A 72089-nucleotide genomic window follows, 5' to 3' on the forward strand; every position below is an offset into this window, starting at 1 on the left:
TGGATATGCTACCTATTCCTATTTTATGAGCAAGTAACAATTAAGATGTTTTCGAATGTTAACGCTGGGTAACGTCGTTAAAACAATATGTTAATGTAAACATGCTGGAATAACAATGTCGAAAAGTAAACAATGACTGGCCAAACGCGATTGGTATTAAAAATAACCATACCTTAAGCTGCTACTTCAGTTACCCCTCACTGCGGTAGGCAAAGAGTTTAAAGCTTTACTTAGCTGTATATAGTAGAATAGAATATCTCATAGTTACATATTAATGTTAACATAGTCGATATTAACGTATTACCTATTTACGGAATGACTATCAATTATGCGTTCATGGGACTTACATTAGGTGCAACTATACCTTTAAACAGACTCGTTGGTCTAGTGGTTAGCATGTACAACTACAGATCACGAGGTCCTGGGTTCGAATCCCGGGTTGGGTCAAATTATGTAAGCTATTCTGTATTTTCTATTAAAGAATTCTCGATACCGGCTCATAGTTGGGAAGTTCGCGGTGTTAACCCCCGTGCCTCGGACAGCACGTAAAGCCGTCGGTCCCGGCTATTATCACTTAATTGTGTTCTAGTAGTCGTTAAAGCCCACCAACCCGCATTGGAGCAGCGTGGTGGGTCTATGCTCTAAAACCGCCTCTCCTTTGAGAGACGAGGCCTATGGGACTTTAATAGGCTGCGGTGGTGATACCCCTAATCAGGTATGCAGATGATATAAAATGAAGAAAATCTCCAGTACAAATTATAAAACACTTAAGGATAGTATTTGGAAGAGTTGTAAAAAACCTGCCTTCTATGCACGCCACTGCCGAAACCTTACCTGATCTTACTTAAATTACTAGTCCACCACACTGGCCCAGTGCGGATTGGTGGACTTAATACACCTTTGAAAACAAAATGTAAATGTTATTTACACGAAAACAAATAATATTTTTACAAAGAAATAAAGACATAACTAAAACTTAATACTAAAAGGTAAACATAAAAACTCACGTCGTGAAATATTAGAATGGATTACCCAGACTAAGCGCCCACACACGGTGGTACGTGCTCAAACAAAAAAACGTAACACAAAAAGGGAATGAAAACAATTTTGCTGCACTAGGAAAACGTCACGTAAAACGCCCCGTTTTGATTATACGGAAAAGAATCCAGAAACAGTTTTCTCATTACCGTGGTATTTTCAACTTGAAAGCGGTTGCGATTCAAACAAAAAATAAATGCGTCGCGTTTATCAATGTACAAAACACGTAGGTATTATACTATACTACAGTACCTACTACTATTGCATTAGCTCTAAGAACTATAGAAAGCGGTGATAGCCGAGTGGTTAGAACTTCGGCTTAACTTTCGGGGGACTATGTTCAAGCCTCGGCACGCACCTCTAACTTTTCTAAGTTATTTGCGTTTTGAATCCCTCTCATAGTGTGAAAAGACCTGTGCCCGGTACAACGGGTTTTAAGATAAATAATAAATAAATAAATAAATATACTATGACAATACACACATCGTCATCTAGCCCCAAAGTAAGCGTAGCTTGTGTTATGGGTACTAAGACGACTGATGAATATTTTTATGAATAATATACATAAATACTTAGAATATACATATAAACACCCAGACACTGAAAAATATTCACGCTCATCACACAAACATTTTCCAGTTGTGGGAATCGAACCCACGGCCTTGGACTCAGAAAGCAGGGTCGCTGCAAACTGCGCCAATCGGCCGTCAAAAGAAATGAAAGATGATAATGCTGATGATAGGATTTTTGCACATAATTGTATCATCATATCAAACCAGTACTGAGAAGGGGTTAAGGCCGTAGTCCACCACGCTCGCGCAGTGCGGTTCGGTGGACTTCTTCTTAGTCGTGCACTCTCTGCAGAGTGGTCGTGGCTGCTGAGATGAATTTCATGGGGCTAGGCATAATTGCATTGCACGGCTTCCCGCGCGAGTCTTCCCCACTTTTGGCGGTTGTTAGCGTGTCGAAAACATTCTACCACAGGTTTGTTGGACTCCACATACCTTTGATAACATTATGAAGAACTCTCAGGCATGCACGATGTTTCCTTCACTGTCGAAGCAAGTGATATTTTTAATTACTGAAAACGCACATAACTTAGAAAAATAGGCGGTAAATAATGGGATTCGAACTCGGCTCCCTAGTTAGACAATTGTAAAACAAGTTATAAAACGTAGGTAATGATAAATGCAAATAAATTTTAACTCAGTTATCGCGGTTTATTACTCAGCACAGAGCTTTTTGTGAAGGAGCTCGTATGCTTCCAGTATTACCGCTATGCTTATCGGTGCCGCTCAGCGGCATTGCGGTGTTCCGGTCTAAAGGGCGTGGCTGACGGTGTAATTACAAACACTTGAGGCTTTACACCTACGCCTCAGTTTTTAAGGACGTATTGAAAAAGTAAGACGTGCTTTTTGAATACCCTATGTGTTGCTATATGTATAGGCTAAGGTTTTCCACTAAGCAACGCTTCAGTTGCTTTGTCTGTCAAATAATTATATAAAAAACTGTATTTCGATTGATTGATGATGATTCAGCGAATCGACCCGTGGAATCAAACACCCTAGGGAACTTAGGACTTAATGATCAGCAGTACAACATGCTGACCACAACGATGCAGTTCCTTGGGCAGTCGTATACCAGCGTCCGTACAGAATCAAACTCAAAGCGATAAAATAGCTTCAATCAATTAGACAAAAACGAAACGACAGAAGTCTTTAGTGCTTTTGGCTCACAATATTTGTATCAAGTGCTGCCATCTCTGGATGATTCACAATACACACCGTGTCGTTCAAAGTGGAAAGTATAGATGTAGAGCTTTTCAGTTTATTAAGTCCCTCTTAATTATTTATCCTACTAATATTAAAAATATGAAAGAGCGGATGCTTGTTACTCTATCACGCAAAAACGGCTGCACGGATTTTAATGAAATTGGCACACATGTAGCCTTTGTCATGGAAAAGAACATTAGCTACCTTTTATCCCGATTCCTTAAGAAGATCCTGAGAGAAAATTAAAAAATTGTTTACGATCTAAGCCGCGGGCAGACTGCTTTGAAATGTGGTATGCATGTCACCTACGTTATCGAAAAGGACATGAACTTTCTATACCGATCTCTCAAATAGTTCCCGTGGTAGGATTAAAAATTGTTAACGAGCGAAGCTTCAGACCCAATACTGAAGTCCACGCAGACGAAGTCGCGGGTAGAAGCTAATAATGAATAATTCTGTTGAGCGGTTGTGATGTATATAGTATACAGGTATTTAATAAAAAAAAGGATATTCTTATAAGTATGGCCTTTGTAAAAGGTTTAAGGATTCTAAATTAAATACCTCTGCACCCCTGGAGGATATTGTTTTGAAAAAAGTCATCTACTCTGATAAGCCAACAAGACGACTGCTCATTTTTATTATGTCCATTCCCCGAGGGTTAGAGCTTCTTTGGGCGTTTGGTCTAAGTGAAGAAAATATGCCAGCAAAAAAAAAAAAACACGTTTCTTCGAATTCTGAAATGTTATTCATGCTATATTATTGATTAGTGGGTAAGTTGCTAGATTTTAGATAGCTGTTGTTTAGAAAACGCGACTTCTTTGTTTAGATGAGGGCAGTGGCGTGCATAGAGGGTATGCACAGGGTATGCAGACGATATAAAATGAAGAAAATCATCAGTAAGAGTTAAACGAGAAGAATACAAAAAATACACATTAATAACGATACTTATTCAAATTACCTCACTTAAAGACTGATAGTAGACTTAAAGACGACACTTAAATATGGGAAGGGATTGACTTTTACGGATGTCAGCAGGCAAATGATTCCAAAGCACAATAAAAGTGGAAGGGTTACCGAAGAACTTGGTTTTGCAAAATAGGAGTACCAGACGATTATCGTGTCGAGATCGGAGGTCAGTATGACTTAGATTTAATTTACACAACCATTGTGTAAATTATAATTCGCTTCGCTCATTGGAAGTCCGCTATCTTTTATTTCTTGGACCATGAATAAACGGAGGCATGACGATGCAGCCGCTTCCACAGCCTTAATCTTCGTATGATGCGGCCAGATAACGTTTGTGTGACGACCAGTTTATGGAACGACTAAACACAAAACATATGTTTTGATCTTTATAAATGCGTGTTTTTAGGATATTAGAGCGTCGGTTAAAACAACCTTTTTAGTGGTAATAAAGTTTTTTTAATTGATCAACGGGTCACTAACAGGACTAAAAACCAAGATAGGTTTTATTCCTGTATCTTCTCTAAATAAACATCATGTCATTATTAACGTCTCTGTGGTCCAGATACACTTCTCATGGGACGGGGAAGAAGACAACTTGGCTACTCGATTTTTTTTTGGTGGGGTGGATACATAACTTCAGTTTGAGTAAAATATCAAAGTCAAAGTCAAAGTCAAAAATATCTTTATTCAAGTAGGCCCACAGGTGGCACTTTTGATGCGTACATAAGAATTACACGGTAGTGAGATGATGGCGATAACCACATTCGTAAACTTAAAACTAAAGCTACGAGGGTTCCAAACGCGTCCTGGTCTAAGAAGAAGCCCACAACAAACTTAGCCGGGTGTTTTTTTTTTTTTTTTTGTTATCGCCATCTCACAATGTCATTTTAAATTATTAGAAGATCGATCGATTATCGATTATATCCTTTGGCCTTTCACTCCTATTATTAATTAAATAACTACCATAACTATTTTTTTTTATGATTATACACGAGCACTTGACTGCAATCACACCTGTTGGTAAGCGATGATGCAGCCTAAGGTAAAGCGCGCCTAGAAGATGCCTATTCACTCTTGAGTTGAAGATACTCATATAAAAATATAAAAGCCTAGTAGGTAGCAATACCATTATATAGGAAATGTTAATTCATTATCGTGTCTGAACTCGTAATGATATTCCATGCAGGATTAATACAAATGGAGGGCATAAATAACACATCAAAGACACCGCACTGGGGATATAATATACGAGGTTTTTGTATGATTAAATGCACAGTTACCATCCGTTTTTACAAACTACTTACATATAATGTATACATTTTCGCAATTCATGCCATATGCGTTTTTATAAAAAAAAGTAATGTAATTTTTTTTATTCTCAATCATTATATATGCCTGTTAAAAACTAAAACTGCTTGAAAAATCTCAAATCTCAAAATCTCATACTCATTATTAACACCAAAGTGTTTTTTGTTTACTTTATTTCTACATTCGGCTCCACCACTGCATCAGTCTTGATGAAATTTGACATAAAACTTATAGCTTGCATGCAGTATAAGGACTTTTGATCCCGGAAGACACCCGGGAACCGCTCTAATGTAATTTACATATGTGGCAAAGACCAGTACAGTGACAAGTGTCAACGAATTAGACAATGAAGAAATAGTATACAATTCGAACGCACGCGAAATTCGATCTTTGTATAATCATCTAGCAATATACTTATGTTGAGATAATAATCGTCGTTCAATTAAATATCCAACAATAGTTAAACAAGAAATAGTACAATAACTACGAAAAATGACATTTGCCCGTGTTCACTTAACGTAGGAAATACCTCAATCGGATGCCTAATGATTTAATGTCATGGTGTTTTGTTTAAATGATTTCTATTTGAGTATTTTAAATTTTAATGTTACATTTTACCTGTGCATTTTACCTGGAAACGGAAGCATTCCTCGCTCAATATTTGAAGCGTTTCAATGACAAGTTAAAATTCATCAGATAAGGAACCCACCCTATAACGGCTACTGAATAATGGAATGATGACCCATTTAATAGCAAATTAGGCCTCTGTATTAATGCAGTCAATATAACGTAATGTTGACGTCACATTACAGAAAGGCGCGGCGTCTTTGGCCCTTTAAAAAAAACTTTGAGAGTGTTTTTATAAGAGTGTGATTAAAAAAAAATATCGAATTCTTTTGATGCTTTTGGAGAGCATTATTCATTGTTGATGAGTGATAAAATCTTCGATTTAACTTATATAAAAATTATGCTTGCCGGCCTCGTTTTTGTATTAGTCAGCATGTGTTAGGATCACGGGGTTCAGGGTCCCAGATCCCAGAATCGAACCAAATTTCGTTCTAAACGCGACGTTTAGTCAATTTTTTTTGTAACTACAAGTTACTACAATTTGACTTAGTGGTAAGTGACGATTCAGTCTAAGATGTTAGATAGATAGATAGAAAGTCTTGATTGCATATACAGAAAAAAAAACAAATTGAACAAAACAAAAGGTAAATAAATATATATGCGCAAAGGCGGCCTTATCACTTGAAGCGATCTCCTCCAGATAACCATTGGTTGAAGCATGTTTAGTACGGAAAACGGGGCGGTGAGCAAACGGGGGGTAAGGCAGTTATGTTAAACCGCTACCCCTTGTCAGTTTATATGCGATATCGTACCGGAACGCTAACTCGCATGGTGGAATATATATGTCGGTAGAGTGGCAAACCGCGGTCGAACCCTCCAAGCCGAAGAAAATTGAGAAATTTTAATTTTCCAAATTTGCCCTGCCGGCGATCGAATTCTAACCTATTCATAGTAATATGTCTACTAAAACACCTTTGAAATTACAAAATAATATGAAATCGAAAAATATGTTCAGAATTTATTCGAAAAAAGTAAAGTCGTTTGCATATTCTCACGCGTCGCTTATCAGTCTGGTCGTATTAAAAAAGGGAATTAAAGTTCACACTGCACACAACCTTCTGGGAAGGGAGCTAGTAGGTCTAAAAGGCCTTATCTCAAAAGGTTATCTTGACATATTATTACTGTTAAAAGTTTTCTCAAATGAATTTAAATCGTGTCAGATTTCGTTTTAAAAAAAAAGAATCGCATTTTACACATCGCCTACGTGATATGAATGATGATTGTTTTCTATTATTTTTTCTTATAGCTATCAAATGTAAAATTAGTGCCTAGAATATTAAAATTTCGTAACAAAAACAAACTATAATAATTTGAGTAAGGAAGTATTTGATCATCAAAGTTACTTGCATTACTAGTGAAATAATCTTTATAACCATCTTTATATCACACGGGCTACCTTCCGTAATGACAGGAGTTTAGGCAATCCACGCTAGCCAAGTGCGGATTGGTGGAATTCACACGCCTTTGAAACATTCCGGAGAACTCATAGACATGCAGGTTTCTCACGGGTTATATAAATAAGAAGTATTCTAAATTCTGTATTCTGATGGTTTATACATACTAGCTGAGACATACCCTTCGCTCTTGACAGTGAAGACTTACCTAAATAATACGAAATTCGTTGACCCTAAACTTAAAAATGAACGAGCTGATACGCACTGATTTTACTTAGTTATATAATATGTCTGCTTGCTCCAAAGATTGGTACAGATTTATTAATAAATTCGCAAATTGCAAGTTTCTTAGAACCACACCTTAATTATAATGCATAGTTATGATGCTTGATATAATAACGGTAAATATGGCCGAAACTCTTACAGAAATAGACACAGAAGAATTCCAAATAAGATATAATCAGATTTTAAATAACACAAAATTTTCGAAACAAAAGTAATGAAATGTATAAATCCATATCTCTCATTGCCCTCAGTAAAGAATTCGGAAGGATAGCTGTGCATTTTTAATTATTTTACGTACCATATAATAATTCATGAACACAAACCAAACACAAAAACAGTACAGTCAGATAAATGGTTTCTGTTAACGATATCCAGCTCTGATCAAATGGTATCGATATCATAAAATTCGCAACCGAAAATCGTTTTCGCTGACAGCGTATTAATTTAATGTTATCGCCTCGCCCTCGCCCCCTGCCGGGGAACGCGAGAACAAACAAACTTATATTGCAATAAACTACAATTTTAAACAATAAATTTGAATGTTAACGACTCGCCGACTTTTGATTATGAAGTTATGTTTTTCGCATATGATTAACACCAACACAAATGTTCACACTGTCGTAAAAAATCAAATAAGAATCAAAATATTAAAAAATCAATTCTTATTTTATTATTAACCACTTTAGCCAATGATTAAGATGTACTGAAACTAGAAATGTCGTTGGTTCAAATCCTACTTGTTACAATTCCAAATCGTAGCGTAAACTCTACGTTTAAAACAATAATAGGCAATATGATAATTTTATATATTTGGCAGAGGTATAAAAAGTTTTTTTATCTTCTTGCTTAGCATGTTTATTGAAGAACGAGCGGTATTTTATGCTACCTGTAGCCAGTCCAGAGTTATTTACCAGTTACCTCTGCCATTGGCACATGTGTCGTTAATCTAAGTACGCGACTATTTTTTGATGTATAAAAATTTAATTTAACTTGCAATAAGGTTATTGTGAGAATGCACTTTTCTGTTTTATTTCAAAACATAAGAAGATTTTATAGCGGAATATATTTTTCGTTTTTAACAAAAACACAAAGTGAATTGACTCAATAAAAGTCAAAATTGGTATTCAGTGCACTGTTTAAACAAAAGAAAAATAGTGAAATCCAAAAAGTTGGAAAGAAAACATGTCGAACAAACTGGAACTACAGAAATGGAGCGTGTTTGTACAGAAAGTGTCCCACAAAAGTAGGGAACATCCAGCGAGTGGCGACTGGGCACTAACTAGGTCAGCCGTGGTCATTAGGCGAAGCGGAGAGTTCAAAAAAGAGTACTACTGTACATTTAGGTTTATTTTTTCCATAATTTCATAAAATTCCTCATAGTAGTGAAACGGAATACTTTTAGGATGTACGTGTTGTCTATCTATTCGTTCATTCTCTATCTCTGTACCTTAAATACCTATTATTTATATTAATAGAACTTCGACTTCACTTTCGGGGGGCCGAGTTCGATACCCAGCTTTAACTTTAACTTCTAACTTTTTGAAGTCATGAATACTTTAAGCAATTAAAATATCACTTGCTTCAACGATGCATGAAAGCATTGTGAAGAAACCTGCATGCCTGAGAGTTCTCCATAATATTCTCTTAGGTGTGTGGATTCCACCAGTTCGCATTGGACCAGCGTGTTGGACTACGGCCTGAACCCCTTCTCATTGTTGAAAGAAACACGTGCCCCGTAGTGCGCCGTTAATAGGTTGATAATATGTCGATGATGATAAACCATCAACCCTGTAACGTCCCAAAGCAATGAAAGTTTTAGATTAAATACAAGCTGCTCTAATGCAGTTTTTTCTTCAACGATTATTTTCATTACAGTAATAACAAGGGCCGATGGGTTAACCTGCCATGGTGCGTCAAAGTTTATAATAATTGGATATTGCAAAGCTTAAAAGAGCAACTGCTGAGTTTCTTGCCAGCTTCTTCTCGGTAGAATCTGCCTTCCGAACCGGTGGAAGAGTCACTACACACAGACAGACTTGACGTTTCAAAAGTGCTTATATTAGGCCTACTTGAAATAAATGAATTTTGAATTTTTTGAATTTTTTTTCTTGGTTTATTTGACGCTTAAAAGATTTATAGTTTTTAGTTCTTCCAGTAAGTAATATATTATGATGCGAGTATATTGTGGCCTGTGTTAATTAATAGACTTGATTCTCAAGTAATATATGTCGGGTCACAAATTTTAGTAAAGAGTTGCTACGATTAGATTATAATAGAATCGGGGACCGGTAGATCAGAAATGAATAACATTGCGAATATTAGTAATTTAGTAATAAAACATTTTTATAATTGATTGATTAACTGATTTCTTTAATTAAAAATGTTGGCAAAGCAAATTACGTCCCGCGACTTAATCCATGAAAGTAATGATATTTGTTAGTAATCCCGAGGTTAATATATTTTTGCCTGTCATGTCATGCTAAGTTTTATTAAAATCGTTTTAGCAGTTAACCTTTGCATTGGCAACTAAGTTTTTCTTTATCCTGACAATTTCATTGTTTTCGCAGTTTATCAGGGAAATACAACCCCAACTCTACGATGAAAGCTTTTTATCTATATGTGCCAAATGCCCGAAAGGTTTCGTTTTTAGATACGCAACGTACGATAACAAATGAACAAACAAACACACTTTCGCATATTATAGGAACTACTATATACACCTAACGTCCGCAAGATAGGTTTAATTTTTGAAATATGCAAATAATTTAAATGATAGATTATATAACCAATGAACAAACGAACAAACTTTCGCATTTACAATAATGGTATGAATAAAAGAAAACGCATTAATAAAAATTAAAATAATAACACACCTTGATGGATCATATTAATTAGCTATCTCAAGTATTAATCAACAGCAATAATATGTTATTCTCAAATATCTCCATATTTAGAAGCGAAATTATTCAAATTTTAGTATAAGAAAGATTAATGTCACACCTCATAGAGCGGGAATATTTATTTACAAGGTGTAATGTAATACACGCCCACGTATTAAATTATTATTTATGCGCTACGCCCGCTAAAATTTATTGGGATTTAGTTTTATTAAGCGGCCGTTTTGCAAATTTGTCGTGGATCGTACATAGGGCCAATTTATTTGTCTTAGTGCCGATTTTTTATCTGTCAAGTATTCTTTAACTGCAAGTGTAATGGCATAGTTGTTCTTGTTTACCCAATTTCTATGCAGTGACAAATAAATGACTGGCCATCATCAATGAGCTAATGAAAGATGATGATGATGATAAAACAAATCTACAAAAAGAGAAGGTTGAGAATTAAATTTGTTACTATTAGTACTTTTATTTAAACTAAAATAAGTATTTTTTGTAGCCTTTGTCCGCCACGTTCATTTTGAGATTTTAAAAAATTCCGGGAAAGCTAAGCTTTCGACTTTGCCAATTTTCACCGAGAAGTGAAGCCGTGCATAGGGAACAAAGGCATTTTTTATAAACTCTAGGTAACTTTACCTGGGACAAGGTAACCTGGGATTCTGGGCTACAAAGTTTTATATACCCATCTCCAGTATGCAAGCTCAACAATACGATTCGACGGTTCGACAAGTTGACAATCCCAAACTTACCAGCTTGTTTGATACTTGGTCATCCCGTAGAGACGTCAGTTCTCTTTATGTTTTCAACCGTCTGTGTCTGTGGGCGTGCTCTGAGGAGTTGTTTTACCTGATACCCTTTGCTGAACTCAGATAACACTATGCAATGCAGAAACGAGATTCACCATATTTTGACATCTGGATATCCGATGTTCTTCGACTGTCCGTAATCTTTAACTCAGCCAACTTTAGTTCAATTTGTTTGAGTTAAGTCGATATGGTATGGCGACGGCCAGAGGTGACTGAACAAAACGGAGACATAAACACACATTAACGAATTTCCTTCCTGATATAGGTACGACTACATCTATTCCTGGGGATTTTATTCCAAAAATGTCATGCGGAAGAATTATATTAGTGAACGAATTTTGTTTTTACGAGTTAACATAAAACTCATTGACGGTACACATTTGGATGGATAATAAAATGCTGTCTCGATTCCTTTAGAGCGAGGTGTTTATAGAAAGGCCATTGCAAGGAAATGAAGCGTAATTTTACCCTAACCAAAAGATTAAGAAATGCCGCAGAAACCCGTAGAAAACTTTTTAATAATGTTTAAAGAACATTTAAGACACTTCTTGACAATAGCAAAAGCTCTGAATTCTTGCGTTAAAACCCGAAGACATTGCTCTAGAAATTGTTTGCAAATGGTTAGCTTAGTTAAACTATCTGAGTTATAGAATTGGATGCAGTTTTAAGAAGGTATATTTAGTATTTTTATTATGAATATTATTATTATATATTTTATTATTATATTTTAGCTGGAGGGTAAAGGAGTATCTCTCTCTCTATCTGTATTCTATGAGGGAGGAGGATCTATGTTTATTATTTATTTTATTAATTTACTTATTGTACATATAGCAACTATAAATATGTAAAAACTACACAAATTATTTAGATGTGTAATATTTATAGGTTATAGTTATTAGGTAGTTAAATTTTGCATCGCCTGAAAATATATGAGTAATTGTAAAAGAATTCTATTGTTCATGGACTACTGAGCTAGTATAAACTGTGTTCCAGTAGTCAGCCTTCCTCAATTATACAGAGCAAATAATGAGAGATTTTACAAAAATACATTTAAAATCAAATTTATACTTAAGCAAACGCACATAACTTAGAAAAGTTAGAAGTAGGTGCTGGGATTCGAACTCGGCCCCCGAAAATGAAATGGAGCTCCTGCCCACTGGGCTATCACTGCTACCCTTGATTAATATTATTATTATTAACGTGTTTTATGAGTTTATATGAATACAATACAGGTGTTACAGTAAATTATAAAGTAGGTAAATAATTAAACTTAAAAATAAATTTATAGTTATCTAAACTATAAATTCATATTTGCCAGATAATTTAATAAATTGATTAGGATTTTTACAAAAACGCCAATGATTTTTATCTCGCTCAATAACGAAGACTATTATTATTTATTTGTCTACTCTAACTCATATTTAAGTATTTATGGTATGTTAAAATATGTATTAGTATATTTATTTTTTATATTTATCAATAGTATTGTTGTATTTGTGTAGTCTGGTTTATGAATAAGTATGTACTAAATAGTGTTCTCCACCTATTCGTTTTTCTTTTTGAGTTTTCCTAATCCTAAGGTTGCCTGGCAGAGATCGCTACTTAGCGACAAGGCCGCCTTTTGTATCCTGCTTCATGCTTCATGTGTTTGTTCTTTTTTTTTTCGTTTTTCTTAGTGGTGTACAAATAAAGAGTATAAATAAATTATTATTTAATTTACAAATCGTTTTCAAGAAACAATTTAACATGTTCACGTCCATGACATTAAGTTGGTGGGTATATTTTGATATAAATACTGATATACTTTAGTCTTGTTTGGCTTCGAACGTTGCATAGATACCACAGACAAATAAATTCACGTAGCATATCGTAATTTATTATTTATCTGTATTTAAATTTGAGTGTAGTGTAATGTGCACTCGACCGTCTTTACTGGCCTTAATGATGCTGCAACTCCATTGATATTGTGCGATGCACGATTTACCACTACGGGCTATTTGCCTCGCACCAGGATATAGGGTAGTGATGTATGCCCGGATGTGAGCAGAATCCCGTTTTAGCTTCTTCTTTGTTGATAGATACTACATCAATGCAATTTATGGTTTTGTGGTGAAATAATAAAACAATTTTGTATGGGAGAAGGCCTTTTTCCAGCGGTGGGTCAACTATGAGTTTAAATTTAAATGATGATGCCTCTACTAACTACATAATACAATAATAATATGAAAAAAATTTGACGAATTAGTATAAATCGGGAGGATTCATTCTTATTATTATAAACGTTATTTTTTGCAGTGATGATGCAGTCTAAGATAGTAGCGGGCTAACCTGTAAGGAAGTATAGTAGTCATATCCCTAATCGGTTACCACGCGACATCGCACCGGAACGTTCCTACGTTTAGCGTTCCTCCGTCACGTCTTTTTTGGCAGTGTGGTAACAAGCCACGGCCGAAGTATACGGCCACTAGACCAGAAAATTCAGAAAAATTAAATTCCCAAATCTCTCCTGCCGGGAATCGAACCCGGGACCTTTAACTTAAAACCACAGCGCTCACCTTGCGCCAAGGAAGTCGACCAATATAATAATAGTACCTTTAAAAGACCAATACTGCGAGGTTAGTTTTAAAAAGTTTGGAAAATCCAAAAGTGCACGCCTCATAATCTCATTTTTTTCACAATAAAATTTTTTTTCATATTAATTATTATTCATTTTTTGTAAACAAGACACGGGAATGTCATAATGATTGCACATTGAAAGTTACAATTAATATTAGCTAGAATAATTACATGGAAATTTAACGACAGTGAATTGAACGCTCATATTAACTAAGAAATTATGTCGTGTGTTACTTTAGATAATTAAAAAAAAAATATTCCGATACGATCATTTTTTCGACCAATTTAGATGCCACATACACCCGTCCATACACGGACGTCCAGAAAAGATTATGTTTAATGTTATTATTTACTATGTTAAACAAAAAAATTGTTATTGAAATGTATTTTATGTGCCTGACAAATTATTTGACTTGATATTAGTGTACTCAAATTAACCTGTAAGTGCAATATAAATAACAAAAAATCAATTTCAGTTTCGAGAGAACTGCTTTTTTTGAAATGTCGAGAGTAGAGCACAACCTCAACGCTTCGCTTATGAGGCGTGCAATAATGATTCCTCTACTACCTAATGATAAAATGGAAAAATATACACAGATGAAAAGGATAAAATAAATTCTTCCGAATTTAAAGCTTTATAGATCTCGCTGCCTAAAAAAGTCCTCTTCAAAATGAAAATCGTCGCAGCAGTTACAAGATTAATAAAGAATTATCAATAAACCCACCCTCTCGTTCAAATTACTCCCCTATCTTGATTCAGGGGCGATAAGTTCTAACGTATATAATATCGCCAACTGCGTGAATTGTTTCTATATTTATTATATTAAATATATATTTACTATCTTGACCCGGCAAACTTTAGAGAAATGCAGGTATCTACATATAATGGCATAAGTTGCTACCTTATAAATAATAATTATATTATAAAATAAGTTTATCAAAATAAGTAATTAATTAGTATACTCATATTTTTAACATAAACAATATATTAATAAAGGACATTACAATTACCACATTAATGGTTTGCAAAAATGAGTTCAAAGGCACAGAATTATGAAAATGCAGAATCCTCATTCAGCCATTATTGCATGCTCTCCAAAAACAAAGAAAACGCCACGAGCACGTCTCTCTTCACATCGGCATTGGCTGGCTGACAAACTTTTTCCATTTCCCCCATTTAACGTTTAGAAAATTAGGGGTAAAATAATAACTGTCAACTCCTAAATGAATTAAGTGACTAACCACCTGTTCGAGAAACCCTACTAAAGTGGAGTGGTTTTTGATGCTTGATTATTGGGCGGGTACACGGTTTCTGTATGTTCTTAATTCTGTGTACTTAAAGTACACAGAATTAAGAACATACTTAATGAGAACAATAACAAAATAATAATTAATTAACAAAAAATTGGATATCATAGGGTCATTAATTCACATTAATTATAACCGTCAATATAATAGAACAGTACAAATATAAAATTTATATTGAATTAAACAAAAATATGCAACTCTAATAGAATGATACCTAAATTCATATTAAACTAGAATAGCCTTCATTGAAAAATGTAACCAGGCAATTACTTTATTTTGCCACATAATATAATTCTATATGAAATAAAAGAAATTATTATTATTATTTGTTTTTAATTCTTAACAATGCTTAAAAAAATATAAAACACTATTAAAAATTTATAAGAAAAAAAATCCACCCTTCTTTGGGCTTTTGAATACCCAAGCAACCGGCGGTCAGGGCTCCAGAGTGAGGAACCTCCTCACAATACGCGCCGTTTCAAGGACTACAGCCTCCTGTATCCGACCCTTGATCCAACAACCAAGCGAAATCTTCTTAAGATGTTGGTCGAAGCTTTTTGCGAGAATACCATGGACTGAAACGACGATCTGAAGAATAACGGTCGACTCAACATTCCACATTTATTATTATTATTATATCTCATATCAACTTATTACCAGCCGACAACAGAGCACGGGTCAAACACTGCTCTCACAATGAGAAGGGTTTAGGCCCTAGTCCACCACGCTGGTTTATTTCGGATTGGTGGACTCTAGGCATGCAAGTTTCCTCATGATGTTTCCTTCAGCGTTGAAGCAAGTGATATTTTAATTGTTTAAAACGCACATAACTCCGAAAAGTTAGGGGTGCGTGCTAGGATTCGAAGCCGGCCGCCTGAAAATGAAGCCGAAGTCATAACCATTATGGCTATCAACGCTCTTATAATATGTTATTACTTATTTATTTAAAACACTTATTTATTTTTCAAACAGAGCCATCTATTTCCGGAGTGCATCGGAAGATTAAAGTTTTTAGAGTTTGTCCTAATCCTGTGCAACCTTTTAAATTTTTTTTGCGTTCAGCTGGAACAAAAGTACTTCAACCGCAAAAAAGAATTAGCTGTCCCTTTTAACGTAGGTACAGAATTAAAATTACGTAAATATAAACTGTCGAAGTTCGGGAGTCGGTTTTTACTGTCAATCAGGAATTCCCTAATTTTGCGATGTCACTGTATTTGCTGAGTTCCTACCGAGTTACGAAACCATAAAGGGGATGGCGTTTTTTCTCGTGCATTCTCCCGGCTGAGTATCTACACTTTTTGCTGGCGAACACCGAGTCTCCAAGGAGTTTTTACTCACTGCGACGAGTATAATTTTTTGCAGTCCCTCAATCTAAAGTACCCATATATTTCTGACGACCAGTGTCCGTCCCCGTAATTGATTGAATTCTTCATAAATAGCCTCAACGTTTTTTGTCTCTCAACGTTTTTGTGACGTTCGAAATTGACAGGTTCGCGACGTCTTTCGTACACAATGCCGAACGTCACTTGTTCAAGTTTATCGATGTTTTTTGTTCACAAAATTAATACAATAGTTAATTCAGTTTTTTTAATATCTTTCAAAAATAAGTTTTGTAATGAAGAAGCCATGGTAATTTAAAATACCGTAAGCAATGATAAGGAAATCGAATAAACATGAAAAAGTGCCCAATTCATTGGAACCAGCGTCGTGCTTGGAATTTTGTTTCAAAGCATCAGAAATTGATTCTTATCGAATGATACAAGAAGCGGAGTTGATGTATCGATAAGCGAGGCAATCATCGAATGCAAGAAGGCGTGAGCTTGACGTATGAGTTATGAAGGCGATAAATCGGGCAAAATCAACAAATTAAACATTCGATGCATTGATTTAGCTCGAGCCCTGAATTCTTGCATCGTATCTTGTTGCTGTTTGATTTATAAACTGCGAGTAACGCAATTTATTAGTTAATCCTTTGTGTTTTTTTTAATTTACGCTAAGTGAACTTGAGCTCAATCTGTCTTGAGGTAACTAAAAATTAACCGAGGGAAACCAGTTCTCAAAATTGCGTTTGTCATTTTAATTAGTCGTTTGATATAGAAAATTAATTAAGATAGAAAAGAAGTCTGAATTATAAATTTTTAAATTCGATTTTCGTTCTAATAATTGGCAGTGCATAAAAAAAATACTTAAATCTTTTGATATAATATAAGCTTGTCATTTATTTTAGTTTTTAAGTGAATTTGGTAGATGGGATAAACTATTATTGTTAATGCAAAAACGAGTGAAATAGTTATATTTTAATAATTTAAGTTCATTTTTACGTTGAACTTTACTTTAGATATAGTCTTTAGTTCACGTTGAAGTAAGAGCATAACTCAGCTAAGCATGATATACTTACTTGCTTCTAGTTAAAACCAGTCTATGTGCGGCTGCAAAAATAACCTCAAACATAAAAATACGAAACTAAATTTTTATCAACGTCTGCCTTAAGCCTTCAAAGCCATATGAAAAGTCCACTGGTAACTCGAAACAAACGGTGATTGAGATCAATATCGCAGTTTTAATAAAACAGATGGGAAACGGCTTCCATATCCGGCGGCTCTTGGTTGTTTTTGCTCGAAAAAATCGGACCCCTTTGAAAAAGCAATGATAATAGAAACAACGAGCGCGCTGGAAAGGGGTTATCGTTATTGATATACACACAGTGAGATATACAGAATAAGTTTAGTGGCACAGTTGAAGTTGTAAAACGTAAGGCCAAATATGCTTACCGCTATGAATGTTTTGTTCCTAACAAATTAATTTTATAAACTACCTTACTAAAACAGTTGTTTGATGTTTAGCAAACGTTTTGTGAAAAAGCATGCGGAGTATAAAATTTTAATGAGTATTAAATAAGTTATAACTTCTAAATCATAATTTCTCCTATTCGAGTACCTTAAGTCTTTGCATTTATGACTCCCAAACTGTTTTATTGCTTTTGTGGTTAGCATGATTAAAGGATCGTAACTGTCCTGAGTTCAATACCCGGGTTTGTCCAAAAAAAATAGTTACACATTGGTAAGAAAGTTACTAACTTCATCTATTTCATCATTCAAGTCGTCGGTTCCAGATATAATCACTCACATGACGTAATAGGAATTGTTAAAGCTATTATAGTTTTAATTATCAAATAAAAAAAGGATGAAAATAAGTCATGCGTAAACATCGACAGATATAAAAATAAAAATACCTAAGTAAGAAACCTATTAGTTTCTATATTCGGTTTAATCACTTCGAGAATAATCTACATTTCTAGGAGACTATGTATCTTTGGCTTTACATCAAATGTTGTCTTGTTTTTATTTTCGACAAAGGTCTTTTTGAATGCGTTAAGAAGGACCCGCAATGTCCCTGCGTACGAATTTTGTACATTCACGCCTTATGCCCTTAATATGCTGTTTCGTTTTATAGACATCTTAAGGGTCCGCTTGGGTTTAGTTTTGCAAGTTAAATTATTAATTTATGCGTAGATTTTATATGCAAAACCGTGCTTCGAGCCGATATAAAAATCGCTTTAGGCTCGTTTCTCCATTTCACAAAAGAAATAAAAGGTTCCATTGCAGCTTTATAATATTTTTCTTTTTCTTTGTTCACACACTTTAATAAAAATAAAATATACAGTTTTTTTTAGTTTTACCCAGTATACATAAATGCACAAAATATATGCGATTGTGACGTAACTAAAATATTTATTGATATTGAATTGCTTGAATAGCAACAATCTGCTTTATATAATTCTAATCTAAATATTTATTGTTTTTTTTCCAATTAGATTGCTATACCTATAGCTAATAGTTTAAAAATATTATTATTCGTTCCTTATATTTTTAATATTATGAATCGAAAAATTGTAACGGTTAACATACATTTTGTAACAATAATTTGAAGGAAGAAAGTCTGCACAGAAAAATACTTGTTGCTAAATCTATTTTATCCAATGCAATATTTTTACTTTATATATCCCCACGTTTTGACCCAACGCTGAACCAGGAGTTTTTGGTCTGAAGTTATGCATTCTGACCACGAGACCACCGTGGTAGTTACATAGGAATATTATTTATTTTGCTTCTAATTAATATTAACTTAAAGTTTTAACGGAGCCTCCATCTTTGACGTTCACAAAACCATAAAAATTCTTATAAATGATAATCAGCTCGTAAATACCAGCTCGAAAAGGCTCTTAGTGGATTTCTATATAAGTTTTTTATACCGAAAAGGGTTGCAAGTGTAAAAAGCACATAAAAAGCATAAAATCGGAGTCGTTACCCCTTTGACGCGTAGAATTTTATTACGACGACAGTTGACGTATAGGACGTAAACCGAATGTACTGTGTCAAAGAGTAAAAGTTTGCTCAGGTTTGAAAATTGAAAAAAATTATTTATTTTGACGGCCGAGTGGCGCAGTGGGCAGCGACTCTGCTTTCCGAGTCCAAGGCCGTGGGTTCGATTCCCACAACTGGAGAGTGTTTGTGTGATGAACGTGATGTATATTTTAAGTATTTATGTGTATATTCATAAAAAAATAAACATCAGCGATCTCAGTACCCATAACACAAGTTACGCTTACTTTGGGGCTAGATGGCGATGTGTGTATTGTCGTAGTATATTTATTATTTATTCTATTAGTATATTTATTATGTACTATACTTATTTAGATATGTTTTTTATTTTCAAGGTATTAGATACCGTAGTTTTTAAGCACTATTATTTCCAAAGAAATGACAATATAGTAAAAAGAAAAAAAACTAAGTATTTATATATCACCTAGATCAAGCTATCTAGCTACCTATGACGTACGTTCCATAAAACATAACATACCTATCTAAGAACATTTACAAACTAATACGGCATTGTCTACATGCATAAAACTGCATGAATCAAGTCGATCCGAATTTATAGCACCATTTTTTTTGTGTAGTTTTGTTTCTAGTTGACACAGTATACACATATTTTTTTACTCTGTGACAATTTTGGGCGGGGTGAATAAAGTTGCGTGACAAAACAAAGCCGCACGCACACTGTCAAATGATAACTTCACGTCTATCAATTTCCAGAGGAATGGAACACTGCGGAGTGCTTAAAGTTTACTATGGCCTTCATAGATAAGCTGGCCCAATAGAATTAGTATGTATACCCTAACCATTAATGTACTTTCCAACTGACTTTTGTTTTTGACAGTGATATTTGTGGACAACAATCAGTATCCGTACCAGTATTATAAATAGGTAAGAGTGTCTGTTTGATTATTTGTTATTTCCTTACTTCTGTTCGGCGCAACTGATCAACTCTTTTAATGATATTTGAGACGACGTGCCGTGTAACTTGCTTCCTGGAGATGGAATTAGGATAATATTTATGCCGGAAAATCTAATGATAAATATTACCTGCGGGATTTAAGAAAAATACATTTATTACCCTATGCATTTACAGCTTATGCAAAAATATGTCGATATGCACTTGACTCCTTATGTCAGCATTCACTTAGATGACTTAACAATATCCTATCCTACAAAAATTAAGATATATCTTAGTGTTATTATTTTTGTAGGATGTCAACAGTCAAACTTCTTATGAACGCTTACACGCTTTTGCACAAGTGCAATAATAACAGAACCTCTTTACAGTGTATCACGCATATTTAACAATTATTATAGGTATTCAAATTCTTGCAGAACTGTAAGAGTTTTCATCCCTACTATACTTACTATACTATACTATACTATACTATACTATACTATACTATACTTACTATTAATATTATAAATGTCAATGTAAGTTTGTTTGTTACGCTTTCATGCAAAAACTACTTAACCGATCCTCATGAAACTTTGTACACATATTCTTGGAAGTGTTAAAAGTAATATAGGATACTTTTTATCCCGTCATTAAGCTTGGTTCCTTTGGGAAAGAGGCTGAAAGTGTTTGACGATTTTACACCATAACTCCGCCAAATTTTAAACGATTTAAATAATTATTTTTATACTATAGAGGTTATAATATATGTTTAATTTTGTCCAAACTTTGTGTAGATCTGATGAATGTGGTTGGAGATAGAGCACATAACTCCTTAGCGGACAACAAGCAAACCCCTCATTTAAGGCTGAGCGACACTGAATACTTTAATTTTTTTTAGAACTACTACTAAATTGAATGCCACATCAAAAAACAAAATCAAACGCAGACGAAGTCGCGTGCAACAGCTAGTATGATATAAGAACTCTCAGGCATGCAGGTTTCCTCACGATGCTTTCCTTCACTGCAGCAAGTTATATTTTATTTCTTAAAACGCACGCAACTTAGAGAAGTTAGAGGTGCGTGCCGCCCGAAAGTGAAGTCGAGCTCTTACGCAATGCGCTATCGCCGCTTGTACAAAAATAATAATATAATGAAATTCAGATGGCAGAACTTTTTATTTTTAGTGATTTGCGTAGTGCTTAGTAAAATGTACTTAGACTGTCAGCCAAGATACTGGATGATAATTATTTTATAGGATATCATTGTGTGATCAATCAAATGCTGGGATCTAAGTAAAATTATTTGAAGTAAGCCCTATTATATAGTATTGAAGTAAGCGTGAATCCTTTTCACTAAAAACAAACTGTCAAATAGAAAATTTTACTTTGGACGAAGTATAATTTCGGATATTAATAACTAATGGCGAAGTTTGTTTCAATAAAGAGCAAGGACGGAACAGTAAAATTATAAGGTTTAATAAGATTGATTGTTCTATAAACTAAATCTTTGTCAAGTGTTATGGCTGTTTTGATATAAAAACTGGTAATCCAATCATTTGTGGGCTTGAGTAATTTTTTTTTAACATAATTTCTAAGATGGTTTTAGACCTACCAATACATACGAGTAAGTCAAATTCAATGTCGAAGTCAAAAATATCTTTATTCAAGTACGAGGTGACAGTTTTGATGCGTACATTACATTGGATTTACACGGTAGTAAGATGGTGGTGATAACAAATATTCGTAAACTTAAAACGAAAGCTACGAGGGTTCCAAACACGTCCTGGGCTAAGAAGAAGCCCCCAACAAACTTAGCCGGGGTTTTTTTTATTCCGATAATGAGTTAACACATTTATAACAGCGAATAAATCTTTGATGTAGGAACAGGGAACCTACAGTTATTTAACGACACCGTCTCGGTAGAATCTTCCTTCCGAACCGTTGGTAGAGGCACTAACAGACATTTAACCTTTTGTTGTCTGGACTTGAATTTATAAAATGGCAAAAAGGGTCCATATGAATTTTATTTAAATATTGTTATTTATTTACAAAAAACACACAGGTTTGTTATATTTGCTAACAGAGAAAAAAGTCAAGGTACGTTAACTACAGAACACTAATGCCAGTTTTAGCATGTTGTGTATAAATATTAGTGACTAATAATATTACGACGATTAATATTGTCTCGTACATCAGTGGGTAATTCATTCATCATATCAACCAATTGACGACCACTGCTGGACATAGGTCTTTTGTAGGGAGTTCCACAATACACAATCCTGGGCCGCTTGCCTCCAGTGGCTCCCAGCTACTCGCCTGATGTCATCTGTCCACCTCGTTGGGGGCCGACCAACGCTGCGTTTTCCGGTGCAGGTTCGCCATTCCAGCACCTTAAGACCCCAACAGTCCATCAGTTCCATCTTCAGCTTCGCGAGTCGCTGAGCTATGCCGGTAAGTCTAGTTCTTCTGCCGATCTCCTCATTTATAGATATACTCCTAGCTTATTTCCATCGCCTGCTGAGTAACGTTGAGCATTCTTATGAGGCCCATAGCCCATGGCCATGTCCTTTCTTATAATTCATTAAATAGGAGAATATATCTCTACTATATCTTACTAAGTGCCTGTTGATCTACCAATTTTAAGAAGACTGAAATTTACATGATTGTGAAATTCAGAATGTTAAAAAAAGCATTTTCAGAATTTGATATTCAATCACTTTGTTCTTCAGGGGTGGTCTCGTCGCTCTCACCCCTCATTTAAGGCTGAGCGACACTGAATACTTTAATTTTTTTTAGAACTACTACTAAATTGAATGCCACATCAAAAAACAAAATCAAACGCAGACGAAGTCGCGTGCAACAGCTAGTATGATATAAGAACTCTCAGGCATGCAGGTTTCCTCACGATGCTTTCCTTCACTGCAGCAAGTTATATTTTATTTCTTAAAACGCACGCAACTTAGAGAAGTTAGAGGTGCGTGCCGCCCGAAAGTGAAGTCGAGCTCTTACGCAATGCGCTATCGCCGCTTGTACAATAATAATAATATAATGAAATTCAGATGGCAGAACTTTTTATTTTTAGTGATTTGCGTAGTGCTTAGTAAAATGTACTTAGACTGTCAGCCAAGATACTGGATGATAATTATTTTATAGGATATCATTGTGTGATCAATCAAATGCTGGGATCTAAGTAAAATTATTTGAAGTAAGCCCTATTATATAGTATTGAAGTAAGCGTGAATCCTTTTCACTAAAAACAAACTGTCAAATAGAAAATTTTACTTTGGACGAAGTATAATTTCGGATATTAATAACTAATGGCGAAGTTTGTTTCAATAAAGAGCAAGGACGGAACAGTAAAATTATAAGGTTTAATAAGATTGATTGTTCTATAAACTAAATCTTTGTCAAGTGTTATGGCTGTTTTGATATAAAAACTGGTAATCCAATCATTTGTGGGCTTGAGTAATTTTTTTTTAACATAATTTCTAAGATGGTTTTAGACCTACCAATACATACGAGTAAGTCAAATTCAATGTCGAAGTCAAAAATATCTTTATTCAAGTACGAGGTGACAGTTTTGATGCGTACATTACATTGGATTTACACGGTAGTAAGATGGTGGTGATAACAAATATTCGTAAACTTAAAACGAAAGCTACGAGGGTTCCAAACACGTCCTGGGCTAAGAAGAAGCCCCCAACAAACTTAGCCGGGGTTTTTTTTATTCCGATAATGAGTTAACACATTTATAACAGCGAATAAATCTTTGATGTAGGAACAGGGAACCTACAGTTATTTAACGACACCGTCTCGGTAGAATCTTCCTTCCGAACCGTTGGTAGAGGCACTAACAGACATTTAACCTTTTGTTGTCTGGACTTGAATTTATAAAATGGCAAAAAGGGTCCATATGAATTTTATTTAAATATTGTTATTTATTTACAAAAAACACACAGGTTTGTTATATTTGCTAACAGAGAAAAAAGTCAAGGTACGTTAACTACAGAACACTAATGCCAGTTTTAGCATGTTGTGTATAAATATTAGTGACTAATAATATTACGACGATTAATATTGTCTCGTACATCAGTGGGTAATTCATTCATCATATCAACCAATTGACGACCACTGCTGGACATAGGTCTTTTGTAGGGAGTTCCACAATACACAATCCTGGGCCGCTTGCCTCCAGTGGCTCCCAGCTACTCGCCTGATGTCATCTGTCCACCTCGTTGGGGGCCGACCAACGCTGCGTTTTCCGGTGCAGGTTCGCCATTCCAGCACCTTAAGACCCCAACAGTCCATCAGTTCCATCTTCAGCTTCGCGAGTCGCTGAGCTATGCCGGTAAGTCTAGTTCTTCTGCCGATCTCCTCATTTATAGATATACTCCTAGCTTATTTCCATCGCCTGCTGAGTAACGTTGAGCATTCTTATGAGGCCCATAGCCCATGGCCATGTCCTTTCTTATAATTCATTAAATAGGAGAATATATCTCTACTATATCTTACTAAGTGCCTGTTGATCTACCAATTTTAAGAAGACTGAAATTTACATGATTGTGAAATTCAGAATGTTAAAAAAAGCATTTTCAGAATTTGATATTCAATCACTTTGTTCTTCAGGGGTGGTCTCGTCGCTGGTCTGGAATGCTTTGGAAATCATCATTGTGAAAACGACATAATGGATTAATTAATTTAAAGACAAACGAGCTTATACATTATACAATGAATTTCTAAACCTTACTCCGATTTACTTTTCGGAGAACTTGGAATTTTAGTAAGTATAAAGAGGAAATTCTTGTCCGCGAAACTTTTACAGTCTTACACAAAACAATCACGTATATTACCTAAAATAATTAACATTCACACTTCATGAATAACCAGTAACGTATCGGATAAAGAGTATAACTCCTAACGAGAGAGTGGCCAATTGGAAAATATTATTTTCATGAGGCTAATTGGTAAATTCTTTGAAAACTCAGCACTCTAAAATTTCACGATAGTTATTTTATTGTTCGAAAATACCTTTTAGTTAAGGATTTTCACTATTCCTGTATTTTATACATTCCTACAATGTTTGCAATAATTTAGTTTAATTTGTGTGCATTGTTTAAGAATAGTTAAACACATAAATAAATTTAAACAAAACGGGCATAGCTGCTACATTGCGCCGTTGGTTGATTTTTTTCGAAAGAAGGCTGTCAGTTATATCTGAGTTAATTACGCGAAAAGAGTAGGTACTATGTAATACACCAAAAGTCTATGTTCAGCTTCTTTTCTTTGAATCAGCACAGTTCCAGACATTTTGTTTCTGTTAAAAGAGAGTATTTTATTAAATTCCTTTAAGCTTGAACGCTAATCTCAGTAATGGCAATCAAATCACTACAGCATGGAAATCTAAAGTTACAAGATACGAATAGTTTTAATTATTATCATGGAACTACTGTGCGGCAAAGTCAAGCCTACTTTCCTCCACTTTCATCACATTACCGGCCCCCTACAGAGCACAGGTCTTCTCCCACAATGAGAAGGGGTGAAGGTCGTAGTCCACCACGATGGCCCAGTGTGGATTGGTGAACCCCACACCCCTTTGAGAACATTATGTTGTTTGATGTTTTCCTTCACCGTTGAAGCAAGTGATATTATAATTACTTAAATTTCATTTAATTACTAACATCCAGGCCACCTCGTCAATGGTAGGTGCGGCTGCTACCAGTGCCGAGCAGGCCAAGAGGCGTAAATATGAAAACCTGGATAGCAGTTTCTTTTTTGTGCCTTTTGGAGTAGAGACTTTGGGACCGTGGGGTCCGGAGGCAAGAGCCCTTTTCAAAGAATTATCGAAAAGGGTTATCGAGTCTTCCGGTGATCCTAGAGCGGGCAGTTACCTTGGCTAACGAATTTGTTTGGCCATCCAGAGGGGCAATACTGCCAGCATCTTAGAAACTGTGTCTCGCTGCGGTGGTTTCGAGGACGTTTTAGATTTTATTTAGTTTTAAATAATTTATTTTAGGTTATATTTATAAAACAATTATCTTAAATTTCTCGACTTTAATTACTAATTATTCATATGATAGTGTAAAGAAGCTAAGTGGCATTTATGTCTACGATGTCACTTTTGTCCTACCTTCTATCGTTAAGGTTCAATGTCTTTAGTCAGGGTATTGGGTTCGCAAAAAGCAAGCACATTAGTATGCGAGACCGAATTTAATGGGCCCAGAGGGCAACGTGTCCACATCATCTTTATTAATGGGGACAAATTAAACCTTATTTAAGCCGGGAACGTACGATTTTTCTCTTTCATCTCGTAAATTAAATACAACGAATGCTACTTAAGCCAAACATCATTAAATGAAACCATTTGTTTGTGTCAATTTGATATGGCAAATTTGCACTTATTTGGATCGATTTTTGTAGATTATAAAGTACGATTGTAAGCTCATGAAGGACTACAAAAATCGAATGGTGAACTGATAAACTAAACTGTAACAAAATTCTCCAAAATAACAGTGACAATATTAGCTTTCGCATACAAATGTAATTTTACATGAAGAGCCCAAAGACTAACAAAAGTAGAGGACCTGTTATAACTACGAAAAAAGCGTGCCTGCGTGTACAGCGTGCTAAGTATGAAGTACTCGTATACTAAAATAGTCTTACGTTACGCAGTCTAACTTTTATAACTTTTTGAATCGTTAAAAAAATAAATAAATAAAATACAATATCTCAGAAACAGTGGTTCGTAGGGAAAAAAATAATGATACAAATTTTATAGGTAATTTTATGATCTACAATTTTTGTAATAGATACCATTATGATAAAACTTACCCCTTTGATGAAAATTGCGAGAAACTCATTTTCTTGACCTTTACTAAATTTTTTTCAATACACGGGAATGATGGGGAACTTTTGAATATTATTTATAATTATGTTTTAAACAATTCTACTGATATTCAGCTTTTTGGGATTTTATGTACCTTTATTATGTCTAAATTGACCGGATATAGGGCATTCTATTGTAACAAATTATTTATATAAAACGTCAAATACAAAATAACTTTAACCGTTGTTACTAACGAAAGGGCATGCTCAAGCTCACCTACAGTATTTGGCCGTCCCTTAATTTTCCTTATTTATTGGAACAACTCTATATAAATACTACTGAATTGATTGATTTATTACGTTACTATCAAATAAACACGATGCGGAACACCAAAAACTTCAGCTTATTGTACAAGGTAAAGTGGCAGGCAGAAGAAGGCCTGGCCGAAGAAGAATATCATGGCTCAAAAATCTAAGACAATGGTTTGGAAAGAGCACCAAATCATTGTTTAGAGCAGCGGTGTCCAAGGTAGAGATAGCCCTAATGATTGCCAACCTTCGTAAGGAGACGGCACCCTAAGAAGAAGAAGATCAAATAAATTGGTTTGAACCGGATTTCTATTTTTAAAATGGAAATGGCATCCTTTCTAAAAAAAAAAAGAGTGTATTTCCTGGTTAAATTAAAAATGAACCATATTCATACATAAGTAACTTTCAATGAGGTTAATTAAAACACATGTGTCCTATCTATGTTCCTGATCCTTTTATCGATGTGATAAGATCCACGATACGATCAAGTGAGATGAAAAATAGGTTACCTATATGTATTGAATAGCGAAAGTACTGAGATTAAATAACGTATTTTTGATGGAATAGATTGAAACCGACTTTTAAAATTGGAATGGCAGCCATTTTGCCTTAAATCCTTTTTTCTTTTTTTTAGTCTGTTAAATTAGTTTGCCGCGAAGTGCGGGGCGTTCGTTGCGTTTGACAGGTGGTGTGCGCCATAATTGCGGCCGGGGGCAATTCTTTTCAAAAAGCTTCATGGCTGTATTTAAAAAAAATGTCCCCTTATTATTGCGATACTTGTTTCTTTACGGCTCATTAAATGGTAAACGGAAAGTTTGGTTCCAATTGGAGTATTGAGTTATAAGATCTTATAAGATCACATAGCGTGCTTTTATGATTTTTTTTTCTTTTTATTATGCTTATGCTATAAGTGGTGGAATTATAAGCCCATGACTGGAATTGCACCCAGGGATAATTTATTTTGAATCTAAGAGCGGACTCACCTGTAAGGGGTACGGAGCATAGGAAGTTGACCCCAATCGGTTTGTACGTGTGTTATTCCGAAATGCTAAGAAGCTTGGGCACACATCTTTGTGTGTGTTTGTGTCTTCTTTGTTTGCTGACTAGCCCATAGTGGAAGCCCCAAACAATAGACCAAACTAGTGGTGAAAAATTGTTACCTTATCTTTTTGGAGACTAATGCTGCATTTGTTTTTTGACGTTCTCTGGGAACCGAGTGAGCGCTATGGTCTATGTTCCTAAAAGTTTACGCGCAACCATTTTGTTTTTTTGTCTGGTGGGAGGGTTCGGCTGACTAGTTACCACCCTGCCGACAAACACGTGTCGCTAAGCGATTTGGCGTTCCGGTATGATGTCGCGAGAAGCCGATTATGGTTCTGGATTCCATATATGTATGGATATAACTACCATACTCCCTAACAGGTTAACCCGCTATTATCTTAGACTATTTCATTACTTACCACGAGTTGAGATTGCAGCCAAGGGCTAACTTGTTGCTAAAATCAAAGGTTGCCTAGCGGAGATCGTTACTAAGCGAAAAGGACGCCTTTGATATTTTAAATAAATAAACATAAAAAAACAGTAATGTATATGCGCCGAAAATAGGTAGGTAACCAACCAACAAAGAACAGAAGCACATTTCATAATAGATTTTACTAAAAATGGTAATTACTTATTGGAATTATAATCTCCTGGTTTTTTTACTGGGCCTCTAGAGACTGTTTTTAATATTTAATTCAGCGATGAAGCTTTAATCTTTGTTTTTTATTAACATTGTCTCTCTTTAAAAAATATTCTGAACCGTAAGTAACTAGTTCGGTTACTTGTACATAGATATTTAACCTAGATAGTTAACTACCTATTCGCAAATGAAAATTTATATAAATATAAATATACTACGATAATACACACAACGCCATCTAGCCCCAAAGTAAGCGTAGCTTGTGTTATGGGTACTAAGATAGCTGTTGAATATTTTTATGAATCATACACATAAATACTTATAATATACAGATTTTACTACAAGAAGTGTTTTTAACCGTAACGCTTTATCGCTAAGGTGGCAACTAGCCACTTCCGATGCCTCCAACCAGATCATACAAAAGAAAATTCAAGAATGACATATCCCTAAATATCTGAGAATTTAACTCCTTACTTACGTCGCACTTAAATACACTCAGCGCTCACTGCGGCAGGAAGGTCAGCAAAAAGGCTAGCAATAAAAGTAACATACAAACAGACACATTTCTGAATTTATAACATCAGTATAGATTGATTTCTTATAAATACGAAGAAAAAAGTTTCACTTTTTTGACAATAATTATTAAGATGTTGAATCCCGTGGTTGTTACAATATGATAATTAAAAAATATTTAATGGGAAAGTAACTTTTTGCTGTCAAAGTCTACACAAATGTTATCTAGCCATTCAGTTTTGTCATGAAGTCGTGATAGTTAGTCATAAAATCGATTAATTGTTTTTTATTTATACTTTATTGAAGGTATTTGATACTCTGCCGTCAACAGACTGTAGGTATATCAGAATAGAATAGGGTTTTCACCACCCCTCCTTTTCTCACAGATGTCGCACGGAGCGACTAGAGAATATGTCGGAGCCAACCCGACTGCCCAGCGTGGTGAGTATAAGCTAACCCTTCCGTTCGAAGAGGCCTTTAGTCCAGCGGTGGACCTATATAGGATTTTGATATTGACAACAGTTCGACACATTAATTTTTTTCTTACAACCAAAGCAAGAAGTTAAATAATTACTAGGTGAAGCCCTTGACTTCGTCCACGTTAATTATGTTTTTTACAAGTGCCGCGAGAACCTTCCGCTTGAGTTTCCCCTTTAATCACTTATAATATATCATTATTTTCTCAGAGCACATAAAATAATTAGTGTTATAGATTGCAAAATGGTTAAAATCGATCCAATATCGGTCGGTTTCGGAGCTTATTTGAATAAAAAAAATCTTTCCTCTTTATAATATTAGCAAAGTTAAAGAAGTGTAGATTAGTAGGTATTATTATGTTATGTTCCGTAGTATATTACGAAATTAAACTAGAATGCTCACATGCATCGATATATATTTTTTAAAGAAACAGAGGAAGAAATAGAGTAAATACATGATGTCTGCTGTATAGCCAGAGTCAATAATGGTGTCATAGGAATAAAAAAAATTCGGTAGATTCTCAATTTTTAGTTTAGTTAGTAACATAAATTGGATAACGTAGGCGTAGTCATCCGGTTTACGTGACCTGTCACACGCATTACCGAGCCATTATTCATCAGCTGCGAAGAATTTGACCTTCCCGTTTATCAGTTTGATTAATACGATCGTCGCGCAGCCTAATGCATGGCCGGTTTTATATTTTGTAGTTGGATTTAGTTACAAGTTTGACAGGAAAATAACTTCTTTGTTAACCAAACGTTGTCTGGAGGAGATCGCTTCAAGCGATAAGGCCGCCTTTGCGCATATAAATCGTTTGTTTTTTTAACCTAGTTTTCTATTTGTATGTGCAATAAAGATTTTCTATTATATTTTATTCTTTAGTAGTAAATAAAATGGGTGAACAAGTAACGCGAGGAGTTAACACTATGAGTTGAAACTTTATTTTGGCTTTAAGATCGGTTTCGTGTAAGAGCATTATACCCATTATAAAAGTATGCTATAGTAAGCATAAGAACTATGTAACTATAGATACTACTAAAAGTTATATAAGAGTATTATAGTCGAAAGTGATTTTAAAACGCTATTACAGCTGCGTGGTATTATGTAAGTTATACCTATACTGTAGCTACTGTACTTTTAACGTTATTTAGCCTGTAGCTGCTGCTGTTGGTACTGCGCGGCTCTATAACACTATGACATCTGTAATTACAAGCTATGCAGTCCACTATACAGGTCTCAAATTGTTTTTAAAGTCAGCTGTTAAATTGTTATATCAATTTACGGGGAGAGTCACAAAATAAAGACACTTATGCTTGATATATGAGTTAATGATGCTTACATATTTCTTATTGTAAAAGACTTTGATTATGTTTACAAGTTTTACGAAGTAACGGTGTTTATTTAAGTCATGTTTACACTTTTTTACTATTAGAAAACCCTCAAGTAGCAACTTGGCACTTTGTGTCCCATGGCAAAACATTCGCAAGGAATGTACTACACATGGCAGGTTGTGCGCTTTTGCGGTTTCGTCGCATGCAGGAAATTCGTGAATGAATCTGGCGGGGTCGTTTCAAGTGTCGCAGTGTCTTTTTTTGCATTCCCACGCCCGCACTCATTGAAGGGGTAAGACTTTACGTGACGGTATATTTAGGTTTCATTTTTTATGATTTGTTTATCTATTTACGCTGGGAAAGTCAAATGAAACTCAAGCAGAGTATCCCCTTTCTTTTATTAAAATCTTAATGCACAGAAAATGCATTTCATGAAACCGTAATGGGCCATTTTGGTGGACTACGGCCTGAACCCTTTGCATTGTGGGAGGAGACCCGTTATCTGTAATGAACCGTTAATAAGTCAATATGATGATGGTTATAATAATATAGTATTTGAGAAACAAATTATTACTATTTATAAACAAAAAGTTGATATTAATAATCGACTTAACAGAAACGGACATAAATTAGTGATATCTGCATGCTGCGTCGTTTGCGAATGTTGCAAAACTCCTTTGTGGAGTTGAGTATACGCTTTAACAACATGATTCCTAAGGTCATTCTGGACCTAGCAATGCATACATTTAAAAAATGGTTTAAAACAGAAAGGTTACTATACTTTTGATGAATTTCTTAATAGCAAAGTAGATTGAAAGGATTGATCTCCCGTAAGACAGAAAAATGACTATAAATGTTGAAGTTGGAAAAGAGCAACAACTGAGTTTCTTCTTGGTAGAATGTGCTTTCCAAACCGTTGGTAGAATCACTACAAACAGACATACTTGACGTTTCAAAAGTGCTTATTAAGTAGGCCTAGTTGGAGTAACTGAATTTTGAATTTGATAAATGCCCTGTAGAGAGTTGGTCAGTCATACAATGGTATTTATTATTTTTTCTACTTGTTTAATCAAACTGATATTTAGTACATTCAGTGATTATTCAATTATGTTGTTTTTATCGTTCACTAGTGCAGTTAGACGTAAAATTATTTATTAGAATATCAAATATATATTAAGCCCGTCAATACCTTTGAGAGCAGTGTGTAAGTGCTCTTTAATACCTACCATTATTTATGAAACAGGCCTGTTGTCCAATTATCTAGAAAAGAACAATAGCAATGTTATCCAAATATCTAGAAAAAATTGTATGAAAACTGAAATAAAGCTGACTTTAAAGCTAAAAAACTCTATGAACTTTTAAAAGAAATCAGCTAGTTTGATATATTTATTTATAGAATGTTAAAAGAGCAACTTTCCTCGTGATCTTTCAAGGACGAAAAGATGGCGATAATTAAAACGTCCAAAAACTAACCTTCAGTATTAAAAGAGACTTCGAAATTTGAATTACATGCTGTCGTCTCAGTCAACTAACAAAAGAATTCGTCATCAGAATCACGAAGGACAGTTGATTAAAAATTTTTAATATTTACGGTAAAAAACGTCGATTAAGCCAACTGCCAAGATATTGTCAAGTAACAAAACTGAAAGGGACTCTTTTCTGTTAAATTCTTTTAATTAATTTCTTTGAGACTTTCAATTCTGCGTGAGTGATTAAAAAGATCGCTATGGCATGGAGAGTGGGAGGGTGACTTATTAATTTTATCTATTTTAATAAATTGGTATCGGCTGCCATGAAAGTTTTGTAACTGTAAAGCTAGCTTCCATGTTTTGTCCTTCTTTTTGCCTCTCCAATTAGTGACGGCTAGCCAGCAGAATTTGATATTCCAAGTTTCAAGCATGTGATCCCAGTCCCAGTCTTAGATACTAGATATAATAGTAAAGTAGAATCATACAGCTTCACCCATCAGCTAGACATCTCTTTCATAAGGAAGTTTCATGAAGCCTCTGAATGAGATAAAACCGTCAGTGGCGTGCACTTCATACATGCACAAAAGCACTGCCTACCCTTAAATTGATATATATATATATACCTCATAGGAGGAGGATTTTTTACTTTTTCGTAAGAAACCCAGTGCACCCCACTGAAAACCGTTAAGGTTGTTATCTTCATCATCATCTACAGTATATCCCATTCCTGGGCATAAGCCTCCTGGATTCCATGTTTTTACGACAAAGTTCCACCACGCTGCTCCAATACGGTTTGGTGGGCTTGAACGACTACTATAACAAAGGAAGTAATAGCAATCGGGACCGACGGCTCAAAGTGCACTTGTTCAACTACGGATCACAAGGTCAATGGTTCGATGTCAATTAAAAAACCTCAGTAATAATGACGATGTCCCTGATCCACACAGCACGTTAAGTCCGGTTAGTGGAACTAAAAATGGACCAACAACCCGCAAAACTTGCATAACAGCATCATGGCAGCTCCAAACTCTCAAACCAGGAGAGAGGAGGCGTGTGCCCAGCATTGGGAGCTTAATGAGAAGAAGAAGAAGAAGACAACAAGAGATCTCTAAACATAACCTAGCAGAATGCCATTGTTCTTAATTCAAAGTACCTAGAAGCAAAAGATCAGACATAGAAAGAGGTGGCATTACTTAAAAGGAGGCTACGTCCAGCAGTTTACACATATTGGCTGATGATGATGTTACTCTGTAGCCCATAAAATATCTTTATGCAAAAAAACAATCTCTAGCTTATCGCTGATTACAAGAAGGACAAACCAACAAACATACTTTAAACAGAATATCTACTATACCTATTCATACCCTCAGCAAAATGTCTCGGCAAAAAGTGATAATTAAATTACCCAGTGCACAAGACGTGAACAGATGGTGATGCCGGTGGATTTCGCATCGGAGTGATTTATAACAGGTGAATAATCTTGTTCACGTTGCGAAATCCGGTCGCCTCCAGAAAATATGCTTATGTTTAATTTGTAGGCACGATGAGTTATGGCAGTAGCGAACTATGAGGATATGTTGGTACGACAGATTATATTATCTTCGTTGATACTGCGGAAATAATAACTGCCTGACGCAACGGTGAGCGCTGTGAATTTAGGGGAGGTCCCGGGTTCTATTCCCGGCATAGCAAATTTGTAATTACTGAATTTTCTATGGTCCACTCTTGTTGCTTCGGCTATTTACCGACATAGACTTGCCGCCGAACGATTAAGCTTTACAATTAGGGTTATGAAGTTAGTATAACAGCCATACTCCCTAACGGGTTAGCCCGCTACAATCTTAGACTGCATCATCGCATCATCACTTACCACCAGGTGAGATTGCAGTCAATGGCTAACTTGTAGTGGAATAAAAAAATAACATTGTTACGCGTATATATATTTTGCTGATCACTCTTAATATATATAAATTCAAGTTCACTGTACAATATCATCATATCAACCCATTTCCTACCAGCCCACTAAAGGGCACGGGTCTCCTGCTACAATGAGAAGGGTTGAGGCCGTAGCTACTGGATAATCCTGATTTGATTTATAAAGCCAAAAAAAATGTAACGGAAATTATTCCGAGTGGTTATTCTATAAAGAATATTATCCATCCATCTTAAGAAAACAAGCTAAAACAGCATATAGGTAGCAATATGTACTTACAGATAAACATATATACTTTTGTATATAATTATTAGACTGTATAGTCATACAAAAAATCTTCAAAGCTATTGTCATCAACAAAACAATCTCTTTCGAATTCTCGATATAAATAAAATAAACTGAAAGTTTAATACTTTTTTGTTCTTCCAAATATGTATATGTACGTGTCTAAACATTTTGACCATTCTTTCTTTGTTACAAATTTAACGTCGTCCTAAAAACAGCTGGATCTTCAGATCGCAACGTTTGTCACGTCCACACCACAAATTTATATCGGCACTTAAACTTTTATGAATTATAATAAAAGCTAAATCGATGGATAAGCAAAATATCCAGCCAATAAAAGTGTGCAACATAAACACAATTTTTATTAGCGAGCGGTAAAGTACACAAATTGCCCGAAAAATCTATGCATTGGCCAAGCAATAAAGTATAAGGACAAAAGGCCAATAAAGAAATCGCTATATTAGGTACTGAAAATAAGGGCTGCCACAAATGTAGTGCGTTCCGGCGGACTTTTATTGGTAATAAAATGGGATAATGTGTTGGAGTGTGCGTATTTCGGAATTGTACAAATTTAGACCGTGGCGCTGCGTTTATTTCACTAATTTACTATATTATACTAATAGAAAAACGATAATTATAGCATTATTGGTATTTTCGTTAGTACCTACTAGTTATTAGTACCATCGTAAAATAAATAGGTACATTTGAAGCCTCGACGTGCTAAAAACTCTGTAACAAAACGACAACGCTAAAAATAGCACATATTTAAGCAATAGTTAGGCCCACTGATCAAATTATATCAAGTTATGTTATGTTAAGAAATGTATTGCTCAATAAGAGTTTTTCTAAGGTCTTACAGTAATAAGAAATAATGTTATACAGTAGTATAACATTATTTCTTATGCAACTTTATAGCATGCGAATATTGAAAGTTCACAACAAGATCAATCAATAAATACAAAATATTGCTGAGCAAGCATTAAAAGGTAACTAATGAAATTATACAGGTCATGTCAACGTTATCATGCCAAAAAATAAAACTACATTTAATTAAAAATATTTTGTACACTGCCATTGCCCAGATTTTTCTCAAACAAACGCGTAGGTTGATTTTTTAGAGTGGCATGTAATTTATTTAGGACTTGAACGCACATATTATCATGATATAGTAAACAACCGATGTCTGCTCCTTATCGAAATTTGTTTTATTTTTTTTCTTAATGCGTTTGGTTTACAAGCATAAAAGCATAAAGATTCTAGCTTTTAACAAGATAAAAGTAGTAGGCACACAAAACTTCACCCAGATCAGTCTATCTTTATAGGGCTGCAAAAGTAATTCAGCGGGTCGTTTTCCGTATATGTTTTTTCGTGGTAAAAGTTTTCCCATGTTCGTCTCAAAAATGCAAACTATATATTATGCCATATTTTATCAAGATCTGTACAGTGGTTAAGGTTAACATACAAAACAAACAAATAAACGAACATACAAAATGACTCATAGTCTGTTCTTTTCTGCAGAAAACCAATACATTTTTACCAACAAATATTTAATTATTTAACCAGCTTATAATAATTGTACCAACTAAGCTTAATGTCGATTGTAGGTACATCATGAAGTTCCGCAAATTAACACTCAATTTTATCCAATATTAAATTTTAGATTTAAATTAGTGTTGAACGATAGAATAAATGGCACAATCTGTAATTATTTTAACATAATATCAAACAAAACCAATTTTCTATTAAAGCAATAAAAGCTGCTAACAGTTTGTTTTATCTACGTAAACACGTACATAGAATCGTACCAAATTGGAGATAAACAAAAGCTGCTGTCAAATTTGTATGCGGGCATTGAATAGTCTAGAAAATCCCCGATTTATTGACGCTATCAATATCATTTGTTTCCATTTGTAAAGCATATAAAACCTCTACATGTGATTTAACATAATAATTCACACATCGATTGCTTTTAACAAAAATAGGTGTTGATGTAAAAATTGCTTGTTTAAAGGTTAACAGTTTATTGAGTACAATTTATGGCTGTGATAATGGAAATGTGCTTCTTATACAACTTAACATATTCTAATTTATAAATTTTAAACACACTTACACATTCTGCTGATAAAACAGATTATTTATATTTTTATTAACTATATTTTTCAGAGTGTAACATATTTTTGACAAAGAATTAATTTTGTTCTTAATTCTGTGATTTTGGATATAAGACCAGATGGCAAATTAAAAGATCTAATCTTTAAAAAAATAATAAAGAATGGAGCCAAAATGCCACTTAATATGGTATAGACGTTTATGATAAAAGTTTTGTGTAGCCAAAATTAGGTTTAAAGAATAATATTAGAGTAGTGAGTTAGTAGTTGGGATTACAGTGAAGAACAAACTTGTAGTGGAAGAAAGAAAAAATAGGTAACCAAAGAAGAAGAAAGATAAACTTTATTGGCCGCAAACTTAGGTATGGCTTAGAGCCTGTATGGAGTAGGATGTTTTTAGGGACTTTTGTCGAGTGTGAAGCTACGAGCCTATTAAATAAGAGCAAAATAGCGCCGCAGTACTTTCAACTATTTTTATGTTTCCTATAAAGCTGTCGTAAAAAGTATATTTATGTAGAAAACAGTCAAACACTAATACTCATCAAAGTTGTAACGTAAAGTGTTTTTACTACAGTAGTTAAGCTTTGAATGTATAACATTAGTCAAATAGAGAAATTTAATAGAACTTCGTTAATTGTGTGCCTTTGCCACATTTCTCACCAACAACACAAAGGCAGAAATTTCTTTGTATTATTTCGCATGTAAAACCTATCTCAATGGTATCATAACTCTTACCATAATAATGCTCTACAGGCTAGGAGAGAGATTTTGAGTATCCTCAACGTTGCTTCAGTGCTAGTAGGTGGGCTATCCCATGACATTTTCAAATAAGGCATCATGGCCAATCCCGATCTCGGGTTCAATTATTAGAGAATTGATATACTCGAGAAGACACTGAAGCTATATCTCTAAACGATAAAGGATTCTGCTATGATACTTGGTCTTAACAGACCAGGGTCCAGATGCATGCGTTAAAACTGTCTTAAACCTTCAAGTCGACGTCCTTTGAATTAACAAGCGGTGACTTTAGACCGAATCCAAAAATATATAAATCTTGCATCATATTTGAATGTGTACTTTTTAGTCTACTAAAGTGTAAAACTGTATAGAAAAATGAATAAAACTTTACACTTTTGACATACAAAGCAAAGTTTAATTATCTACTAGAAAAGAAAACTTACAACGTAAACAACATGAAATTTCGTATCCCACTTCAAGAGTACTCAAACTTGCGAGATGTATGCAACACCATCACTAACAAAGATATTTCGCACTGGTAAAGTGAAACCCACACTCGCAAAATTAACTTTGAAGTCTGTTTTATGTGTAGGGCTGTCAAATTTACTTTATAATCAACTAGGTCTTACATTATGTTTTAGATGTGAAATTTGTTATGGATAATAATAATAATTTCACGCCATACGAAGAAAATAAAAAACAAAAATACGGTAAAGATAAACGAATAAAGACGACGATAATATAAATGAAATCAAATTAAAATTTAAAATATCAACGTAAACACAAATTTAAAATAATATACAATAATAATAAATAATTCCAACAACTTTTATTAATAAAAAGGAGCCACCATAATTTTACGGTGGGTTTTTTTGGGATAAATTATTTTTATACCTAATCCGTTTTTCCAAGACCATAGAACCTTACCTACCAAAGACCTTAACAAATTGATGTAAAGATCTGTTACTCAATTGCTGCGTGAAATTAAACAACAAAAACACTGCGTATTTATAATTTTAGTAACATTGATGAATATATAACCAAGCTGGGATTTGTACGCTTATCCATTTGTCAGGCCATTTGTGTTTAAACGAAACTCATTGGAACTCCAGAAATTATTCTATTTAATAAGTTACATTATTTATTTAAAATAACTAATAATTTTGAGTTGTTGTATACTATATATATGAAACCAAACCAAGTAAATGTTACCTTTTTTTCTACATACTTTTATACATACTTATTATACATACGTATATACGTACTTATACATTTTACAGAATAATCTAATTTAATATATGATACATCTCACAAGTTAAATTGGCAACCCTACTCACGTGTGACTTTTACGCTTCCTTTTACTACCACTTTACGCTGCAACTTCCTAAACATGCATTCTTAAAGCGAGAGACTGTATATCCTGAAACTTCTCATGTAATTTACAAAAGGAATGCCAAAGTAAAATCTCATGTACCTTCCACTAACTTCGGATTAAGCACAATTTTGCTTACACTTCTACGCATATATAAATCTTCACAAATTAATAATCTAAGTAACTCTTAAGCATCATATAAAATGAGATTTTAGGGGTATCTTTCATAATATAAAAGATACAAGCATTATTTCATCGATATTATAATAATTGTGTCAAGGGTGAGCCTGGACTTATTTAGCCCGGAAATGCAGCCGGCATTATTGGCACCATTTATAGTGGGCAAGACTTGTAAAGTAATTTTTAGTTATTAGTATTATCCTAACAACGAAATATTATTTACACAACTTAATGTAAAAGTAAAATACCACCTGAAAAATGAAATACATGATTTCTTTAAACTGTTATTTTCTGATAAATTAAATAAATAATACTTTTTTATTTATAACCGAAAGTAATAATATCAATTTTCGTAGATAATATTTATATGACTCGAACTTTGTTTAACACCTTTAAAATGTAGAATTAAAGGCAGCTCAAATAATATCTCTTTCCTACCTTCAGCCGTTAGGCTCTGGTTCTTGGTTGTCTTACAAACAGTCAGGACAAAGTCTTTAATATAAATATAGATTGTATTGCTACTGTAATTTTTTTTTTTTACTTTGAAAGAAGATGCAAGACTTCTTAAAAGTTTCGAATCGCATATTACTCGTAAGATTTTTAAGACTTTACCAAATTCATGTACGCTGCGTTTCAAAATTACTGCAAATTAAGCGTGGGCAAAATATATGTAAGAAGTTTAAACAATAGATTTAACACAATGAACTGATTATCTCGAATGTTGCGGACAAAGTTCCGATATGTGCCACATTATAGAGACAATGGACGCTGATTGGTTTAGTTATACGGAACCAAGTTCCGACCACGGTCCGAACGTGACGGTAATACGATAGGGATTTCTCACTTTTCAGAGATCCTCATTACGAGCAAAACTAAATTGTTCCTTTTGATGACCTAAAAAGCATTAATTATAACTTTCATCTATATCACCTGGTGGAAATTATATACACTACTAGTCATGCCAGCTCATTTAATGCATTCATCATAATATTAAATTGTATGTTTAGAAGGAAGGAAGCGGTCATAGCCTAGTGATTAGGAGTTTGGTCTGAGCTCAAATCCCTGCACGAACTTTATTAAATTAAGTGCGTTTTATGTAATTAAAATATCACTTGCTTCAACGAAGAAGGAAAACTTTGTGAGGAAACCTGCATGCCTTAGAGTTCTCTATAATGTTCTTAAAGGTGTGTGGAGTTTACTAAGCCTTGCACTGGGCCGGGAATGGGTTGATATGATGATGATGATGATTATGAAAATAAAAAAAAAAATCTCAGAATATGTTAGCAACTGGATGGTTCAGGTTGCATACATAACGTTCATTAGGTTATTCATCAGCGGCCTTGACCTTCTAGCAGACCAGATCAGAGAGAATTCATAATTACAAATTACCAAAGTTTACGTTGCCATTCCAAAGCCACAACGCTTAATACTGCACCAGAAAGGTTAATTTCTGAATTCTTTCATGTCTGGACTGGTTTTGGACCTGACTGTTTAATGTCGTGTGGAAACCCATTAGGAGTATGGCTTTAATATAACTGCCATACCAAATAATAGCTTAGACAGTAACCTCCTTAGACTCATCACTTACAATCAGGTAGTATTGCAGTAAAGAGCTAACTTTTAACGAATAATAAATACAAAGTGGGTTACCTATTGACTTGGTTAATGTTTTATTATTGCTGCAAATCCTGTCTCCGCGAGACCAGCACCTTCTGAAGCTAGAACCACGAGAGTTGACAACAAGACAAGAAGTTGTAAACAAGACAAAAAGTTGTCATTAAAATAAATATTAAATTAACTTCTGATTGAAATCCGCCACGAAAAATAAATAACGCAGCAAAATAAAATAATTATTGGAAAATAAATAAACATAAGATACAAATTTATGCGAGTCTCGGTATCAGTTCCATCAGAACTACCACAGATGGCATTAAAGGCAATTATAAAACACACAGACATAATTCTCTTTTCATCGTAAAGATCTTTATCTTGCAAGCGAGGCGTGAGACTCTTTATGGAGAATAAATTTTAATTGGAGAACACAACTAGAATTTATAAAACATTACGACTTAATCGAATCGGGATCGGGTAATGAGCGGAAACATATTATAATTTCAACGTGGGCAGTCTTAAGCTAAGTACACACAAAATATAACAAATTTTATTAGCGCTATTTATAAAAACATAATAAATTTAATGAGTAATGATAATATCCGGCTGATCACTCATGTATCACTATCCGTTTAAATTATAGCTTCTTAAGGTTATGTTGCATTTGAAAGAACAGTTTAAGTGATAAGGCCGCCTTTGCAACCTAACACTGTTAGAAATAGGGTATTTTGTAGGGAATTCCAAAATCTTCCAGCGACTCGTTTGATGTCGACTTTCCACCTCTTTGGGGATCGACTAACGCTGTGTTCTTCAGTGCGGGCTCACAATTTCAGCACCTTGGGACCACAAAGTCCACAGGTTCTCCGAGCTATGAGCACTGCTTATTGCCACATTGTCCATTGCCATTATGACTACATCGTCGAGAATCAAAGTTGAGTAATTAACTCGCCGTGAACGCCCTTTCCAATCCAGAAACAGACGTCCTCTAAAGCAGCAAACAGCTTCGGAGAGATAACATCTCCCTGTCGTACTCCTCGCTGCAATACCTCGTAGTCTGATCTTGTATACGGACTGACATGGTGGCATTTTCGTAAAAACACTTCAACACTTGGATACCACCGGTAGTCATTTTGGCATAAGTGCAGTGATCTCTATGTATGTCTTGGTTTTTTGTAAAGTTTCTTAGTATTTTGTTGCAATAAAGTTTTTTTTTCTATCTAATAGGTGATAGCTTAGTGACTTCGGCTCGCCTTTCGGGGGACTGAGTTTACAAACTTTTACTTTTCTAAGTTATGTGCGCAAGCATTTAATTATCACTTGCTTTAACGGTGAAGGAATCATTGTGAGGAAACCTGCTTACCTGAGAGTTATTCATAATGTTCGCATAGGCGTGTGAATTCTACCAGCGTGCCGGAGTGGTGGACTACGGCTCAACCCTGTCTTGTTCTGAGACGAGACGTGACCCAAATTTGTAGTGTCCAGCTGTTGTTATTTGGTTTGTTTTTAAATGTATTTATTTTTATTTTTATAAATATACTACATCGCCATCTAGCCCTAAAGTAAACGTCTTGTGTCATGGATATTAAGACGACTTATTAACTGTACTTACTTAACTTAACGTAACTTGTATATTATAAGTATTTATGTATGAAAGACATACATAAATACTTATAATACACAGATAAAAACCCAGACACTGAAAACATTCATGTTCACCACACAAACTTTTTACATTTGTGGGAATCGAAACCGAAGATCGAAGCCTTGGACTCAGAAAGCAGGGCTGGTTCCCACTGCGATAGTGGACCGGCAATGTTCTTTTTGTATAATTAAAAAATTAGAAACAAAGTACTTTGTTAACACTATTGTCGAAGTGATATGATGAAAGCGCGTTTTTGTTTATCCGTGTGTAGTCGGCTTAAGGTTAATGTTTTAGGGTGTTTGGACACAGTTGGACAGGCCTGGACACTTTCACGCCAATTAAAAAGATTCGAGACATCCTCCGTCACTCTGTGTCTTTAAGTTTTAATAAAGTGATTAGCAAGAAATGTTTCTGTGGACTCGATAGGTGCTGACTACATAATTACCACTATGAGAAGAGCTTTTTTATTTATTTCGGAATTATTTTAATTATTATTTACAAAATTAACGCACACATTCTGTATAACATCACAATGTAATAACTGCATAACGCAATGACAGGAGATTTTTAAAATTTTCTTTTACATCTTTTTAAGTATTAGAATCAATTTACCTAAATTAAACAATAATCCTAAATATAAACGGGCACCACTGACGTATATTTACGTCAGTAACAGGGCCACTTTGACTGAGATTATTAATTTTGTAAAAAAATTATACATATAGATAATAGTAATTTCTTATCCTTGTTTAGTTACTATTTCTACAAATTACAAATATTATGTATTGACGACAGACGGAAATGTAAAACTTATGAAGAATTTTCGAAAACTCCGCGCAATTACTGCATTAAGTTTCTGTGATAAAAAACGGTCCATGGAGGTTTGGATTAACTACAACAGCAAAAGTAATTCAGTTATTTTTTTTTGTTAAATTTTACCTATCCTATAACCGACTTCCTAGTGAAAAGGCACTACTGTACTTTTCAACTCTTCAGCTATTTAATCTTACATTATTAAACTATCATAAAAATGTACAAGTAGATAAACCAAAAGATCTAATAAAATGATTAATTGAAATCAATATTTGATAAATAATAATCGATTACTCAAACGATTAAGAAACCTGTTCGATTCAAACATTATATATAACAAAAACAGACACTCTGATGGAGTAGGTAGAGGTACTTGGAAAAAATTTACATACAAGATATGCCTCGAATGAATGACAGCAGGAATTTGATAGGAAGAGTGCCGACGTTTATACGATACCTAATCGAATAATTGATTATAGAGGAGAAACAATAAAGTGATTAGTTCTACAAAAAGAGAGACAATGACTTATTATCCAACGAATAGGTTTCTATTGTTGGCTGCCAGATATTACGTGAAATGCTTTGGGGCAGTGTAGATAAAAGTCACTATTACAATACACGTTTGATTTTTTTCTTTTTTGTACACCAGCGTTTTTTTTATTATTATTTTTTGTTCTAAGATGTTTCGGCAATTTTATTAAGAGACGTTGGACTCGCTTGGTGTTCGAAAATCACACAGAAAAGTAAAATTATGATAGAACCTCTACAAAGTGGTCAAACGGCATAAAACCGCGTATTAAAAAAATCCTGCAAGAGAGTTACCATGTTATGTCCAGCATTCGATGTCAATTGGTTAAGCAAGATGACGAAAAGACAAATAGAATTGTTACCAAGCAACAGTTATATTTAATTAGGACTCAATTTTATTTGTTAATTTAACCACCACATAATTACTTTTATTGCAACTTTACTTATAACGTTGTCCGCTTTCTGTGTCTACATTCATAACGATTTCTTTACAAATTCCGTGGAAACCACTTTTTTCATGAATAAAAAGTTACCAATGTTAATCTCCACCCTTTCTACTAACTCTATGCAAAAACTCAAGTTGATTGGTTGCTTAGTTTGGGTGTTATGGAAGCTGAGCCTTATCCCGTATTCAAATGAAAGTTTAAAATTTCGTCGGAGTCGTTATAGCGGGTAAGCCATCTACGTACGCAACATATAGGTATTTTCATAAAACGATGCGGGCACGGTTCACGGGTGCTCTTCCAGAATATATGTGGCCATTCTCGCGGTTGCGAGCAAAATTTCAACAACTTCAGTACAAGTATGCCTTGTTTCAGTAACAAATAAACTAACAAACACAGACCTAATTTAACGCTTGTTTCGTTAGTATAGGCACTGCCTCGTGAGTCTAATGGTTTGCATACTTACCTACGAACTACCTCGTTTTTCAGTTCCCAATCGGGCTGTTTTGCCAGTATTAAGTTTTTCTATTTAGTAACAATTCTTGCCCAGAGTGTTAAAGTTGGTGAGGTCCCGTGCTTCAGAGAGCTCGTTAAGCACAAGTAATACAAACAAGTGATACATATCGTCGAATCCCACCCACCCGCTTTGAAGCAGCATGCTCTGGTTGCTCTAAAACCCCGTCTCTCATGAGAGATGAGGCATGTATCTGACCATCCCAATCGGGAATTAATGTGGATGAATATTAGAAGGTATGAGTTACTTCATCATCATCTCAACCAATTGACGTCCACTGCTGGACATAGGTCTTTTGTACGGAGTTCCACAATACACGGTCCTGGGACGCTTGCCTCCAGCGGCTCCCAGCTACTCGCCTGATGTCATCTGTCCACCTCGCTGGGGGCCAACCCACGCCGCGTTTTCCGGTGCGTGGTCGCCATTCCAGCACCTTAAGTTACTTACTTAGGCTTAAATAAAATTAATTTCGATAGAAGAACTTTCGGTAACAGAGCTCCTCCGTGGATATACTACCGCTTCTTATTTCTGCCGTTAACCAGCATTGTTGTGTTCCAGTATGAAGGGTATCGTTCCAGGTGTTATCACTGGACCATGAGGCTTAACACCTACGCTTCAGGTTAATGGACACAGTGCGACACGGTGCAGGACGCGTTCCAGGATAGCAGGATGCTTTGCAATGTGTTGCTCTGTTTATAGGCAATGGTTTTAAACTTACCATCAGGTAGGTTATCTGCCTGCTCTAATTACTATAATTACTATTGTTAAAAAAAAGCAAATGTAAACTAAGACAGTCTAGTCTTGCGGCAGCATTATTTTTTGTCAGCTCATCCAACAGGGCGGTTCATTGGCCGCGTTCGACTGTATCATTTGTTTATTCGATCATCCGAACTTGATATTAATCTCTTAACGACGAAAAGATAGATTCTTTAAACAGATACTGAGGAGTCGGTATTTGTTATCTATTACACTGATGTGGTATTTGCGTTGGGGTGTCATGAGAGCATTGTCTAATTACGTTGAGCTCGATACTTTTCTCTTTGTCTTAAAATACTTAACCCTTTGATAGGAGGAAAAATGTTCAATGAATTATGAATCATTAATTTATGAATTTTCAGTGAATTTTCAGAATTCCGCGGGACAGTTAGGGGAATGTGTTTCACCCGGGAAGTATACAATGGTTTCCCCGGGAGTCTAACAAGGGGACATGTTGTTTTGGGTTATAGGTTAAATATAGTTGCTATATCCCTAACCGATTAGCCCGCTACCATCTTAGTCTTCATCTTCACATACTAACAGGTAATCTTGGAGTTCAGGTGACTTTGATTTTGACTTTGACTTTCATTGCTTAAATATCACTAAAGTTCAGTAAATAATAACCAAAAGCTCAATAAATTTTAATAGCTAAATAGTCCCTACAAAAAGGAGGAGTTACTTTAGGACCAAGTTTTGCAGCAGTAGAAAGAGTTTCAGTGTAAGCGTGAGCTCGTGTAAAATAGCTCTTTAAATATCTCACAAATAAAGGAATTCAAATTGTTTTGGAATTACAGAAAATTACACGAATAACGACTGTAGTAATTTGGATGACATTTTCAATTATGAAAGTAATAGAAAACTGCCGCAGTATCACAATAATCATAAAGAAATAGTTTTACTAGCACATATTATTCAAGACCTAATTTATATACTGTTACGTTTCAGCATGAAATGCTCAATGATATTATGTGTAAAATTATTGGCAAAGCTTATAGTATTGAGCCCCAGTTAATGCTCCTACAAGCTCGGAACGCACATGTCCTTGCTCCATCCGTATAAACGACGTAAACGGAAAAATATATCAGTCTTTAGTCCCACACTCAATAATTTGTATGACGCTAAGCCGCTTACGTGCGCCGGCGAGCTATAAATTCAGGAATCTTTATAATTTTTAGACGCTCGGCCATTTCTTATCGTCATAAATTGAATATCGTTAAATATGCAGCGCCTCAAGACTCGAGCCCTCTTAAGTAGGCATTATTCTATGAGATAAAGTCGTTAAGCGATCGGGGTTCCGTTTTAAATAAGTACAATTGACCACGCGTCAATTTCAAAGCCTGTAACGCTCAAATAAATTACAACTCTAAAACTTTTGCTTTAAAGTGCTTTTTAAAGTGGGTGTGTTCTCATAGTTTTTACTGTACCGGCGATAGTAAATAGTGGATAGTTATGTCGTATAATTTTAGTGGTTACCCATCTAATCCGTGAGGGTACATGAAGTAAACTCCGTGAGATTTTATTGGTCGATAATTTTGGATTCCCCTCTGAGTAGACGTTTTTAACTCCAGAATAATTCAACTGTTTTAATTATTTTAAAGGTGTTTTGGTTTAGTGATACTGTAATAAGAACTTGTACTGAAAGCATTAGCATGGTACAAGCATAATACTAAAATACTATCTAAGTTAAAGGAGCATTTAAATTTTGGAGTAGTAGAGCTCTGATTTGACGGCCGATTGGCTCAGTTTGTAGCGACCCTGCTTTCTGAGCCCAAGGCCGTGGGTTGTCAACCTTTGTTAAATTTAAAAAAAAAAACATTTGACAAAATTCATCTTTTGAAACGTCAAGCCTATCTGTTTGTAGTGACTCTTCCATCCGTTCGCAAGGCAGATTCTACCGAGAAGAAGCCGGCAAGAAACTCAGCAGTTGCTCTGTTCCAACATCAACAATTTACATTTTACATTTTAGCATTAATTTTTCTGCCTCGTGAGAGATGAAAGCGGAGCCAGATGCTTCCAAACAACCTTGCCCTTAAGAAATTCATCAATTGTATAGTAATAAATGTGTTTTAACATATTCTTTAAACATATGCATTGGTAGGTCCAAAATTACCTTAGGAATCATATTATCAATCTCACAAATGCATACGCAGATACGACGATATGCAGATGTCCCTAATTTATGACACTATTTTTTTTTATCATATGTTAACAAAATATGATTAAAAGAAGTTTAAAAAAGAAACTCCCGGTGTAGACAGAATTTAGTGTTTTATGCTACAACCGTGAAAAACTACGATTGAAGTTATGTAGGTAGGCACCACTTAGTTACCACTGTAGACTGATTTAGAATTCCGATAAAATTCCTTGTAGAAGCCAATTAGAGGTATTGATCTATATTTATCACTGCAGTTCCTTTTCCATGTTAGCACCTACTATAATATTATAGTGCATCATAACTTACGATCAGGCGAGATGCCGTAGTCAGGTGTAAACTGGTGGACCATAAAATCGTTGCTTTGCAGAGCTATTGCGAATCGCGAAAATTATTCTTTGAACTGTTCAACGGGACGGTTTTGAGCACCTCCCTGGCGCAACGTTGACCGCTGTTGATCTAAACTTTTTATTTAAATCATTGCGCCATAGTGGTGGCGGCCATCTTGCATTCGAAATTTGTCATAGTATAGTATTCTAGCATCCCCATTCATTTTAACCATATAAAGGGAGTTGTAAAAAATATTTAATCCGCCATTCTTGGCCAGGGCGGCTATCTTGCATTGATTTTCATCAAACATAGCTAAAATCAAAATTGTTTATCTATTCGGTAAATACTATGCTACAGACCGGCACACACACACACACGTCAAACTGCACGGACGGCCGATTGGCGCAGTTTGCAGCGACCCTGCTTTCTGAGTCCAAGGCCGTGGGTTCGATTCCCACAACTGCAAATGTTTGTGTGATGAGCATGAATGTTTTTTTAGTATCTGGGTGTTTATGTGTATATTTTAATTAAGTATATTATTCATAAACATATTCATCACAATATCATGACCCATAACACAAGCTACGCTTACTTTGGGGCTAGCTGGCGATGTCTGCGTTGTCGTAGAATAAAAATTATTTATTTATAATTTATTGAAACTTATAAAATCCCGCCATTTTTGCTTTGGGCATTAAAAAATAGGTCCTGAGTTCGATTACCCGGGTAAGAATATTTAGGTATTGGATTTTACGGTTGAAGATACTTAGTATCCGGCCGAAGTAACAACGTTGGCAGTTTCTACCACATTGCCTCGGAGAACACGTTAAACCGTCGATGCCGGTTATTATCACTGAATGTAAGCGGTAATGATTATTGTTCTAGGCCACCAACACGCGAGCTACGTGGTGGGTCTATGCTCTATAACTCTCTCCTGAAAGAAAAGGTCTATCAGTTGGATATTAATAGGATGATAACGATGATTATAATAAAAGAATTAGACCTCGAGTATAAAAATACTCTTTCACAAAACTAAGTTTATTTCTCGGTTAAATTAATAAGGTTTATCTTGTTTACGCTTTGTAACATAAGCTCTGGTGCCGGCAAAAAAAAGTTTCTCGTCCCCATGTTAGGTAGGCACACATTTTTTGGGCAACTTTTTCATTCGCATCAGTTTATGAGTGACTTCACATGTCACAACACAAAAAGGATTAAATATATTATGCGGCAAAACCTTTATAAAAAGAAGTACATACTTATAAGATATCTGACCATCAACTAACCTTGATAACATTTAATATTATCTATCATTACATATTTGTATATTCATTGAAGCGGTTATAGCCCAGTGGGTAGGACTTCGACTTTACTTTCGGGAGGCCGAGTTCGAGTCCCAGCACGCACCTCTAACTTTTTTAAGCAATGTGCGTTCTAAGATTAAAATTAAAACTACTTGCTACAACGGTGAAGGAAAGTATCGTGAGGAAGGACTGTTATCAAAGCTGGACTTCACCCACCAATCCGCACTGGGCCTACGTGGTGGATTACGCCCTAAACCCTGCTCACCGTGCCCTGTAGTGGGCCGGTAATGGGTTGATATGATGATGATGACTAAACTATTTTAATCGCTTCATCATAAAATTCCCATTACTGTCCCACAACAGAACACAGGTCTCCACTATGCAAAGCTGGCCATTATGGTTAACTCTTAACATGCAGGTTTCCTCACGATGTTATCTTCATTATTAAAGCAAATGCTATTTATTTGCTTAAATTGAAAACGCACATACCTTTGAAAAGTAAGAGGTGCGTGCTGAAAATCGAACTTCGAACTTCGACCCTCCGAAAAGAAAGCCGAGGCTCTAACCACTAGCCTATCAACGCTATGTCACCTGTGTCATTATCCTCAAACTGTCACTATTGGGCACAAGTTTTCCTCGCAGCAGAGAGCTACTCAGAGCTTACTGCCTCCAGGCTGTTCTGTTACAGGTTCGCGGGATTTTAAGAATTAACAAAATGTGATAAACGCCACCAACCTTTATTGGAACCGCTTTGTTGGCAATAGCCTGATCTTTTTCTCTTTTAGAAGAAAATGCCTTTGTCCAGCACTTAATAAGGTAACTACATTTTTTTTAATTTATACCTTTTTATTAATTTCAAACATAAAGGTATATATCAATCCATATGAACAACCTTCTAACGCTTAACTGCCTAAGAGTTCACAGTTTTAACGGTAATTAATGCAAATTAACGATAGTTAAAACAACTTCGAATTTAAACATCATTCGGTTCGCGTGATATGCCGCTAAAGCCACGGTAATAAACCCACATGCCTTCACTAATAGTTGTAAAATGTTAACGTAAGACTTTTAAGTGCTCACGTGAAGGATCAGATCAGACACAAGAGGCAGTACTTTAGCATCATTTATCTCATTTAGTAAATGCATTGAAATGGACAGAAGCAAAACAGAGCGAAGACGATCAGGCTGAAGATACGCGCCACAGGATAATTTTTATTTCCACCTATTAAGTCATACAAATATGACGAGAAAATTGTAAACTCAACCTCCTCGTAAGGCGTAAGCAGGAATAAAGCAATCAAATTATTAGGACATACTGCGACAAAATTATCTCATCATCTGTAAATTTTCTGAAACTTTTATTAGCGCTTGGCTTCAATGGCACGTGATCGTAAATGCGATGCAATCATAGGTATAATATGATTACCCTTAAGATGATTTTTCACTCTTAATTTGAAGGTGCTCATGAATAGAAAGGGAATAAGATTTCAGATACTTGCTGTAAGTATTAGAAACTTATTCTAGGTAAAGGTGCAGAGCCTTACAACGCCTCGCAGTTCGACTTAAAAAGTTGCTTCAGAAAGTGGATCATATAATTACCTGGGTTTGGAGGTATTAAACTATTCCCACATTTCGACGTCCATATGCATTTCTCGAAATACGAATAAATTCCAACTTGGCGTTAGTTTACTCGAAATCTATAAGACTCGGTTGGCACGGCTTAGTGCATTTTATTTTAAAGTCCACAGAAGAGCGTGCATATGATACCGTCCTGTTCATCCATAAGATCAAAAATCAGTTATATCTACGTCCATTTAATTTACATAAAGTCATCAGCAAAAAAATTTAGAGCCTATCCTAAATGATGTCCTATTAGCGCAGTGGGCAGCGACCTTGCTTTTTAAGTTAAGGCTGTGTATTCGATTCCCACGTCTGGAAAATTTTTGTGTGATGAATATGAATGATTTTCAGTGTCTGGGTGTTTATATGTATATAATAAGTATTTATTTACATTATTCATAAAAATATTCATCAGTCAACTTAGTACCCATAACACAAGCTACGCTTACTTTGGGGTTAGATGGCGATGTATGTATTGTCGTAGTATATTACTATTATGAATTAAATCAGTAAACTGAGTAAATTTCTGCTCCACTGTTGGCTTTAACTATTGTTGTCACAATAAAATACTGATTTTAATTAGTGGGATCGAAGATTTAACAAAAATTCTGCTTGGTACGGGGATAGAGCAAAATTATTTTTCTGACTGCTGGTAACGAGAATTTCTTGACAGATAACCCAATTCCAAGTCATACTTTGGACTAAAGCGAGTTTTAAAGATTTAGAAAAAATTAACAAAAACTCAACAATACGGAAAAGGGAGATATTTGGATCATTCTTTAGCCATATAATTTTTTAACTTCATTAATTAATAACTGCAAAGCAATAGTAAGCAATTGCGCATTTAAAACACTGTCGTCACGGTATCGTCTCATGCACATAAATGCAGTCTTCTTTAAACAATAGCAACTGTGCACTGTAATAAAGTTTAGAAAATATCTAACAGTATCGTATCGTCAACGTCCCGTTCACTTACAAGCAGCGTGTTAATAGTTGGTTGTAAAATGTGTAATGCTTATACCCGACCGCTTCCCGCGGCGCTCAGCGTCGCACCGAGCACACTATCCCACTTTATAGCTTAATCTCCTACATGCTATTCCAATAAATAAAACATTCAAAACAAAGTAGTCCTTAGGAAAAAAATAACCAGCCTAGAGAGTATCGGGTCACGCATTAGAAAGGGTTCCGAGCATAGATAGTCAGTTGGTGAGTTAACGAAAGTGACATTGAAGCTATATTATTTAGTAATTTGAAATTTAAAAAACCCCGAATCTTGACTGATCATATCGTGTACATTATTCTACAAGTAATACCTGTCATTTATTGTTAAGGGAGATGTAAAGAAAACACAGAAACGCACACAGAAATATGCCAAACTGGGAAGTTTGGCGTGTTTCTGTGTGCCCCTCGTTTTATCGTGATAAAAACAATACGTAATTACGGATGTGGGGCCAGTTTCACAACTCTGGTGTGGTACTAAAAATTTCATAAAAGTAAAAAAAAACATAAGTTTCAAAGGAAACCCAATAAGAGCCCTACAAAGTCTAACCCATCAGAAGGAACTACAATAACTATGAATTTCAGCCTGCGGACATCCACTGCTGAACGAAAAGCCTATCCCAAAAAACGCTTCCCGTATACTCGTAATATATCTATCGGGATTCTATATTTTACTGCGGGACTCTAAGAAACAAGCCTCCCTTGGCGGTGTAATTCAATTTTATTTTTTGTTTGGACTTAGAGGGGCATCGGATATCTTTTTTCAATTTATTAGCTTGCTCGCGGCTGTGTTTGTCTCTAAATTATTTGATATTGTGGCTTGAGTTATGACGTAGATAGCTTGAAGAAAAAGCTTTCTTGTTTAACTGGACAACTATTTTAGTTCACAGTTATCTTTTATTCCAGTGCCTTTACGATTAGCGGATTATCCGTCAGTATTTTTCGTGGCGAGGCTTTGGTCGGGATTAATTTGTTTTATTGTTGTGAAGGTCAGACCGAGAATATCACATGTTAGTTATGAAAAACGGGACCGACGATTTAACGTGCTTTTCGAAGCACTGACAGGAGATTGTCAATTTCCTGATTCCAGGCTGGTGCTGTGGTTCTCTTTTAGAAAATAAAAAATAATATTAGGTTTCTTTTTCAATGTGTAATAGAATAAAAAGGTTTCATAAGTCATTCGCATCATACGACGATATCACAATAATTAAAAAACTAAATTAGTACATTGTCGTTTTAACCTGGTTTAATTTTTTTTAATCTATTTCTTGGTCTAAATGGGGACAGTTGTCAACAGAATCCGATCTATATACCTAGATCTTTAAAGAATCTCAACACTCTCACCATCTCTTTCACCTCTGGCAATCTCGTACCGCAAGGTTGTCTACCCCTATTTGTTGACACATAACCAATGAACTCCATTCGCGTAAACCTTTGAGATTTGCTATCTCATTTCTAATGCTCTAAGAAATGAAATACCCTTAAGGCATCTATGTTCTATCTAGCGCACACAATCTAAAAAGGCCTTTAGAATCATGTTTGAAATGGGGCAATATGATGAAGCAATATAAAAAATATGGCTTTAAAAGTGATATAATTTAGAGAAGTAAATTATTTTCCATTTGAAATGGAAAATATGCCTCCAGAGGCAAGAACGTGTATTTATTGTTTGAGATATTAGAATTTAATACCAACAAATAAATTAGGCTGGTTCGCATTTTTGTAACTTTTTATTCAACGACACTAGTGGTAGTCCGGCTGGGCTTTGCTTGCGTTCTGATACTCTCAATCAATACAGTAGTATGAGTTTGACTTAGTATAGCTATACTTTTTATACCTAACCTTCGTAGTTTACCTTTATCAACCGCATCATCATATCAACCTATTACCGGCCCACTACAGGGCACGGGTCTCCTCCCACAATGTAGAGGTTAAGGTAGTCCACCACACTGTCCGAGTGCGAATTAGTGGGAAATCAATCCCAACCTAACAATATTTCACTGATGAACATGTATGTTTTTCAGTGTCTGGGTGTTTATTTGTATACTCTAAGTTTTAATCTTAATATATATAAATCTCCTGTCACGATGTTTGTCCGCGATGGACTCCTAAACTACTTAACCGATTTTAAATTAAATTGGCACACCGTGAGATGTCTGGTCCAACTTAAGAGATAGGATAGCTTAGGTCTTTAATTATAGTCGCAATTTTATTTTATTGTAAATTATTTGTCTATGATTAATTGACAGTCACAACTCACATGTTATATTTATATATATACGCTATACTCATTTAAGGCTATGAGAATGCTAAACACATATAGATATGTGTTTTAGCACTAAATGTCCCTCCTACATTCAGAGGCAATCAGTATTATTTGGAAATTATAGATAGTTGCAATCATTGACTGCAAATCTTACATAGACTCTTCCGCACTTAAAGTTTTAGTAGTAGTACCTATTAACGCATTTTGTGGCCAAGCTTGTCCAGGGAAGTCCCTACTACCCCCATGCCTATTTAAGCTGCTAAGCTGCGTTCCAGTCCGAAGGGTGTCATTTCATAGGATGTGTTCCTTGCATTGCATTCAAAGTGTTCCTCTGTTTATGTAACAAATTATGGTTTTTCACTAACCATTAGGTTACCACAGCTTGGTCCGTCATTTATTACTATAAAAAAACCTTTAGGATGTTATCAACAATTATAATTATATAAATAATTTTAACGCCCCCACAATCTCTTCTAGGGCTAAAGTTTTTCGAAATCTTATAGTAAGTGTTAATTTAACAAACATAAAACTTTTATTAAATTTTAAGTCCGTGGGAATTTTAGTATAAAATTTTCATTTTTTTTCATTAGCACCCCCGTAACCGATTTTGTGATTTAAACTTCATTCAATACATCTTGTTTGCTCGTAACATAGCCCAAAAAATTTCTGTCCAAATTTCATGTCTAAATGAGTTAAAATTCAAAATTTAGTTTTTTATGTATTTTTCTAATCATTAACGCCCCCATAAGTCAGTCCCTGCCTTATAATATCCCTCCTTATAACTCTGGGAATGTATTGAGATTATAATGACGGAAAATATTTAAACCTTACAATTTCGTTTCCGAGCATAGAACCCAAGTGCTTGTCGCTCATTAATAATAATTAGAGCAAACAGATACTTCACCTTAAAAATATAAATAAGATATATTTAAATACAATTCAAATTCGTTGTAAGGCCAAAATTAAACTCACTTCTTAAAAAGCATCAAACACAAGTGAAAATCCAAAAAGTAGACTGCGTCAAAGTAGTCGACAACTTACAATTACAAAATAATATTACACTTGCAAATTATTACCACAGTTATTTTTTTTTTCTTATTTCTTTGCAATAAAGGTTAAAATGGCAAAATTGTTGGTAGAGTAACGGCAAAAAGATTTAGTAGTCCTAAAGATGTCACTCATTCAAACTTTAACGATCGTCCTAATAGTGTTTTTAACCGTTCCCGAAAATCCTCAAGACGTGACTGGAGCGTCAACAATTTTATAAACGAATCTATTCGTATACTCCAGGGTTGGCACTTTAAAATTAAAAAAATAAGTGTATAATTAAGGGATACGAAGGTATTTTTATTTTTATTCATATTAAAGTGTTAAACGTAAATACACGAAATAAAGAGCAATCATTACTAGTAAGAACGCAAAAAGGGCATGGTTGCCAGTGTAGTTACAGACACATGGCTAAACACCTACGTCGCAAGATAATGGACACGGGGTTGCACTTTGTCCTACGAAGTGTTTCTCTGTTGGTTTTCCAATTACCATCACTAAGCGATAAAAAATGGGCATTAAAAATAAATTAAGGACGACAAAGAAAAATGTCCGTTGAGTGTAAAATTTCTACTACAAAGCAATGTTATGACTAAATTTTCAAGGTCACATACTTTAGCAAGAGGACATTAGCACAAGTAAGAAGATGGTAGAAAAATCAGCAGAAGCATGTCTTGGCTCAAAAATATGATACTGATGTTTAGACTACCTACCTCGCGCAACAGTGAGTGCTTTTGATGTGAAAAATGTTATGCTAGCCAAACTGCTACCCAAACTGGTAACAGTTATCCCGGGGAAACATTTTCAATTGGCAACCATAGGTTTGTTATTAATACGCTTAACGATTTCCTTTTGAACTCTACAAAATGATTTGATGAGCTCAATTTGTATGTGTTTGCTTAAGATAATAAATTCGAGAGCTTTTGGCTATATAAAGAGTTTATTGGGGGCATTAAAATAATAATGTTTATTTAAGACATAACTATCCACAATCTTAATTCGATATGATTTGATAAACGTTTTCTCATTCCAGTTTAGCATATCGTGAATTTATCTTTTTTATCTGTGACAAAAATAAAATTGAAAGGTAAAATCAAGAATTTCATGGATTTTTTTTGGAAAACGTTTATTTTTAAATGAAAAAAGAGTGCAACTAATTATATGACGATTCAAATCACAAGGAGAATCACAATTCTTGCGGAGGAATCAAAATACCATTATAATTATAAATTATGAAAATTAAGCTTATTTTATCGGTAATGATAAAACTTAAAGTTCGTATTGATCTCTTTTTGAAATTCTTTAAAAAATTTAAAGTAGGTATTACCTACTCAGCAAAAGCGCGGAAGGTATGAGTATTATTAAAATACCAGAACACTAGCAGCAGCTAGTCTAAAACAATTTCCGCGATGTCTCTCTTCTTGCGAAAACTCACACCAGCGCGTTTAATCTTAGTTTAAACTTTATTATGAAAACAGCTGCAGGGTCGCAACTTTTCATTAGTCACATTATTATTTAATAAGAAATTTTATCAAACAACACCAACTTACGCCCTCAGGTTGTTAAAAAAAAAACAAAAGATTATCTTTAATGTCACGCCATCTATCTACTTGATCCAACAAAACCCTCAACGTGTGACGTAATGCACGTAAAATTTTAGATACGTATTTTTTAAACTATTGTTTTAATTAACGCCGATTTAGACGTTGATTTATGTAAAAATGAGGTGGAAAAGTTTTTAGCTGCTTTCGTGCAGGTTACATGCATTTAAGCTAGGGAGCACTGTGCGAATTAATTTTTGTAATTGGTTTTCATTTTTCCAGAAAACTGATTCCAATATTAAAACGAAAAAGACTCGATTTCACCCATATGTTATTATATAGAGTAAGTACATGCTATGTAATCGGAACATGGAAAATAAAATTTTTTGATAATAATTGATTACTGGGAAACCAAATTTGAATGATACTATTTATCTAATAATTTTGTCCACTGAAGTTTTTAATTGTTTATTTACTGATTGACTAACTTTTTTTATTTCTCTCGCAAAATATCAAAAACTTTTAATGAATACAGTCAACTCTCTCCCGATCATCAAATTCGAAATACTATTGCGTGTCTACTGTACATGTCAATGACGTTAAAGTTTTGGGTAATAAAAAACGCGGGATGTAAAAAATTTAACACTTCATATTCCTAAAATATCCTGACAATGGGCAACTCTAATGCCTTTTCTCCGGTAATATAGTACTTTTATTGTAGTAGTTTCTTCCTTTATGGTCTCTTAAAATGAGTGCACAGGAATTTATTGCCGAGATAAAGTGACGGCAATATTTAGAAACACAAAATTTTAGTCTATAAAGTTTACATTTGGTACCATAGAGCCACCGTTTTGTTTTACGAGGATGTCGGTGAACAGATAAGCTTGATTCATGACAAAACTTCATAATAATAAAACTCTTTGACGATCTCTGTGACTCAGTAGTGTTCCTTCTAGTCGGAGAACCTGGGTTTGTTCAGCAACTATGGGGACTCAACCGTAACAACTGGAAGATCTTCCTCTAGACTGGTGTTGTGGGCTCCAAAGATTCATGTTTAGAAGTAGTATTTATGAAAACCTCGTTAGCGTGATGCAGGATCTTTGTGGTGCCATCTAGTTAGGTAATGTGGAGACTGTCCGAGGTTCGATTATAAACGGCCTTAGATTTAGTCAGCTGCAGATAGTTACCGTTTTAACGACAAAGACGTGTACCAAGAGATTACGGTTTCGTTACTAAAATATACACAGTAGAAGCCGCAAGCGTAGAAAATTCCATTACTAGTAAGCCATTTAATCTAACCTCACCCGTTTGTAGTCTAAGATGATAGTGGAATCGAACCCAGAACCACCAACTAATAAGACCAACGTGCTCACCACTGCCCTAGGGATGTCGTCAAAAATATTAAAGCTCGTCATAAGTAAAAGAAGATTAATGGCACGATGTAATGAGCGTTGTGGTTTTAAGTTGGAGGTCCCTTTAGGAACTTATTTCTGAATTTTCTCTAGTCTGGTCTGGTACGAAGCTTCGGCTGGGGCTAGTTACCACCCTAGCGACAAAGAAGTGCCGCTAAGCGAATAAGCGTTCCGGTACGTTTTCGCCTAAGGGTATGGGTTAAATATAACTTACTGCCTTACTTCCTGACAGGTTAGCCCGCTACCATCTGAAATTGCAGTCAAGAAATAACCTATAGTGTAATAAAAAAACCTATAATTTTTCACCTACTCCACGGGTTTTAGAAATTTTCTAACTCAAGTATAAAATATCCAATTTCACACATAATCTAGCTACATTAACTTCTTAAATAAAGAACGTTGCAAGTTTGCTTTAAGGCAATCTTTATAAAAGCATACCCTAGGGCGCTTTACTATTTGTCGCGATCAAAGCGTACGCTACTATACTGTGAACTGTGCAAATAAACTTTTCATTATTGCTACGGATTTCCGTCTTTTGTACAGCACATCCCTTAAGACTAGCTATAACGTACAGCAGAAATGGCAAAGCATCCATTTACTCTTAACTTTTCACTACAAAAACTTGTTTAATACTTTAACAGCTTTCTCGACGTTATTCTTTTGAGAAATTGTTACATTGTTTACATAAATTACTATGTACTGGATGAATGCGCTTAACCCCTTAGCTATCTAAATTCTATAACGAGGCATGTGATCACCAATGGTCTATTATTCATCTTTATCATCATCATATCAACTCGTAATCGGTCCACTACAGGGCACGGGATTCCTCCCACAATAAGAAAGGGTTAAGGCCGTTGTCCACCACGCTGGACCAGTGTGGATTGGTGGATGTCTCACTTCTTTGAGAACATTATGGAGAACTCTCAGGCATGCAAGTTTTCTCAGGATGTTTTCCTTCATTTTCAAAAAAGAAAAACCCCAGATTAAGGGGCTATGGTCTCGAACTTGAATATCAGCAGGCATCCTGATCTAATCCTTCCGAGCACTTTATCAGCAATAGAGTTATACAAATGTGGAATGCCTTGCCTGAAGATGTAGTGACTGCCGAATCACTGAATAAGTTTAAGAATAGACTGGATAAACATCAAAAAGACAAAGAGCGCAAGAAATGATATAGACGCATCAGCGAAAGCTGCTTAGTCTATTATATAATAATAATAATCGTTGAAGAAAGTGATATTTCATGTAAAACGCACATAACATAGAAAAGTTGACGTGCGTGCTGCGATTCTAACTCCGTCCCACGAAAGTGAAGCCGAAGTCCTAACCTGGGCTATCACCGCTACACCGGTTCATGATAATGATGAAGATTCGAAATCTTAGTTTAGTTTTTAGTTCTTATGGCAACCAGATTATTTTATTGTTTATTCAAGCTTTTAGGCCGGGGTAAGCAAAAGATAGGTAGACCATTAAAAATATAAAACCAAGAATTGGGAATTATTATTTCATAGAATTAGTGCAACAGAGCGGATTAGTGCAACAGGGATTCTACGTATGCATAGGCGAAGAAGAAAAAAAGCGCTTAAAATAATTTTACAGTGAACGCTGAATGCTATCAAGCATTAATGAGGGAGGAAAGTAGAAAAAACTTTTAAAATATAAAGTGGATGTTGAGCAGAAAGCAATGAGTTGAGTTGTAGTGAAGTACCAAATATAAGTCAGACCAACCTTACGTTTCCTCTTACTTAAGGCAAAGCCGAACGTTGCAAATTTCGTCCCTCTTGCGACCTAAAAGACTCTTGCTCCGTATATCGTTGCGGGTATTTGGTAGTCAATTTGCACCCAACTGTAGAAGTTATCCGCCTTGTTTGTGACTAAGTTTTAAAGCTAACTTAGCCTCTTCTTACACCCTATATCATATACTCCTATCAACTTCATTCATAATAGTATTTTCATTCATTCTTCATTCATCTCGTTGCACAGTTCCGAATTTCTTCTGTTTGCCTATCTCTAATTCCCTGGAAATGCACCTTTACGCTGGATCTTCCTCAGGACCGGCGATAGCAACAGCAAAAACGGCTTGACATTTCACTCGCTAGAAACTTTCTACGATAAAAACTCGTCTAGTTCATAGCTTTTGCGCTGTTATTTTTAAATTTGCCAAGGTTCCGTTTTGTGTACCTACCTACTGTTCTTGTAATGTTACAAATTGTATTTATGCCTGGTACATTTCAGGCAGGTTTCATTGGTATATTTTAAATATGTTTTTATTACAATCTACATCAAAAATTGCCAAAGTAATGGAAACTTTACGTTTAGGAATATTGAGAAAAGAATAAGCTGTTTTTTATCCTAGAGATTACATATTTTATTTTAAAAGGCTTTCAGAAAAATACAATTGAAGGCTTTATTAACTTTTCTATATTTCTTGCTAATTGGTACATTTCAGGCAGGTTTCATTGGTATATTTTAAATATGTTTTTATTACAATCTACATCAAAAATTGCCAAAGTAATGGAAACTTTACGTTTAGGAATATTGAGAAAAGAATAAGCTGTTTTTTATCCTAGAGATTACATATTTTATTTTAAAAGGCTTTCAGAAAAATACAATTGAAGGCTTTATTAACTTTTCTATATTTCTTGCTAATTCAAGTGGCGTGCTTTCATGAAAATAGACGTATCTGATACTCTTGCACATTATTCTTCCTTATATTAATCGGTTAACTTAAACAATTTTTTGCTAATCGTATGTATGTGAAGATTTGAATAGAGCTACTGCTTGTTATGGAGTCCTATCTAGTCCATCAGTGCTTTTTTAAGATTCTTGGAATAAATGACCTTCGCTACAAGCACATAAATCGATATGATACAAGAAAGAAACAAAGTTCTTATCAACCCATTATAGACCTACTAGAGGGTACGGTTAATTCTTAAAAAAATAAATGATTTCTCGCTAGTCCGCCACATTGTCCAAGTGCGAATTGGTAGACTTCATACACCTTTGAGAATATCATATTGAGAATATCAATAGGAAGGCTATCACCACTCACAGAATAGATAGATACATGATAGACTATATGAGTCATTGCAAAATTTTATACCTATTACCTGTACCACGCTTGAAGTTTTTGAAGATGACGTAAACGCATGTAGGTATATATGTATGGAGTATTCCCTGCTCATTACAATTACTGTACTTCCCCACACATATTATCCAAAATCAAATTTCCATCGACTGTTTTACTGGTAATAACAACTGCATACAAAACCATCAGCCTGCGCGGAAACGTTCTGAACAGTAGGAACTTCATTTCACAGTAATCCGTTCAATTCAATAGTTAGATGTGAACTTTGCTGGCGAGCAAATGAAGTAAATTGGATTTGATTTCCGACTTTGACTCCCGTTTTGTGATTCTGTAGTCACGAATCTTTCTATCAGCGCTTTACAGTGGATTCTCATACGTGAACTTTTTAATGTGATGTTTCCATAAAAAGACGTTTTAGTATGATAAATAAAAATTAATAGTTAATTGATTAATCCTCATCAATTAATTGTGCTGAAAACATATACAAGTGGACCCCCGGTAGTCCGACAAACATTTTGCAGGGCAGTGTCGAACTATCGAATTCGTCGGATTATAGAGTACTGCCTAAGACCCCCTATAGTCCGGATTTTTTTACAAAAGAGTACCTTGTAATCCGACAAATTACAGATCCAATGATAAGATTCTTTATACATACATATTATATATACATATGTATATATGTACTCTGAAATACTAATTATACTTCATTATGTATGTCAAATAATAATCAAAAACTATGAATCAATTATGTAGTTTAAGAAGCATGCAAATATTCATCAATTTTTTTTTGTTTAACAGTTTAACGGATTACAGGGGGCGCCGGATTAGACAGGGGCCGGACTACCGGGGGTCCACTGTACTTATTTTTAATTTTAGAAAGATTCACATTTTTTTGGAGATTTTTCTAACTTACTGATTTCTCTATATCCTAAACAATAGGTACTTGCTGTAATCTTAAGTACATTTGTTTCATTCACCTTGGTTTCTTCTAATTATTAGCGTTCGCCTTGAATTTTAAAGAGACGTTATGTCACTTTTTGCAGATTAAGTAACTATCCAAGTCAATAGCTAGATAGATATCGTATGTCAAAGTTATGAATTTGGCCTTTACCTTGGTCTCATAATAATTTTAGCCTGATAGTCGGAGCTTCTAACCCACATTGTAGGCAAGCAGCACGGTGGGTGTAAGCTCTATATGCAAGTAGAAGAAGTCTAATGAGGCTTATGACGATGATGTTGCATAAACAAATAAAGTTTTTTTATTTCATTCGAGGTATATTCTGAAAACCAAGTACAAACAAGGACACTTTCAAAATGCATTGTCGTGATAGTGAAACGTTACTTTAACCTATCTCGCCGTCGTATTAGCGGTACCCTCATGTAGGATTACCGTAAAAACATTAAACGCCAAGTGAATGAGCGCATTGATGCATTCGATAAAACAAATCGTGAGCGGCGGATCTGCGGCACCGACTGTCGCGAGAGATCCGATCTTAATTAAATGTCTGATTAATGAAATCGCCTTATCGACACGTAACTGGGCTAATGGATGTGATTGAATTTTGTTTGGATCATGTTTGACTTGATATCAGGGATTTGTTTGTTTGGTAACGATATCGTGATACAAAGACAAAAAAGACGTAAGAAACATTTCTCTCACTAGCTATATTATGCGGTTTCACTTGGCTTATGTACGGTTGGTTAGTTTTGATAGTTTAAATTTATGTATTGGTAGGTCCCAAATTACCTACAAAACATGAAATCATATACTCAACCCAAAATGACTTTAGTACCTTTTGTAGACGGTATGCAGTTGTCACTCGTTTATGTCCGTTTCTATTTAGTCGATCGTGTTTGTCTTCTTTTTATTTATTAGGATGTTATCTTACAAACAAAATAATATTCTAATTAAGAATACTTTAAGAGCTAAAAGGCTCCTGTTTCTACGAATGATCTGAGGTTATTAATTGACTGTACTCTTAGCTCTTTTATGCAAAGATGTTTCTGCCACGTTTATTATTTCAACAAGAGTAATGTAACAATAGTGAATGACTAAAGTGTATAGAAACTGAGATATAAGCACTTTTAAAAAAAATTATGCTTAACTGAAATCTCGCCTGGTGGTAAGTCATAATGCAGCCTAAGATGGAAACGTGCTCACCTGTTAGGGAGTACGGCAGTTATATTAAACCCGTATCTCTGTACTAGGATGCTGAAGAAACGTGCAGCGGCATGTCTTTGTCGGTAGAGTAGCAACTAGCCTCGTCCAAAGCCTCCTACCGATCCAGACGAGAGAAAAATCTGAAATTATAAATTCCCAAGTCAAACCCGGGATTTCTATTTTAAAACAGCGCTTACTAATGCACCAGGGAGGTCGGCAACATTAATTTAGCAGGCGGGGGTTTTATGGTCAGACACAAGTATAATCTCGTTTTTCATTAATTGAACCTGTACAACACGAAAACATTGCACGTTCGTCTTCAATTAAAGCTCCGTAGTCACATCGAGCAATTAAACCGTTCCTGGGGCCTTAATTTAGAAATTAGGTTCTTAGCTTAATATATTGCAGGGTTCAGTAATTAATGGGCCGGTCCACAGCCCTTCTTGGGGCCGGCCACGGAGTTTATCGTGCCCTTAATACTGATTATGTACTATTTGTAATCTCTTAAGGTGTTTTCGAAGGCTCTTGCTTTAATAAATTGACGGCCGATTGGCGCAGTTTGCAGCGACCCTGCTTTCTGAGCCCGTGGTTCGATTCCCACTACTGGAAAATATTTGTGTGATGAGCATGAATGTTTTTCAGTGTCTGGGTGTTTATATGTATATTCTAAGTATTTATGTATATAGGAGTAATTCATCAGGCATCTTAGTACCCATAACATAAGCTACGCTGACTTTGGGGCTAGATGGCGATGTGTGTATTGTCGTAGTATATTTATTTATTTATTTAATATACGTTGTAGAATATACTGCAGTCCTGCTTAGTAAATAAAAAAGGATAAGTTTAATAAACTTGGTTTTATAATCGACTTGTATGTATGTAGTTTTGGATTATAAGAATAATTATTTTAGTTACTTCGTAATATGATTCTGTAGGAATTTTAACATCTTTGGGTGGCTTGTGATTGTTTGACTGTATCGTTCTTGTAAAAATATAATGTATATACCAAGGTTAATGTATAAATAATATAAATACCATACCAAGATTAATGAATATAAAATTCTTCTTTTTTCGTTTCGACACAACGGGTTCCCCGGGCGTCTAACAAAGCCAAGAAGAGGGTCATGCTGTGGTGGGTTTTAGTTTGGGTATACCCCCTTTTGATGAGGGTCCCACATAACCTCCGTGCTGCCCAAGGGTCGGAGGCAATAAAGCTTTTCCACCACGCAAAAAAAAAAAAAGAAAAAGGCCCATGGATAGCAATTATGATGCGTACATTACAAGAGAAATGTGTACATGGTGTACATAGGTTCGGGATCGGAGATTGAGTATAACGGAACTCTTGTAAAGACCGAAGTGAATTGTTGGCACAGGCTTGAATAAGTTAATCTATACGTACATTAGTAAGCATGAAATAAGCATGAAAATATACTTTGCATTTCCACCTAAATCTAATTATTACATTAGAGCTGCTTAGAAACTTAGATCCTAACACAATGGCATACTGTTTTATTACTATAGTATAAATAAAGGTATGTTTGGGCACTAAAAAAATGTACATCTTAAGCTATTTTGGAATAAACTTTTTATTCCAAATGGGCTTCAAATTTTCCTCGGATAAATCTAAAAGAAAATTCAATAATAACAGAATCGTTTGAACATCAAATGACAAAAATAAAGAATTCGTAGGCAATTCATTAATATAAATTTTCTATTTCATTGATAATAATTCTTCACGGTTGAAATTTGAGCCTTTGTTTCTAGATTAAAATATCCCAAATTATAATTCAAAAGAATATGTTTTATAAAATAGTTATTAATTTGTATCTACTAAGTATTTTTTATTTTTCTACCTTTAAAACCAGGATCAGAACTTTCTAAACTCCTGCTAAACTTTTACATATATATAGCCCACTTGGATAGAAGCAGGCGTTACTTTGCGGAAATCCATGATATATTATGAACATTAAGCTCAATTTGCTATAGTCCGCGAAAAGCAGAAAAATCTGTATGATGTAATTTATAATTTTTCCAATCCTTATACTCGACACTAAACAGATATTCGGCAATGTACTCTCTACGCACGTTTCGCTCTGAAACCGGAGCATCCTCAGGAGAGGTTGACTTTACAATGAATAATTGTTAAGACCAAATAGCAATTATAGCAAATTAAGCTTAATTTTCATAATGTAGCCCACTTACCTGAATGGGAGCAGCGTGGCGGGTCTTTTCTAAAACCATTTCTCTAATGAGAGCTGTGCTCAACAGAGGAAGTTTAATTTGCTGATGGTGATGATGATCCTATAATGTACAGATAAACAATTCATATACTCACATATTTTGTTGGTATTTCAAAAGACATTTTGTTTTTATCAGAGGAATATCTACTACCCAAAAAACCGTATCGTGTAAATAAACATATTAAGAACGGAACTGTTTAATTTTAATAATTACCTAAAAAAACAATCGGGGCTTTTGTAATATTATAAACAAAACAAGTAACAAGTAAAATGTGTTGTTAATATTGAATAACTGTCTACGTGTTGATCGGATTTGTAAAGGTAAAAGTTTTCTTTGATTCTAATTATTCCTAACGAAGTTTCGAGGACTCTAATTAAGTTGCTTCTGATCGGCAGACTGTGAAATCTCGTCACAAGAATTCAGACGGCGTTCTGAAAGTAATACCAGTAGTTATTAGCGCAGACAGCCGTGTGATTGTGATTATTGAATCGTATTGATAAAATTTTAATGCCGATGTCGATTTCGTAACTGTAATAACGAGGGAATTTATTAAGTTAAAATGTCTTATAATTAAATTCAATTATCAAGAAAACCTTGATAAATGAGCACTGAATAAACTTTTCGCCTCTTCAAAGTGTAACCAATATTTTAATATCAAGCTCAAAAGACAAAAAGCCCGCCATTGAATTCCTACCGTATTAGTTTCTCTAATTATAATTAGTTCAGCAAACAGGTTTTTTCACTTGTCTCCAGATATCATCAACATCTCTTTCAGAATAACTTATTATTGGCCTTATACATTTTTTTTTTCCTTTTAGCGTTCAAAATTTGAATTAATTATTTATCAAGACCAGAAAAATAATACGACACATTACATTTCATTATTTTAATAAATAGGTTGGTACTTGGTTCCGTATTTTCAGAATGTTGTTTTGTAGGCCACGTTTGCTTAATGAACGAACGTCAAGACGTCGCGTTGCCCTGATAAGTTTTAATAATTTATCACCACGTCTAGTTTATTTTAGGTGATGTTTGCTTTACCCCTTATTTGTGTAGGCAAGTAAAGGTCTTGGCGTACAATATTGCGTCGCCGAGGAATTTAATTTAAATAAATTATGTTGGTAAACTTTTATCGCCTAAACTGTTGGTATACAAGAAAAAAATTGTGGTGTTATTAAAATGTAGAAGTAGTTTTAGTATAATAATTCCATATTCAGTATATTAAGTCCAAATTAAGTTAGTATGAAACATTGTCTTTGTAACAAATTTCTTTAGCTATTTATAGTGGTTAGTCTGACATTGAACTACTCTTAAGGAGCATATTGAGATCAAAAAACATAAGCTGTAAATGTAATAAACGTATCAATATAAGATATTAGGGTAAACCAGAAAAGCTTGGAATTATATGTATTGAAATAGCACTCAAGAGAAGAGATTAGATTCATTGATGATTTAAAATTCCTACACAATCCAGATCCCAGAAAACTATTCGGTATAGTTTAAAATATGGCGAGGCATCGACAAAACACTCACGTCGATATAACAACTCAAATTATTTATTAGGATTCCCATCATAACATCAAACCAACCCTTGCACAGTAGATGCAAGTCATCAAACCAACTAATACTTAGTTCTAGGTTCAAGCATCATACTTTTTACCATATATAATATATATACCATATAAAAACGAGAATTTTGTCTCGTCCACAACTTGAAATCACTCTTATCAAAGATAGCTTTTGAATTACTCGTCTATTTCCAAAATCGGATTATAAATGTTATTAAACTGATACTTTTGAAATGGACATTGATGTGGACCGACAAGCGATACTATAGTCCAAGAGACATTCTTAGTAAACTCTGGCATTAAATTACACAAGCGGTCAGGATAGTTTTTTTAACTATACATTACTCAGTCAAATTTTAATATTTTAATCCTTTTGTTACCTGATCAAAGACATCAACAGTACACCATATTCGTTACAGGGTGCAAGGCGCTTATATGCAAAATTTCGTTAAGATCGGTTCACATGCTAATCTATAGATAAGCAAAGGTAACCAAAGGTAAGTTTTTATGCCCAGCAGGAACAGCTCCCTGTATTTGTCTGGTAAAAAGTTTAATATCCATTTGCGAGATTTTTTGTTAAAAATCCTATACCCATTACCAAGACAAGCGAGCTTGCACAATGGTCCACGCATCATAGAGCTGAATGATCATAGCTAAGGGGCTTTGATTTTGCTAAGACTTGAGAAATATTTTAATCTGTTTCTGTTCCTTTTCACATTAACTTTGACTGAGCGAAACCAAAGTAAACTATATTTTTATATCTACGCTTCAGTATTATAGCTACTTCATTAATAAAATATTGCAACTACTGTTGCTTGCTTGTTATGAGAGACGGTTACTAACAATAGCTTTAATTTATTTCTTGTATTAAATGCATCGGAATTCTTGCAACCGTCTCTTACTGCACTTGTTTAAACTGAATCAATAAATTTGTCGGTATGTGCTTGTCACATAAGCCGATTAGGAGCTAAACGGGGATATGTAACGGAACGGCTTGCCCGGTTATTTGAGCTGTCACGTCATGTACGATTTTACTAACTTAATTTCTTAATCTGTGGTACGTACAGATAACTTGAAATCAGATTGATAGAATCTGATTTCAAGTTTGACGGCCGAGTGGCGCAGTGGGCAGCGACCCTGCTTTCTGAGTCCAAGGCCGTGGGTTCGATTCCTACAACTGGAGAGTGTTTGTGTGATGAACATGAATGTTTTTCAGTGTCTGGGTGTTTATCTGTATATTATAAGTATTTATGTGTATTATATTCATAAAAAAATATTCATCAGCTATCTCAGTACCCATAACACAAGCTACGCTTACTTTGGGGCTAGATGGCGATGTGTGTATTGTCGTAGTATATTTATATTGATATTAAAAAAAAAAAATTATTTCTCTGAAATTAGAAATTAAATGTAGTTTTCGGTGATGCAACTTGATATTCTTAGTATTTTTTATACCAGACTAGCTCTTCATGCGACTTCATCTACGTGTCATATCTCAGAAACCGAAAACCTAATAGTTTTTGAGTAAACCACTGCCATAGTTTATGCTGAAAGAAGATACAGCCCTAACATCACAATAAGCAAAATTAAACTCATGTGATTGCTGGCACTTTATTAGGTACGCGCCGCGTAGCGTAGCTACTATGCGCGTGTCGGTCTTTTCTATCTTCAAAAGGGTTATCAAAAGTAAAAACTTAGAATGTTTTGAATGTGTTTATAATTTATATTTTTACATGGTGATTCGTTATGAAATATACTAATGCATACTTCAACATATCTGGTTATTCGGTTACTTATTTGTAGAAACGTGTAATTACTTTTAAGTCTATATATTTTGTAAATTCATTAGTTTGTTTTCCAATAAGAGTAAAAAAAAATCAAATATTATAGTAGTACCCTCGCCGGGAATCGAACCCGGGACCATAAACCACAGCACCCACTTCTGTTTCAGGGATGTCGTCAAATAATTTGCATTTTAAGTACTGCATAAAAAGGGGCCCCTTTCTATTACCATTTTTCTTCGTATCGTTGTAAAGTGCACCAAATGTTTGGTGACATATCTTTGCAAGACAACCTGTCTTGCTACAAAGCTCTAACTGTAATAAAACACAAGTACAATTTGACGTGTAACCTACTTACCAACCCGTCAGCATTTTGGTGACATCCAGTGTCCAATTTCAATTGATATTATGTTACATATTAGTTATTTGGAAAGGCGTTACAGTAGAAGTATTGGGTACAGTTATGACACCATGGTGATTTTGTGGTTACGATTAGCCACTTGGTGTTTCGACATTCTTTTGCTGGCTAGTAAACTTGTTTATGATTTTAACTAATGCCTACAATTTTAATAGATATCGCCCTTGAAGTTTCGGTTTTATAAATTAATATTTCATATTCAGTTTTAGTAGTAGTCAAACTTTTCAAATTCAAATTGATATTCAAAATTTCTTTATTCATGTAGGCCTACCACAGGCACTTATGAAGCGTTCATACATACATGTTTACATAATTGTAAGGGAATGGTGACAGTTTTTGTAACAGATTGTTCAGTGCTACTACCATGCTTATTTCTGCCGCTAAGCAGCATTGTTGCAATGCTGTGTTCCAGTCTGCAGGGCGTGGGTGCTGGTGTTTTTAAAAATAAAAAAAATAAAGGCACATGGGGCATAACATCTACGCCTTAAGTTGATGGATACAGGGCGGCACGTTGAAGGACATGTTACTTGCATGCCCTGCGAAGTATTGCTGTGTTTATAGGCGCTGCTTATTCACTTTTTTTTTTATTTCCACTTTCCATCAGGTTAGCCGTCTGCTTGGTCCATTTATTATTATAAACAAATAGAAAAACAGTCTCGGGCAGGTACTCTTTATTTTCCCAGGCTAAGCAGTAACATAAGTTACTGTAACATAAGTGTCTGTCTCTGGAAAACAAAACAATCTTCATTGATCTAGATCGGTTTTGTCGACTCCACCTGTAACAAAAACATTTTTTCGTTACCTAAATTTAATTTTATAAAATTACCATTTTACTCCTCGCTGTAGTATTCGGGTTATTTTCGGGAAACAAAGTACACTATATCCGTCTTTAGGATGTTTCTAGCTATCTCTGTGCTAAGTTTCGCTAAGATCGATGTCGAAAATCGGTAACAAACTCACATAGACATACTTATGTATTTATAATATAAGTATTGAAAAATGGTGTTAATATAAATATTATATTTTTTTCACAGGTTTATACTTATCCTTAAATGGGTATATTAACTAAGCCATCAAAGGTAAACTATCTTTTAAAACTTCGCAATCGTTTAACTTTGGTGGCTTAGTTAAGCTTAGCTCTCATCTAAATGGGTATCAACTAAATTGAGTTTTTAAATATAAACTATGAGCGAGGGATTTGAACTACAGGTGATAATAACAAACCTTTCAATATTTTAATCCTTTAGGATATAAATTTGTTTAACATCGAATTAACCCTTGCAGTTTTTTAAACGACTAGTTATACCGGTCGTTTAAAATACTGGTGTAATAATCTTTGCCAATATTCAACTTATACAAAAATTAAGCTTAATTTGCTATACTCCGAGAAAAGCAGGAGAATCTGTATGGTGTAATTTATAATTTCTCCAATCCTCATACTCCACACCAAACAGATCTTCGGCAATGTACCTTCTAAGCACGTCGTTAAGTCAAAAAAAAATCTAAAATTTTCTCTTGCTTTTCGCGAAGTATTAACAAGTTAATCTTAATTTTCATAATATATCATGGAATTCCGCAATGTAACGCCTGCTTCTATCCAATATTCAACTACATAAACATCGCGCAACTTTTCAGTTTAATAGCAACATTGCAAATTTTACCAACTCCGTTCTACCACTGGGGATATATCGTAAAAGTCACGTAGTTTAATAGCTTAGCACCTCGTGGCGCTCGCATATATCTAGCAGAAAAATTGCCGTAGGTACTTGTTTCAGTTCAGTAGTTTAGTTTAAACATTTCAGTACGATCATCGGCGTCAAAGCCTCTTTCATTACTGACCTCAAACGCAACCTTTAATCAACAGCCACATTACCGGCCACAATTAAACCAGTTTTATAATTAAAATGAATCATCAATCCCTATGGAGTGTGATCTCAAAAACGTTTCACACGTTTCAACGGCTACCACTGAACCGATAAAATCAAACGTCCAAATGTATTACTATAACGTTACGCCTGATTTAACCTGTGTTATTAGTGTTCTGATACCTTCGTATTACAAAGAAGTATTGAATGCGATAAAATGTTGCTTTATTTATTCAAAAATCCTTTTTCAAGTCACTTTACAGTTCTCCTACTCGATACTGCCAGCACATTAAGTTAAATGTGGCAATAAATATTACGCCCAAGTCGGTGTAGTAAATTTTACGAATTACTTAACAGTAATTTAACTGGAACAATGCATAGAATATTTTCCCATTAATGTAATAAAAGTTATAATATCTGAACAACGATAACATGTACTGAGTATAGAAGCAACAGTCAATACGTAGTAAGATATTGAGTTGTC

Source organism: Pararge aegeria, chromosome 15 (assembly GCF_905163445.1).
Source record: "Pararge aegeria chromosome 15, ilParAegt1.1, whole genome shotgun sequence".
NCBI classification, from domain to species: Eukaryota; Metazoa; Arthropoda; class Insecta; order Lepidoptera; family Nymphalidae; genus Pararge; species Pararge aegeria.